The sequence below is a fragment of the Chenopodium album genome, chromosome 24 (genome assembly GCF_948465745.1).
Source record: "Chenopodium album chromosome 24, dcCheAlbu1.1, whole genome shotgun sequence".
NCBI classification, from domain to species: Eukaryota; Viridiplantae; Streptophyta; class Magnoliopsida; order Caryophyllales; family Amaranthaceae; genus Chenopodium; species Chenopodium album.
The window spans coordinates 26,738,356-26,810,444 of NC_137857.1; the positions used below are offsets into that span (position 1 = coordinate 26,738,356).

The 72,089-nt window shown below is 33.7% G+C and overlaps 3 protein-coding genes, 1 non-coding gene and 1 pseudogene across 7 annotated transcripts; 2 read left to right on the forward strand and 3 right to left on the reverse strand.

Moving 5' to 3' along the window:
- Positions 1-7,098: 7,098 nt before the first annotated feature.
- Positions 7,099-7,205, reverse strand: LOC145612862 (small nucleolar RNA R71). The gene has a single exon (XR_014106773.1). It is a non-coding gene; the product is annotated as a small nucleolar RNA R71 (small nucleolar RNA).
- A 12,534-nt stretch (positions 7,206-19,739) lies between these two features.
- LOC145610233 (exocyst complex component SEC6) lies at positions 19,740-46,658 on the reverse strand. Its single transcript, XM_081665528.1, has 25 exons — positions 46,233-46,658; positions 44,018-44,056; positions 43,810-43,898; positions 42,972-43,062; positions 42,752-42,841; positions 42,591-42,670; positions 41,748-41,840; positions 40,866-40,892; positions 38,238-38,345; positions 36,582-36,708; positions 34,855-34,899; positions 33,466-33,521; positions 32,672-32,780; positions 30,650-30,790; positions 30,352-30,531; positions 27,210-27,293; positions 27,030-27,116; positions 25,608-25,652; positions 24,475-24,553; positions 22,413-22,482; positions 21,660-21,747; positions 21,445-21,534; positions 21,221-21,337; positions 21,004-21,066; positions 19,740-20,173 (listed from the first exon to the last, which is right to left on the reverse strand). The coding sequence occupies exons 1-25, from the start codon at positions 46,359-46,361 to the stop codon at positions 20,042-20,044; spliced, it is 2,259 nt and encodes a 752-aa protein (XP_081521654.1). The 5' UTR covers positions 46,362-46,658; the 3' UTR covers positions 19,740-20,041.
- A 3,674-nt stretch (positions 46,659-50,332) lies between these two features.
- LOC145610383 (malate dehydrogenase, chloroplastic pseudogene) lies at positions 50,333-53,378 on the forward strand (annotated as a pseudogene). The gene is made up of 2 exons (XR_014106276.1): positions 50,333-50,426; positions 51,752-53,378. The product of XR_014106276.1 is annotated as a malate dehydrogenase, chloroplastic pseudogene (transcript).
- Positions 53,379-55,864: 2,486 nt separating this feature from the next.
- LOC145610258 (urease accessory protein G-like) lies at positions 55,865-62,435 on the reverse strand. Its single transcript, XM_081665569.1, has 7 exons — positions 62,288-62,435; positions 61,943-62,131; positions 60,201-60,261; positions 58,833-59,034; positions 57,068-57,189; positions 56,886-56,990; positions 55,865-56,227 (listed from the first exon to the last, which is right to left on the reverse strand). The coding sequence occupies exons 1-7, from the start codon at positions 62,371-62,373 to the stop codon at positions 56,144-56,146; spliced, it is 849 nt and encodes a 282-aa protein (XP_081521695.1). The 5' UTR covers positions 62,374-62,435; the 3' UTR covers positions 55,865-56,143.
- Positions 62,436-62,624: 189 nt separating this feature from the next.
- LOC145611545 (uncharacterized) lies at positions 62,625-69,542 on the forward strand. 3 transcript variants are annotated; one of them, XM_081666887.1, is made up of 5 exons: positions 62,625-62,995; positions 64,400-64,519; positions 65,112-65,406; positions 66,215-66,388; positions 69,361-69,542. In XM_081666887.1, the coding sequence occupies exons 2-3, from the start codon at positions 64,454-64,456 to the stop codon at positions 65,373-65,375; spliced, it is 330 nt and encodes a 109-aa protein (XP_081523013.1). In that variant the 5' UTR covers positions 62,625-62,995; positions 64,400-64,453; the 3' UTR covers positions 65,376-65,406; positions 66,215-66,388; positions 69,361-69,542. The 3 variants fall into 3 exon arrangements, with proteins under 3 accessions (XP_081523013.1, XP_081523011.1, XP_081523012.1); XM_081666885.1 differs by lacking the exon at positions 64,400-64,519; XM_081666886.1 differs by lacking the exon at positions 64,400-64,519 and having other exon boundaries at positions 66,215-69,542.
- Positions 69,543-72,089: the final 2,547 nt, after the last annotated feature.

A 72,089-nucleotide genomic window follows, 5' to 3' on the forward strand; every position in this document is an offset into this window, starting at 1 on the left:
GTAGGATTTTGTTATTTTTGATGTAATTACATTAGTTGTAATTTTGATTATTTTGAGGATTGACTATTATATAGTCAGGAATTATATTATTTATATCAGAAATAAGCATTTTATTATATTATCTTTAATTGTATTATTTTATTTTGCTAATAGTATATGTTTTTCAGTATTTAGATGTTTATCATCAGAAATTAAGTTGTTGTTGTCTGTATTCAAATTTATCTTACTCAGGAATTAGCATATCAGGAATTAGATTTTATAGATCAGGTATTATGATATATTATTCAGAAATAAAATTTACACAGCCAGGTTTAAGATAAAATTAGTCAGGAAATAGATTATAATAGTCAGGAGTTGTTATACCAATAAAATTTGCAGTAATTAAATATTTGACAATTTATTATACCCAGGAATTACATTATGTTAGTCAGGAATTAGATAGTTTTTGTCAGAAAATAGATATGGATAGTCAGTTTAAAAATAATAATATTTAAATACATTATAACTCGTCAGGTTTTAGATAATATTTGTCAGAATATAGATAATAATATTCAGGAATAATAATTTCAATATTTAAATAGAGTAATTAAATTTTTACGATTTATAACATTATTCAGTAATTATCGTATATTAGTCAGGAATTAGATAATTATTAACAGAAAATAGATATGGATTGTCAGTTTTAAGATAAAAATATTCATATGTATTATAACTTAGTCAGTTTTAAGATAATACTAGTCAGAATATAGATAATAATAGTCAGGAATAATAATATCAATATTTAAATAGAGTAATTAAATGTTTTAATATTTATAACATTAGTCAGGAATTAGATAGTTCTTGTCAGCAAATAGATATGGATAGTCAGTTTACAAATAATAATATTCACATCTATTATAACTCAGTCAAGTTTAAGATAATATTAGTCAGAAAATAGATAATTATTCTCAGGAATTGTAATATCAGTATTTATATAGAGTAATTAAATGTTTTAAAATTTATAACACTCAGGAATTAGATAGTTCTTGTCAGCAAATAGATATGGATAGTCAGTTTACAAATAATAATATTCACATCTATTATAACTCAGTCAGGTTTAAGATAATATTAGTCAGAAAATAGATAATTATTCTCATGAATTGTAATATCAGTATTTATATAGAGTAATTAAATGTTTTAAAATTTATAACACTCAGGAATTAACATATATTAGTCAGGAATATAAATGTTTTACTCAGATAATATGATCTTTTAATATGTTATTTGGTTCTTTTATTCAGTTAATAAATGTATTACTTATTGTGAAAATTATGTTTTATTTAATTTGCAGCTATTCTTTCCCATTGCGTTCGATAATCATCATACTCTGCTGGTTTGCAATTTCATTGATGGTATTGGTCCAAGAATAGATTGGATAAATAACAGGACTGATATTGATCGAGATAGATTAAATGGAATAGACAGAGTGCTGGTAAGCTAATTTTAAATTAAATTTGTGAAAATTATATTTTTAGATGCTTTTAAATTTTATAATTTATATATTTATAATTACAGATAAGAGTTGTTGGTATCTTTCTGGAAAAGCATGAACATCGACATGGTGACACAAACTTGGAAGAATTGGAATGGCATGAACCTAAGTTTACATGGCAAACAAGCCATGAAAATGAGGATTGTGGCCTTTTTACATTAATGTGTATGAAAAAGTACAATGGTATATCTGGAGGTCTTGTCGACTTGAAATATGTAAGTATTTTTTCTCCTTTGTTTTTGGATTTATAACTATTGTTTTTTAGTGTTCTTTTATTGTTTTTTATATAAATTTATAGAAGCAAAATCGGAAGATATATAGATGCCAACTTGCTTATCAGATGGTTACTAGAGAAGAAAATATTTTGCGGAAGAAATTGTGGAATGATTGCATTGAGTTTTCAATTAACAAGCTTAAAATTTGGAAAGCTCAACCTGCAAGAAAGAAGCTAGAGGCCAAATATCAGAAAGAAAAGGAAGCCATTGAAAGGGAAAAAGAGAGGCAGTGGAAGTTGATGCAAAAACAAAAAGAAAAAGATGAAAAAGAGAAGCAGCAATTTGAAATTGATCAACAACTTCAGAAAAATGAAGAGGAAGAGGAAGAGGAAGATTAGATTTTTTTTTTTAAACAATTAATCATACATGTACATATATTTTTTTTTTTTTGTAGTTAGGCATTATTTTTCTTTTGTATAGATACTTATAAATTTGTTTTATATATGTATATATTTTCTATTAAATCCGTTTTCTGTTAATCATACATCTATATATTAGTCATATATTAAAATACTTGTGTCAGAAAATAATATCAAATTTTAATTTTAAAAATTTTAAATATCAAACTTTAAATGAATAAAATGTTTGTCATAAATTAAATTACTCTTCTCAGAAATTACTTTATTTATTTTAGCAATAAATTTCTTTTGGTTAAGAATAAAATTTTGTTGGTCAGGAATAAATTTGAGTCAGTCAGCAATAAACTTCATTTAGACAGGAATTAAGTTGAGTTACTCAGGAATAAACTTGAGTTAGTCAGAATTTAGTTTTTTTAAATTAGGAATAGAGTTGAGTCTGTCAAGAATAATTTTGAGTTAATCAGGAAATAGATTTTTTAAATCAGGAATAGAGTTGAGTCTGTCAGAAATAAACTTGGGTTAGTCAGGCAAAAGATTTTTAAAGTCAGGAATGATATTGTGTTAGCCAGTAATACAATTAGTTTACTTAAAAATAATATTCTAGAAGTCAAGAATTAAGTCAGGAATTAAAATTCGATTATCAGAAATTAAAATGTAATAGTCAGTAATAAAATTGAGTTATCACAAATTAAATCAGGCATAAAATTGTGTAAATCAGGATTAAAATTAGTTTAGTCAGGAATAAAATTAGATTTTTAAAGTCAGGGATAAACTTCAGTTACTCAGCAATAAGATTTTTAAAGTCAGTAATAAAGTAAGGTTAGTCAGGCATAGCATTTATCTAATCAGAAAATAAAATAATTTTTTTCAGAAGTAATCAAACCTCAAAATGGCAAAATATAGTATTGTTTAGACAAGAATAAACTTGAATTAGCCAGGAATAAACTTGAGTTAATCAGGATTAAGATTTTTTTAATCAGGAATAGAGTTGAGTCAGTCAGGAATAGCGTTCAGTCAGTCAGGAATAAACTTGAGTTAGTTAGGAATAAGATTTTTATAATCAGGAATTAAAATGTGTTAGTCAGTGATACAATTAGTTTATTTAAGAATAAGATTCTAGAAGTCAAGAATTAACTCAGGAATTAAAACTCGGTTATCAGAAATTAAAATGTAATAGTCAGTAATAAAATTGAGTTATCAAAAATTAAATCAGGCATGAAATTGTGTAAATCAGGATTAAAATTAGTTTAATCAGGAGTAATCAAACCCCAAAATGGCAAAATATAGTATTGTTTACAATTATCTTGAATAATAAAATAAAAAATTTGAAGATTGACTTTATGATAGGAGAAGGCAGCAATAGGGATGAATTAAATGAGTTGTGGATTAGGAGTTATTGTTCCAAACTCATTTGGATCTCTTGTTGCTGTTCTTCTTCTTTCAAAATGTCCTCTAATTCTTTTGTTCTTCTTTGGTCTTCCCTTTGTTTTTGGTCGTTTTGGATCTTTAACTGTATTTCTTCTTTCTTCTTCTTCATCAAGTTCACGAATTTTTTCTTCATTTGTTTGGAACACTTTCCTTACAGATTTGTACATTTGTTCCAAAGCATCATCACATATTTTTGATGCTTCTTCATTCCCTTGGCATACTGTCACAAGGTTGTAAAAATTCTTTGTTATTGATTGCCTCCAAGGAGTGTTTATTAATGAATAATCTGTGGTTGAATTTCCTAATCAAAAAAAAAAAAAAAAAGATTACTACATTTTTGTTAGTAATAAGAATAATAATATTATAATATCAGAAATATAATTATTTATATTATGAAAATAAAAGTCAGCAACGAGCTATGTGATAATATTTTTATTTTCTGTTTCAGCCATAAATTTTCTGACAAAATTGATATTATTCCTGATAAATTTTAATTGTCAGTAGAAATGTCAAATTATTGCAAAAAGTCTTACAAAACAGAATAAAGTAATTTATTGCCTCATTGAAAATTCATTATAATGTAGAAAAAGTCATTTATTGCATCATTAAAAAGTCATTCTAATTTGACTAAGTTAATAAATTTTTCTGTTAAATTACAGATTAATTATTACTGTTTATACATAACTCTTTTCTATTTAAAGGCTGTTCTAAATTAAGTTTTTTCTATTAAAAGAGTTATATTATAACAACCTCTATTGTGTTCTATAAAAGGTGCATTCTTGTAAAAATAACTTATATTTTTCTTCATCTAATCTATCATCAAAATAATGGCTGATTTCTACGCAAATAAGGAGAAGTGTACAATTATTGTTAAACCAATTGATCGCATTAGTATGGTAAATATATTACATTAACTTTTAAATTTATAAATTTGTTTTGTGTTTTTAGTAAAGATTAAATGATATCAAAATTGATTTTTTTTTTTCTTTCAGGGTCTTCCTGATGATTGGAAATTTTTTCTTCTGAAATTCAAGAACTTTGTTAGAGTCTTTGCTGGGAAGAATGGCAGAGAAGATAGACATTGGGAAGTAAGAGTCTTAAGCATACCAGAAAATACAGGTTGTGGTGGTATGTTGATTGATCGTGAATGGGAAAACTTTGTAGCTGCAAACAACATAGTTGTTGGAGACAGACTTGATGTTTATCATGATCATTATAACATTTATATTAGAATTTTTAATGCTGATGGTACTGAAAGGCTTCCTAATGAAGGAGGAAGTGGTACCAATGTATAAGTTTTTAAATATTTATATCATTTTATGTGTAAAATAAATCTGATTATTGATGAGTCTATTTTATATATATATTTACCCCCGTCCCTTGGTCATAATTAGTAGTGTTTTTGGCTCTTTTGAGCCACTTTTATTACTAATTAGTGTTTTCTAGTGTTTTCGTAGTTTTGGCTGAGTTTTGCAGGGAATTGCACCTTTGGAGCATTTTCCCGGGATTTTATGGAGCAATTATGAGCATTGGAGAAGCACGACTGTCTTTCGTAGCCCAAGATCGGTTAGAGTAATCAAGCCGGTGATTAAGGGCTCGGTTTATGTGATACCATGGGCATTTGGACCAAGTATTTAAGACCCGAAGAGGAAATCCAAATTAGCCCGAAGAATCGGGGCCTAATTGAAGTCCAAGGCCCGGTCCAAGTGGCTTCGCCCGAAGGCGCGCCCGACCGGGCGGCCCTTCGCCCGACCGGGCGCGAGAAGGCATTTGAAGTGGAAAAAGTCGCGCCCGACCGGGCGCGAGATTTGAAGACCTGGCGAAAAGGCGGGCCCGATCGGGCGGCCCTTCGCCCGACCGGGCGCGTGTTTCTGGAGGGAACCTTTACGACGTTTTTAGTTTGTTTCAACTTAGGATTCGTAGATTAGTTTAAATACTCTTTTGTTTGTTTAGTTTTAGTCATCAAGGTTTATTGCGTGAGACAATTGTCCTTAGATCAATTTCTTTTCTCCTTACTCTCTCTCTAACTTTTCTCTCTTTACCTTTAATGATCTTGGATTAGTTGAGTGACACAATTGTCTTTGATTATCTCTTTTCTCCCTTACTTTGGTAACTATTTCTCTCTCCCTTTAATCTCTTTATTTTACTATGTTTTATTTTAATGCCTTTATTAGTTTAGATTTAATTATGTGTGAGTAGTTTCCTTTCTAGGGTTTGTGGGGATCCATGAATAATATGAAGGGGTAATTTATTGTTGTTAATTATTAATGCTAAATTAATTTCCTATTGATTGATTTAATGCTCTGTGACTAGATTTGCGCAGATCTTTTATGCATGAGTTTAGCAATATTAATTCGAGATTCGAGAGATGAGAATTGATGTTTAGGTCTAGTTTCAATAGGCAGGTTAATCTATAAATGGTTAAGTCGAGATTCGAGAGATGAGATTTAATACCGGTAGATTAATTATGTGATTGTAATACGTAGCGAAAGCCCTTTATAATCTGGTTAATTGATGATGCATTGATGATTGATTATTATGTTTTACCCTGGAATATTGTTTATTGGTGAACATATGCCCTAGGCCTTTTAATATTTGATTCTTCCTCTTATTTTATTCTCCCTACTTATATTCTTCGTAGTATAGTTTATAATCATCACAAATATTGGTTACTTTAATAATTTAGATTATAATTATTTAATTAGGAGTAAAAAGACTTGTTTCCCTGTGGAGATCGACCCTACTTCCCTATCTACTTTAGTTAGAGGACTTAGGTAATTACTTTTGATTAGGTGATACGACTTAACCCTGTCAAAATTTGGCGCCGTTGCCGGGGAAACGGTTTTATTTTTATTTCTGATTGTTTTTGTAGTCTAGATTATTTCCTTTCGTCTCAGAGAACGTAAGTTCTTTGGGACAGTTCTCATAATTGTCGTCTAGTTCTTTGTTTATGCCTAGGTGTTCCAGATCAGGTTACATTCCATTCGATCCTGAGATAGAGCGTTCTTTCCATAGACAAAAGAATTATTACAGGCACATGTTTGCAGGTTCTGGGGGTGATATTCCTAGAGACCCTCCGTCTGATTCTAGTGATTCAGAATTTTCTTCAGAACTAGAATCAGACATGACAGCACCTAAAAAGCTCAGCGATTATTCGCAGCCGTCTCTGACGGATTTTCCTCACCTTATTCCTACCCCAGCTCTTGAAGGAGTTCAATTTGAAATCAAACCCCAGTTTATTACGATGATAGAAAGGAAGCAATTTAGTGGAGCTAAGGGTGAAGACCCAAATCTTCATGTTGCAGACTACTGTCAGTATTGCAATACTATAAGGCAAGCTGGGGTCACACAAGACCAAATCAGGGAGATTCTCTTTCCTTTCTCTCTATGTGGAAAAGCTAAATTATGGTTTAATGGTTTAAATAGAACTGCACTTGGTATTACTAACTGGGAGACTCTTATGTTAAATTTTTATAATAAATACTACCCTGCAGAAAGGACAGCCTTATTAAGGGGCGCTATTCAGAACTTTGCCCAAAAGCCAGATGAGCCACTATATGAGGCTTGGGAGAGATTCAAGGATCTGCAGAGAGAGTGTCCCCATCATAACTTAGCGCAGTGGCAATTGATACAAGCTTTTTACAATGGGATTGGAAATTCATCTCGAGCAATTTTAGATTCTGCAGCTAATGGGAGATTTATGAATTTAAATGTTGATAATGCAGGTCAAGTTATCGAAGAGATGGCAATTCACAATTCCCAATATGGGAATCCTAGAGGTTTTGCTAACAAAGGGAAACAAAGTGCTGACTCCGTATCCTTTTTGCAAGCTCAATTAACCTCTATTTGTCAGAGATTAGATAATTTGAGTACTGCTAATTTTTCTAATGTAGCTAATATTTCTGCAATTAATAATAATGTTAATGATGCTTTCTGTGAACATTGTGGAATTGTAGGTCATTGGGAGCAGGAGTGTAGGAGTTCCATGGAGCAGGTTAACGCCTTTCAAACCTATAAGCAAAATAACCCATACTCCAACACCTATAATCCTGGGTATCGGGATCATCCATACCTTTCCTACCGGAGCACCAATGTACAAAATCCTTCACCTCCGCAACAACCGCAACAGGCACCACCACCACAACAGAAATATTACCATCCCAATTCTAGCCAGAATTCTCAACCACAAATTCCTCCACCCTCCGACCCAGCCTTAACAGAAATTAAAGCGATGATAGGAAATATGCAGAAGCATATGGAGAGAGGGGATGCTCAAATTGATTCAATTTTAGCTCATAATAAAATCCTAGATAATCAAATTGCGCAGATTTCCTCTACTCTGAAAGCTCGCCAACAGGGAGCCCTACCATCACGACCAGTACAACCCACAGATCAGGCATTTGCAATTACCCTCAGGAGTGGTTCGCATGATGATGAACCTGTTATAACAGAAATTGCTAATCCTGATCCCCTTATACCAAAGGATATTAATCCTAGCCCTGCAGGGCTAAAGGGTAGTGCCAATATTTCTGATGATTCATTGCAGGGTACAACCTCAGGGAAGGATGCACCCCAGGGGAAGAGTAGGGAAGCACCACCAGTTATCAAACTACCATTCCCAAATCGACATTTGAAGACTAAATCGGATGCACAGTTTGGTAAGTTTCTGGAGGTGGTGAAAGATTTGCAGGTAACGATCCCTTTCACAGAGTTAATTACACAAATACCTGCATATGCAAAGTTTTTGAAAGAAATATTGACTAGGAAAAGGTCTATTAGTGAGGTAGAGACTGTTGCTTTTACTGCTGAATGTAGTGACGTACTACAGAATAATTCTCCACCTAAACTAAAAGATCCGGGTAGTTTTTCTATCCCTTGTCATATTGGTAATCTTAAGATTGATAATGCATTATGTGATCTGGGTGCTAGTGTTAGTGTCATGCCATTATCTGTGTGTTCCAAGCTTAATATGGGTAAATTAAAATCTACTAATATTACTCTGCAAATGGCCGATCATTCTTTTAAGTATCCTTTAGGTGTCTTAGAGGATGTTCCTGTTAGAGTTGGTAAATTTTTTATACCTGTTGATTTTGTTGTTCTTGACATAGATGAGGATTCGCAAACTCATATTATTTTGGGTAGACCTTTCCTTAATACTGCGGGAGCAATTATAGATGTGCAAGGTGGTAAATTGACATTTTCAGTAGGGGATGAAAATATTGTTTTTAACTTGAATAATGCCCCTACAAGCCCCATGATTGAGGAAAAATGTTTTAACATTGATGTGGTTAGAAATAATTGTTCTAATGAGCCCCAAGCTCTTGTTAAAGATCCCTTGGTGGCGGTATCTTGTGTTGCATCTTCTACAGGTAGAAAAAAGACTTGGAAGGAAGAAGTAGATGCAATAGAGCGAGCTCTATATTGTGAAGGACTTGGTTTTGATGATGAGGATGAGGAGCAAGGTGAACAGGTTACGATAATTGATCCTTCAATGAGAGTCTCACCTGATCGAGTAGTAACTCAATCGAGTGAGGAATCGAGGAAATTTGATCCTGGGGAGGTGTCCCTTGCTATTCATGATGAAGAGCCCCTAGAACGAGTTACGGAAGATCCGCCCGACCGGGCGGAGTCGCGCCCGACCGGGCGCGAGAAGAATAGATATTGCGGCCTTAAGTTCGCCCGGCCGGGCGAAACCCCGCCCGATCGGGCGCGTGAAGAGCTCCGTATACGACGAATTTCGCCCGACCGGGCGCGAGAGGGAAATATTTCAAGGCCACAAAATCGCCCGACCGGGCAAAGATCCGCCCGATCGGGCGCGAGGTTAGCGTGTTAGTCCTTGATGATCGCCCGACCGGGAGATCGGCCGCCCGACCGGGCGCGCCATTCCCTTTTTAACGTTTTTTTTATTATTATTTTTATTTTTCTTTTTTCCTTTTTTCTTTCCTTTTCCTTTTTATTTCTTTTCCTTCTTTGTCTTGTCTCTTTCTTAAACCAGGTGACGTCTAGCCGCACGGGCTTCACTCTTGAGTCAATGAGGACATTGTCTGATTTTGGCTTGGGGGAGTTTTTGGTTTGGATTGAGGTATGATTTCTTTCTTTTTATTTTATTGTTTTTTAGATTAGTTTTATTGCTTTCCTATAAGAGAAAAAATACAAAAAAATTGAAAAATTAAAAAATCCAAAAATACGTTCCAATGAATTGTAAATCATGTTTCCCTGTGGAGATCGACCCTACTTCCCTATCTACTTTAGTTAGAGGACTTAGGTAATTACTTTTGATTAGGTGATACGACTTTAGCCTGTCAATTATATATCAGAAATAATAATAAATGTATCAGTTATTATAATATTTTGTTCATGAATAATAATATTATAATATGTTGTTCAGTGTTCATAATGTTCAGGAATTAGATTATTTTTTTCATTTATTAGAGTTGTTTTGTCAGGAATTAAAATTTTTTGATTACATGGGAATTAGATTGTTTCAGGAATAAAAAAATTTCAATCAGAAATTAGTTATTATAAATTAGAAAGGATCAGGAATAAGGTATAGTTTTTCAGTTTTAAGATTTCTTTGGTCAGGAATTAAAATATGTATGTCAGGTATTTTAAATTTTATTCAGGAATTAATCTGAATATATCAGGAATTAAATTGTATGTTTCAGGAATAAACTTGTTTCAATCAGTAATATTATTATCTTTTTCATGTATTATACATTAAGAAAATCTATGTCAGCAAGTTATTTATGACAGTAGTTAAAATGTTTATCTCAGGAATAAAGATATTTTTTTATACTAAATAAATATGAAATAAATTTTAAAACAACAAAGTATGTACGTACCTAATTCACTGTCATCCCAAATGTTTGATTTAGCAAGCTTGGTCCAACGTTTCAGAATGTATCTCTCTGGTATAGCATGTATGTTGTACATTTGCATTATCTTGATAATGTGAAAGCACAGCAATCCAGTCTCTGTGAAGCACATACAAGAACACATAAACTCATTGTTTTGAGTGTAATATATGACTTGATAGGTGTGCATATAATCTTCATCAAGAGAAACAACAAAGAATTTGACATATTGCATTGAAGAGGCTTTTTCTCTTGCATATGCTCCAAGACTTGTTTCAAATTCCAGCCTAAAATCCTTGTATAAGTTTAGAGTATAAACTTCAGCTGCATGTTTTAATATCTTTGTTGTTGTTCTTGGTCTCTCAGTAGTACATCTGAAGTTGTCACTCTTTTCAGTGCTTCTCCATCTTTTCACAGTAGCCTCAAAAATATGAAAGAACTCCATAAGCTTTGTGGTTTTGTTGGCCTTAAATGAAATTGCTCTGTTTGTTACTTCTACCCTTTGAGATGAAAGAATTCCAGCTGAGAAAATATCCTTGCTCAATGTTGTGCACCATTTATCTCATAGACCATATAACCTATCAAACCATTCTTTTTTCTCTAGCCCATGTTTTTGAACCATCTTGTGCCAACAATATTCAAAGTCAGATTCAGAATCACATCCACTTAAGCATTTGTGAAACATATTTTCGAATTCAGGATTTGTTTTTAGAGTACCAAAGTGTGAGACAAAATTCTTTTGCAAATGCCATAGACATAGCCTATGTCTTGAGTTTGGATAAACCTGCAACAAAATTAAAATTACTGTAGTCAGTAATATGACTATTATAATCAGAAATTAGAAACATTTAGTCAGAAATTACATAAATTATGTAATATATTAGTATATTTTTCTCAGGCATAACAATATAAGAGTTAGAAATTAGCAATTTGATTATTTGTATAATCAGGAATTAAAACTATTTTGTCAGGAATTACATACTTTTCCTCAGGAATTAGATAACATAGGTAAAACAATGTAATAATAATAAAAAGGAATATATTTAAAAATTATCTTCTTTTTTTTAATATTTTTTATTTGTCTATAAAAGTATTATTTACTCATACATTTTGCATGTTTTTGTACTTTGGTATATTCTCTCTCCTACAACAAACTTTTTTTGCAATATTCCTCAAAAATGGAAAACAATTCTCAGTCTTCTACTTCATCAAACGATCCTCAATATTTGTCAAATATGCAAAACAATTCTCAGTCTTCTACCTCAACAAACGATCCAGAAGAAAATGCAATTGATAACTTTGAAAAAAAGTTAAATGAACTGTTGGATAGAAGAGATAGAATTAAGAATGGATTGATGAAGCTCTATGAAAAGGTTGAAAAGAATGAAATCGAAGAACTAAGCAAGAGAAAGAGAGCACAAGAGATATGGCAGGAAACCCAGAACAAAAAGCAGAAAGAAGAAGATCAACACAAGAAGGAAGAGAAAGAACAAATAGAAGATCAAAAGAAAAAACAAGGTTAATATATGAGGAAGAACATAAAGAAGATTATGATTTTAGGGTTTTTTCTTTATTTTTTTTTCTGTTAATTTCTAGTCACAATCAATATCATTAAAATATATGGAAAATATGATATGCTATTTTGTTTATGTTTCTGTATTTCCTGTTTTTATTATCAAAAGATTTATTTAGTAATGGTTTAAAATGATGTGGTTTTGTTGGTTTTTATTCATATATTGATTATTTTTTTTTAGTATTAATAATTTTTCGTCAGGAATTATATTATTTTAGTCAAGAATTAATATATTTTTGATCAGGAATTATATTACATTAAATTATGAACATGAAATATATATTATTAGTCAAGAATTAAACAGATATTTATCAGGAATTATATAATTTCTGTCAGGTATTGATTTGTTTTTATCAGTTATTAAGTTATTCTAATCCATGAACAATATATTATGAAGAATAAAATTCTTACCTCTGGTATGGCGTTACTCATTGCAAGATCCTGATCAGTGAAGATTGATTTTGGTTCGATTCCACACATCGACTTTTTGAAAATTTTAAGAAGCCAAACAAATGTGTCAGTCTTTTCGTCACTTATGAATGCACATCCAAACATTGTTGTTCTCCAGTGACAGTTTATACCAACAAATGGTGCACATATCAACCCATATTTGTTTGTCTGTATGTTGTATCGAAGATTAAAACATCACCATAGGCTTTGAAATCTTCAAGCATTTGAGAATCACGCCAAAAATAGCTCACCACATTGTTTTCTTCTCCAAATTTCAGTCTATAAAAGAATGAAGGATCATTATCTGCTCTCTCTTGAAGTGTATCCAATACATTCTGCATGTCTCCACCTTCAATCATACTCATTTTCACCCTTGATACATAGTTAAGGTGGTCTCTCTTAGTATGACCTACACATTCTTCTCCTCCAGCTTCATTGGTGATATAATTGTAAGCATCCATTGGTTTGATACCACTTTCAACCATGTTTTCAAGTAGTTCACCCATTGGTGCTGATATTTGCCTTTCTGATCTTAGATGATGACGTTGAACTGTTATAACCAATTCATGATTATGCTCCAACTCATGTGTAACAGCTTCGAAACTTCCTTCTTTGGTTTTCTTGAAACGAATATGAGCTTTGCATCCAGTTCTTGTCTCATTTACCTCCCTATCTTTTCTCTTTTTTTCATCAGTTTTACCCAACATGGGTATTTCTACTAAATTTTGTTCACCTGCCATCTTCATTTTACCCTTTGTATGCCCTTCTTTAGAACATCTAAAATAAAACTCATACAATTTATCATTATTATCTCTTCTCTTTGTTGATTTTCTGACACTGAAACCAACAGACCTTGAATGAGCTTTGTATAAAACAAATCCCTCATTGTAGTCTGATACAGTATAACCTGGTAGACATTTACTTATGTTTTCATCTTTGTCATGTTTGTAATAATCTGCAAGAAAAGTATATATGAAACATATCATAATTTATTTTTGTCAGGAAATAAAGTATTATACACAGTAAATAAATATTCTCAGTCAGGTTTAGGTTTATCTTTAATCAGGAAATAGATTATATCAGTCAGAAATAATAACATTTGTATCTGATTATAATATGTTGTTGATTATTTTTTCAGGAATTAGATTATTTATGTCACTTATTAGTTTTGTTTTGTCAGGAATTAAATTTTGTATGTCAGGTATTAAAATATTTTGATTAGTAATTAATTTGAATATATCAGGAATTAGATTGTATATTTCAGGAATAGAATTGTTTCAATCAGAAATTAAATTGAAACAATTTTATTAATTTAATTTCAGTAACAAAAAATAGTCAAAATATCAAAAAATTGTTCGAATCAGAAATTAGATTATTATAGTCAGGAATAAAGTTATATTAGTCAAGAAAATACATAATAAATTACTCAGGACTTAAATGATAAATATACGAAAATTAGAATATATCAGGAATTAAAATGTAAATTTCAGGAATAAAATTGTTTCAATCAGAAATTAAATTGAAACAATTTTAATAATCTAATTTCAGTAACAAAAAATAGTCAAAATATTGTTCGAATCAGAAATTAGATTATAATAGTCAGGAATGAAGTTATATTAGTCAGGAAAATAGATAATAAATTACTCAGGACATAAATGATATGGTCAGGTTTAAGATAAATATAGTCAGGAAATTAGAATTTAATAACTCATGACCTTCCCTCTTCCCTTTTCAAAAAACACGTAAAATCATTTACCAAACATAAAATTAATTGAATAAAATGAAATGAATTTACTAGAAAAGAGGTTAATTATAAATGAAAAGACATATTTGAAAAGGCATGACTCTCCCTCTTCCAAAACAATGCATCTATTCACATTCTTAACATTATATATAAGTAATCATATTGTCAACAAACTGTATTCAGAAAAAGAAAAAAAAATCCATATAAACTGTTTCAGTTAGAAATTTTAATTAATCTTATAAGAATTTAACTACTGCTATTACAAAAGGTATATTTTTTTACTTATTATGATTATACCTTTGTTAGTGTTGTTTTATTGAGTTTTGTTATGATTTATGTTTTCATTTTGTTTTGTTTAGATGGCTAATCAAATCCCACACCCAATTGACGCCTTAGAAGATGCACATCCAGCAATGGCTGTTGAAGAAATATTATGCATGCATATTTTCCCTAGGTGCACATTCAAAGCCCAGGCGATGATTAACTATACATGTAAATATTATAATGAATTATGGTATTATAAATATTGGATTCCAGAAACAGTAAGAAGAAATCATAATTCAAATGAATGTTGGGTTGCATATGACATTATGAGGCATAAGGGTTATGGGTTTCATAATGGCATGGTGCAAGACTTGTAACACCCCAATAATTCTCTCTTTAAACCTCTGAGGACCCTGAACAATATTTAAGAGAATTACTGGCGTGCTACCGCCACGTGTTCAAACGTTAAGGCTTTATCAGAAAATAGCAGCGGAAAAACTAAATCAGTTATAAATAAGTTTCAAAACCAACGAATGAAACCAAATTAAGTCATACAACTTGGAACCATTAAGGCCCTTATTCAAAACCCAATAAAAGTAGTAAGTGATTAAATTCAGTGTTCAAATAAATTCAAACCCAAAAGAAATAGTGTCGAATAAAATCGAATTAAAATAAATTCAAACTTGCAAAAGAAATAAAATGAAACAACCAACTCTCTACTCAAGATCCCACAACCCTGATGAATGATGCATGTGTAAAAACCTGTGGTAATTCTGCTCCCCAATATTACAAGTGTAAAAATTGGATCGTCACAGGGTCATTGAAAGGCGAAGGCCATGACCAAAGAAAGACACACAAAGCACGCAGTCAGCAAAGCTGAGTACATACAAGCTGCAAAATAAATTAAGAATTCCATAACATGCTACTAATAATCAATCATTAAATTATAGACTCAACACACGACTCAACTATTTATATTACTAAGATTCCATTAATTAATAATAGGTAAATCATTATTTTTATTCATTGGATTACGCAATAGACAAGGTTGTCCAACCCATGCTCCATTTGGAACATCAATAAAAGAAAAACCCCATGCCTCCTTTCGGAAACATCAATAAACATCCAACGACCACGGGCGCGACTCCGTGACCGTAGTTAGTATGAGATCTCACCTAACTCCTAGTTTTGAAAAATATTTGAAATAAGAGACTCGTAGATCAGACGGCCTCGAGAAAAGTACACGGCTAATACCCCATGTACCCCAACCCCTGATTGTCATTACTCCAGAAGTGCACCAATCCAGAGTTTTATTGCTCATCCATCTTGCACTTTACGTGATTTACAGGTTTAGACTTGGTGATGACTCATATGCATAACAATACAATCAATCCAATATCAATTCAATCAAGTAAAGCAACTTTTCAATTTCAATTCTTGATTTATTAGTGGCAAGCAACATTTATTATTTATTCCTTTACTACCTCGGTGTATAAACACCTTGAGTGCATAAGGCACCCCAAACTCTTAACCTTGTCTTATAAGACATGAACCATTCTTTACTCATCCTATTTCATTAAATCATGAATGAGTAATAATTAAGTCATTTCACCAATCACATACCTTTGCCTCTAAGCGCACCTTGCATAATTAGAACATAACCAATAATTACAATAAGGAATAGTGCACGTCAAAGGAAATTCACAATGTATAACCAAACAATTTAACCCAGTCATCCCTAGACATGATACTAAGTTCTCGATCCGTCCTTAAACATGCACCTAAAAGCAAGGTTTTGTAACTTGTACGTACCTTGAGCAAACGAATTAGTATGCCACTTTACTAACTAGAAATCACCTTCAATAAACTCCTCTCCTAAGCCAAATAATAACATCTCAATCAATACCCAATCAATCAAATTTACAGCAATACTAACTTACTTTAAAACCTTCCCTTTTGTTAAAATTAAAGGCTTATATATAGTTCTTTAAATTTTTCTTCATAAAAACCTTAAAATACACTCTTATACATGAAATTACAGCAAGTTCAAAGTCTAATAAAAATCTGAAAATTATATAAAAACCCCTAAAATCTCTCTTTTTAATGGGTGATTAAACCCTCTTTATAAAACATCAAAAGTAGTACTTAGAAACTATTTCCAACACTTGAAACTTCAATAAAAACATATATTTATGCTTAATTAACTTTAAACATAATTAATTTTATTAATCAAACTCAAGGATAATATTTTAAGTATGTAAACACTTCGTTAAAATCAAAAACTGCCCGAAAATCATATTTAGAGGCTGAATTTGGCCTCGAGAGGGTGGTGCTCACTACCAAAGGTAGTGAGTCTTTCTTAAAACGTGGTTTCCACATGGAAAACACTACTTTTTTGTCAAAATCGGATGAGTTTAGAACCTGGTCGGGATTAAAACGGGATTAATATTAACGAACGGAAATCAAAAAAATTAAAACACGAATCTATGTGTTCAAAATAATCTGGAATTAAGTTAAACTAATCAGTAGTTATAATCACCAAAATTTCAAAACATCATTACTATAAAAGCCCTAAATCAATTGTTCATAAAAACCCTAAAATCATGATTTTCAATAAATTGAAACCCTAGGTTTATAATTCATAAAATATGAAATTTATAACATAAATATAATCTGAAATTTATAATTTTTATACCATTAAAATATAATTTGATACTAAAAATATAATCTTTATACTAAAATCAAAACCCAAAACAATTAAATTAACATTAAACAAAATAATGAAACAAAGGAGGATGAAAATAAGACTAACCTTTTTGTGTGGGAAATTTTTGGAGATTCATGGGATATTTATAGGAGAGAATTATTGTAGGGTAAAAAGAAAGATTGGGCCTCATAAAAATAATGGGTCGATTAAGTAAACAAATGGGTTAGGCTTGTATGATTGGACATAAATTGTAGAATAAAGGTGTATAAAATAATTTGTTCAAATAATTTTCGACCCAGATTAATAATTTGAAACTTTTGAAATTAAATTATGAAAAATAACAAATAAATATTATAAATAAAATAAATTTTCATTTATAAAATATTTAAAAATACGGGGGATTACAAGACTGGGCTAAATTTCTGGATGGATTACGTTTTGTTTTTGCTGAAGAAGAAGCCAGCAAATTAAAGAGAAAAAGAGAAGAGGCAAATCATCCATGCAGAGAGGCAAAAAGAATTAAAATTGAGGAAGATTATTTTTGTAGCTTATTTTCAATGTATTGTACTTTATCATAATTAAATAACATTTCAGTAATATGTAATTTGGAAATTTAAATTATGTATTTTATTTTTGAAAATTTAGTTGATGTTATTTTAATTTTGGAAATTTGGTTGATGTTATTTTATTTTTGTCAGGAAATAAAATATTATACACAGTAAATAAATGTTCTTTAAATTTATGATACTTAAGTATTATCATGTCGTCAGGAATTACATTATTTAAATCAGGAATTACTAAATACTAGTCAGGAAATAAAAGATCTCAGTCAGGATTATGTTTACATTTAATCAGGAAATAGATAATATAAGTCAGAAATAATAATATTTGTATCTGATTATAATATGTTGTTGATTATTTTTTCAGGAATTAGACTATTTATGTCACTTATTAGTTTTGTTTTGTCAGGAATTAAATTTTGTATGTCAGGTATTAAAATATTATGATATCAGGAATTAGATTATATATTTCAGGAATAAAATTGTTTCAATCAGAAATAAGATTACGTTTGTCAGCTTTAAGATTTCTTTGGTCAGGAAATAAAATTTGAATATATCAGAAATTAAATTGTACACTTCAGGAATAAACTTGTTTCAATCAGGAATAATATTAATTTAATTTCAGTAACAAAAAATAGTCAAAATATCAAAATAATGTTCGAATTAGAAATTAGATTATAATATTCAGGAATAAAGTTATATTATTCAGGAAAATAGATAATTATATTAGACTTTAACCCATCTAATGTTAAAGCCTTGTTTAGAAGAACAATGGCAGAAATTGAACTTCATAGAAGAGATTTGGCATTTTGGGATTTGAAGCTAGCCTCAAGTTTAGATCCCTCAAACAAGGAGATTGCTAAATTACAGAGTATACTTTTACTGAACATTTAATTATCTGTATACCTATTATACTTGCAGTATCTTCATCTCTTTCTGCATCATCTCTTTCTTCATTTATATTTTCTTCTAGAATAACATTATCTGCTGCATTCATCATTAGTGTTAGTATATTTGAATTTCAATCTGAAATTATCAAAAATAGTTTTGCATGCAAATCATAAGTTGAAATTGAATTCGATCGAATACTATAGTAAACTGAGTATCTGAAAATAAATTAGGCCTGATTTCAAATTATAAGTTGAAATTAACTACGATCTGAAATTCGATTGGCATTAATTGCTAATAATAAGTAGAAATTAACTCCAATTTAAATACGATCTGATATTAAATTGAAATTTAATACGATCTGAAATTCAATTTGGCTTGCATGCGAATCATAAGTCGAAATTCATATTTCAAAATCGGTATAATACAATCTGAAATCATGCGAATTATAAATCGAAATCAATATTATATGAAATTTGAAATTACATGCAAAGAAAATTATGAATTAGATTGTACCTTTTTCAGCAGTAATTGAGCTGCAAATTGATTCTATAGGTGAATCAGAATCTCCTTCAATCATCATCCTATTGTTTGATTTCTCCATGTTTTTCTGAACTTTGCAGATTTGAATTATATGAATTTTGCAGATTTGAATTTTACGAAATTTTGGGAAAATGAAGTGGTTGAATTTCAGTGAATGACGGCGCTCGAAATTCTATGAAAATGATTAAAATGATGAAAACGACAAAATTAAGACAATTTATAAAATGGCGCGCGGGCTTTGGTCGGGTTGGTCAGGCCCGCGCCTTTTTAATTAATGAGCCCGGACTCACGTGAGTCCGGTCTCACGCAAAACGTTCTGATTAATGTTTAATTAAGCTAAATATTCATTAATTGCAAAAATATTGTTATGTTAGGGAAATTTATCAAAAATAATGCTATTTGAGAGAATTTGTAAAAAAATTTGTTACCATTGAAAATGTGCAATTTTACATTGCTACCAAAGAGAATTTCCCTAATATATTTGTCTAATTTTTTTAAATAGATTAGATATAGTCATATAGTACAACAAAATTTAGATTAACAATAGAATTGCATTGTTTAAATTGCAAAGCCAAATAACTTTTTTTTTTAAATAAAAAAACTCAATCCAATAAGTTCTTTACAAATAGAAGCTAATTCAATTTTGTCTCTTATTGTTGACTTGTAACTTACAACGAATTACATGAACACTTAACCTATAATACAACCTCAAAAAAAATGAGAAATTACTTATAAAAATAAGGTGAAAGATACGAAAGAGGGGAATTTCATAAGAAAGAATAATGACAAATTGACAACCTATTGAAAACAGCTACGTAATCTGGATGCAAATATCCACATTCTAAACCAGCTATGCAGGTAAGTCCTATGTTAGTTTGCGCCATATGGAGCCCTTTGATGCTTGTAGGCACTTAACTCTGGAGAAAACAAACCCAGCCTTAGGAGGGTTTCCACCAACGAATGAATTCTCGTAAATTTCTTTGCATTCTTGTACAACCTGAACAATAAAAGTGAATTTTAGACATTTGAACTGCAAATAAATAGGGTTTTTGTGATTATTTCAAATTCCTATGCAGACTGGTAAACACTATTTCTGTCTATCAAACTTTCTGAAACATCAGAGATACTAGAGAGACAGAAGTCCCTCTCTGAAAACTTTACAACAGGTTGACTTTTGCAACAAATTCTTTTCTCCATTAGTGTCTTGAACTAAGAGAAAATCGCCTGCATTAGTTTGGGCATGTAAGACGGAGACCCGAGGGTGCACTGGTTTGAAGAGTGGAAGAGTGGGACCATGGAGGGCTTAACGAGGGAGAGGGAGAGCGAAAATGACTTGGTTGGAAGGAGTTAGGAAGGAAATGAGATTATGAGGTATATGGATTTGCATGAGGATGAAATATTGGATCGTAATAGATTGAGGAAGATTTGTCAATGACTGCACGGAATAATTAAATTTGGTTCATGCTAGCCGACCCCACTTATGGGATTAAGGCTTTGATTGATTGATTGATATTTTTGGTACTATAGATGCAATAGCACATGTAATCATACTTGACCTGATGTAACATTTTGATCTATAAGGGAACCTCAATATTGGAAGGCATTTTTTTTTAAGGTTTTGACGAACCACTGATAACTTGATGAGTCTTAAGAATTATATAAGATAAAATTAATGCTTGTAAAGTTGTAAGAGCTATTTAAATCAATGATATACAGTCTAGCTGCAACAACAGAAAACATATTTGGTTTCATTGTTCCCGAAAAAACCAGGTTCATATTTCTGCTAATATTTGATGTGTACACTAGGAAATGACAAGGTAGACTTACCTCTTTAGCATCTTTCCTTGGTATGCCTTCTCGCAAGCTTACAAGCTTCTCAACCACATCAGCCTGCACAGAGAAACGATACAGTTTCATAAACAACGTAGAAATGATGGATAAAAATAGAAGAATCAGTGAGATTTCAGTAATACTAGAATAGCTCTTCCCCCATTTTAGAAAGATAAAGGTTTTGGGAAACAATCAAACAAATAAGTAGTCTTACCGGGCAGTCTGGTTGATGTTCTAAGATATTTGTGTATACAAGTGTGAATGTATCAAGACTTTCAGCTGAAGCAAGCTCTCGCAGATCACTTAGTATTCTTACTCTGGATTCTACTTTCTGTAGCATAGATTATAAAATCACAGGTAAGTACAAAACCTTGTTTTCTGAAAATTGTAGAGATCACCAAAAATATAGACATTTGGACATTTTGATTGGAAACTTACAGACACGCTGATGTATTCCCTGAAGAAATCCATCAACACTTCTTCATCCAATCTCATTCTCTCAATAGTCTCTTCCTTAATATAATTTTTCTGCAGAAACATGGCAATGGCAAAGCCGTGAGGAAAATATAAATATATATAGTGGAAAGTCATGACTCTGATAGGTTAACCAAGTCTACTGGTCATGATTGAGAAATCCACAACTCTAGGATAACCTGTGTCAAAAGATGATCCACATAGACCACTACAGTTTCTTCTAGACAGGCCTCCACAAATCTTCTGAATGATCTTTCTTCAACGTACCTATATTACAGATCCAGGCGTTATAGAGATTATATACCTTAAATAAAGTTACAATATACATATACCATTATACCAATGCTGAAGCAAGTTAAGGACTAAACAGAGACAACTCATAAATGATAGATCAACCACCACAGCACAGCAACAGATGAAGTTATCTTCCATTGGAATGTGCAAGTCTAAATTGATATCAATAATAATTACACCATGTTCTTAAGACCCTCTAGCTCTTTATTATCCCATTCTGTTTTCAGCTGGATTCATGCTTGATTCAGCTTAAAAGTATCTAGCACTGTTCAAATTGTTCAAGGTCTGAGTGTGCCCGACAGCCTAAAGTGAATCAAGATAGATAAACACAAAGCTTCATTAGAAGAAAATGCAACCAAGGACAAGTGAATTTACTAGCATTTAGAAAACAGGATTGGTTTTTACTGCAATGCTACAGAAGTACAGAGTGTAACTACAAGCAGTCCAGTTATTTAGAATCCTGTTCATTTGCTCATACAAGGAGGTAACCTGATTGCTTTTCTTGAAACTATTAATGCCATGTATCGTAGTATCAAGAATGACTGTCAACATAGATACCAATGTAAAGCAGCTTCATGCAAGCTAATCTTTGTTAAGCACAACATATTGGATTTTCTATAAGCAAGAAAAGTACTAACATTTTTATGTCGGCAAAATAATCTCCAAATGTTGCTACCAGGTACTCTGTTACCTGTCCTTCACACCATTCTGAAGCAAAGCACATGGTACAAGTTCAGCCATGTATAGAATACTAAACCAAAACATATAAATATTTGCAGATTGGGAAGGAAAAAAAAAAAAACAGAACATCGCATCTGACTATCTGAGAATCCTTTTAGTTTGAACATTCAGTGATATTGCAACAGGACATATTACATGGTCAAATATAGCAGGAAGATCATATTGATACTTATCATCTAGAAGAATTATGTTACTATAGTAAGGTGTGGGTACTGACCAGTGTCACATGGTACAAAAACCATACAAGTAAAGATACAGGATTTTCCACGCATGGGCAATCAGATATGATATAGGTAAAAAGAAAGTACTTTGAAAATTGGTAGCAGGGAAGTAAATGAAAAATAAATAAGCTTAACACTGCTACTTGATTTACAACCAGAGGGGGGGTTGGGGGGGGGGGGGGGGGGGGGGGGGGGGGGTGGGGAAGTGATGTGTGACCAGAAATCAATTCTGCAAAACGGTAGGGAAAAGGGTAGGCAAGAGTAGTTAACAATAGTCATAGGAAGAGCTTGATACTGTTCACCATAAGGCTAAGCAAAACTAATAAAAAGGTGGGTTAGTATTGAAAGTTAAGAGAATCCTTTGATGTTAATATTAACAATTCCCAATGAAGTTGCAGCTAACACATTACCAGCAAGTTAAAATGAGGAAGAACTTTATAATCTACATGATTTTTTTAAAAAAAAATTAACAATAATAAAATTAAAGTATAAAAAGTATTTAGTCAACACAAACAAATACTTCTTTTTTTATTAGATTAAACCTTTCAGTTTTCCCACTTTCCAATGCATATCTTCAACCGTTCAAATCTTTAAATTTTTACTCCCTTAGTTTCTTAATAATCGCAACAGTTCCTTATTTAATCAGGATCTACTATAATTTTTATTAATTCTATTTCTTACTAACCCCACTTTCGCAGATAATTTATTATTTCTCTCCTACCAACCCCACTTAAACTACTGTTTTTATCATTTCTCTCGCATACTAGCTATACTTTTATAGTACAAAAAATTTGCCCATTTGCATTATTTCATTGAAACCTACAAGCCTGCTCTATATTTTTCTTAAACTATGTGCACTCCCTATCGTTGTGATTATTACAAAATGGAGGGAGTATTAAGCAAAACTTATAGAAAATTGATATTTGGATTGTAGAAATTAAGACGAGCCTATGTTTTTCTACATGAAAAAAATCTCTAAAAATATTGCATAGTGTGAATAGTGTATATTTTAAAGTGTTTCATCTAAATAAAATCGGAGGAAGTATGTGACATGAGGTGCAGTCCTGCAGATGATTTTAATGCATTATGCAGTTTATAAGTACAATTAAAAGGGAAATTCTACATGACTGCCATAAGACCAGTGGATAGGGAGACCGAAAATGACTTGGTTGGAAGGAGTTAGGAGGGATATGAAGTATATGGATTTGCAAGAGCATGAGGCATTAGATCGTAAGGGATGGAGGAGGAAGATCTTTGTGGATGACTTTACGAAATAATCATCTTTGGTTTATGTAGCCGACCCCACTTATGGGATTAAGGCTTTGATTGATTGATTGATGTAGTTTATAAGTACAAAAAAGAAGAGGATGAAATGAGCAAGATTGCATGCAGCGGAGAAAAGTACCCAACTTAAAGATTAAGAAAAAGAGATAATAAAACAGTAGCCAGAATATATGAGTCACTTCAAACTTCTTTTTTCTTTTTTTTTTTCAATTATAAAAAAAAATGAATAAAAAAAAAAAAAGAAAAGACACCTTGGGATATTTGAGAAAGCTATATGAAAACGAAATATTTATAACAGCTATAGACACATATCAGCTACCAACTGGATGTAAAAGGATCCTGTTGTAAGGAAAGTGGGCATTACCTTTACTATAAGAAGTTAAAATTTCATAGAAGTACTATGTACAGCACCAGAGTCATATAAGAAAGTTAAGATTAGGCAAAGGTACATTACCTTTTTGATAGAGCTTGACCAGCAACTCTTGCACTCCTGGATCTTCAAATATAACAGTAACAGTTTGATGCACACCTTCCTATTAATCATGAGCAGAGTTTAGTATCCATAGTGCTCAAGTGGTAGAATGCATAATTTTACTGAGAAAAGTTGGACAACTTTTAAATGCATGCTTCCACTGTCAAAAGTATAGATGTTAGAAGACTCAAAAGGTCAGGGAGACCAGGAAGTTGCTAAACCTTTATCCAAAAATTAATACCCCTCACACACACAAAAGAAAAGGACGTAAAATAAAAAGGGTAATGTGCAAAACAATGATCAGTAGCTATATAATACACCAGCAGCTGCCCTTGTTCCAATGAACATCACGCTTAAGCTGGGATCTCAACCCCCTATATGAATGTACACATAAAATTTGTTTCTGGATAGTCGTATGTAAGGGAAAGATTGACGCAGCATAGGTGTCATTTACATGTTCAACCATGTATATGTCTACATGTTGAACATGCAAATGACAAGTTATTGAATAGCTTTAGTAACATAGCCAATAAAAAATAACCTGAATGATTATACTGCTTCACTCAACACCTTGTGAATGAGCTAACCACTGTCAAGATTCAGCTTCAACACTAAAGTCTGTCCCTAAATATTAGAATCTAGATTCCATGTTACTCCCTCGGTTCTTATTTGATCTTACTATTTATTGTAGCAACATTAAACAAGGAAACAAGATAATTAGTGGAAAGTGGGTCCCGTTTTGACTCTTTGCATAGGAAAGAATGTTATCAAGACAGAATGGTATTATAACTTTTATTAAATAGTATAAGTGGACCTATGTATTGGGGTGAAGAAGGGTAAAAGAGAGAATTTTTTTTTCCACAAAGAATAAAACAAAAATACAAATTTCTTTTTTCTACATGTGCACTGAACATCACCATTTGCCATTCCATTAAGTTCAGTCAGTTCCAAAAAGGTTTTAAGCTATATCTAACAAGGTTTGAAAGCACAATGTGATATTAATTATAAATAACTATGTAACCACATTGGATGCTACACTCAACAAGCCGTAATGAGTAACAGCTCAAAAATAAACTTCTCTATGTACCATAAAACCACAAAATGTTCAAGCATACCTTTGCAACTTCCAAAAAACCTTTGCAAGTATCTTCAAAATTAACCTGTCCACCACAAAGAAAGCCATGTTAACTTGACAAAAAAAATATGAAGCCAAATCAATAGGTTCTTTCATAGCACAATTTCTACACAAAAATGTTTGATAATATCCTACAATTAGTCAAGAAGGTCCTTAATTTTTCATCTGAAAAATTTAAGACCCAATTTTAATAACAAATTGTAGAAATATCAGCTAGAAATGCAGTGAGTGCTGCATTACCAAGGCCCTTGCAAAACATTCCTGATCTATTGAATGCCTATTCGGAGGGATACAGGACAGAGCAACTTGAATTGAACTAAACTAGTGCAGCTTGAACACCAAATGGAAAAAATTGAGCCCACAAATCATACCTAGACCAAACCCTATTTTATACAGAGATATAATAAAGATTTGAAGTATGGAACCTCAGGATGTGTTTATCAGCTTAGGACAGCCTTATTTGTTTCGAACAACCAGGTTTAGAAGCCACCAATTGATCGGTCATTATAAATGATAAAGTGAGACAAAAATCTAAGGGGAAGTTTGTATAGGGGGTTTTAAGAAAGGGAGAGGGAATCCTGACTCATTTTCTGTTGTTTGGACAGTCATTATTCTCACACCCTCTACCTTGTTTTCATTTTGGGTTACCCCCAATTAACTCTAAAATGATTCCCCCATCATCAGCTCCCAGAGGTTTCAATATAATCGACAAGGCTCCAAAGTCCTCTACAGTCTACACAGTGACCTCCTTGATCAACTTTGACAGCCATCTGTCCCACAAGCATGGTCACACCCAGCCTTAGCCTTCATCCCCTGCAATACTTCTACTGCCACCACCACTAGCAACCATACATCTTCCTCCACTTACAAACATCTGGGTTTTAATACTCCACCAAGCTACCACCTAACATCACCACGCCCCACCTATCATTGTCACATGAAACAGAACAATCAGACAACCAATAGTCCACCATTATCGCAGTAAACTGAACCGGGACACTTCCGTATTTACCAACACCGAAAACTGAAAACCCTAGCCATCAACATTGCAAACTACCACCACCACAAATCCAAGGAACAATCATCACAAAATCAACCTCCACAAATAAGATGCTGACAATAACTTAAATGGTCGAACTTGGCCAGGAATGTTGCAGGTGACAATTAAATGGAGACAGAATTTGAAAGAAAATGATCTACACTTCTACAGTGTATGGTGGCGGAGCTCACGACAAATTGTTATCCTTTCTCTTTTTTTGGTTTCCTATCCTTCCCTAATCCCTAATCCCAACCAAACACCCTCTAAAATTCTATGACATGTTAAAGGAGGAAAACTCACATACAGCTAAGTGACAGATACAGGACATACAGTATGAATAATATCGACTACAAAGGGAATCACCTGTTCTGCATAATTTTGAGGCAAAGCCTCTAGAGTGCTGTTGCTGAGCTCCATTGCAAGATCATAACAGCGAAGATTGTTATTGATCTGTTTTGCAGTGTTTGTACAAAATTATCAATAACATATGAACCTCAAGTAAGTAATATAGGACAGAAAGAGAAAACAGAATGATTCACAAACCATAGCACATAAAGGTTCAAGGCCAATTTCTGATGCAGGTTCTTCAAGCCTCTTCCTTTCAGCTGCTTGAAAATCATTCATTACCTGAAGGAAGCAAATTGATATGCCAAATGACTTAAAGGTTACTGATCGATGGTAATTAGTTAAAAAATACTAACTAGTTGATTCCTAATTAAACAAGCACCATGCATGCAGAAGACAACAATACAGAGCCACAGTCCCATAAACATGAAACAAAAGAAATCAAAGATTGATATGAAGAACCTACTGATGTTATTACCTCATGCTTCAATAATGCTTAAATATAAATTTCTCTTCCCATAAACTAGAAAAAGAAGTTTAATTTTTATACCTATATACTTCCTCCATTTCTATTTAGTTGACGCGTTTGATTTAGGCACAAATATTAAGGAGAGGAGAGAGAGTGATAGAGAATGAAAAAGCAAGTGGGGTAGCTTGCAAATGCAAGGAAAGAAATTTACCCAAAAAGGAAACGTGTCAACTAAAAAGAAACTTCCTAAAAAGGAATACGTGTCAACTAAAAAGAAACGGAGGTAGTAATTATTAGCAACACTGAGCTGCAAGTGGTAAGATATTCGTGGCAAGAATTGTTGTCGATGGAATCATGGGACAAAAATATAGTCAGACTTAAACGTAATAACATCAGTTATGCCACCTTGGGAAAATTGCATCTGTAATTTAGAAGTGAATTAATAAATTGGACATTTCACTTTATTATTATGCTACCTCCATTCCTAAATGACAGCTACACTTACTGCACTAATAGAGACGGAGGAGGGTAGGAGAGAATTTAAAAGTGGTAGCGAGAGTTGTAGGCAGGGTTTTTGTAAGAAAAAGTAAGAGACTGTTGTAAGTGGGCTTTGTGTGAGACAAAATTTGCCAAAGCAAAATTGTATCCAACAAAACAGATGAAATAAGGTGTAATACAAAAAAGGAACGGAGGTAGTACTATGCGTTGAAAAGCCTTAGTAGAGTAGTAGGAGCTGGCAGGAAGTGGCCACCCTTAAAGGAATATTTCATTGCCATTTTCTTACACTCTATCTCTCTCCTCTTTAAAGCAAAAGTAGTCACATGCATGGTCTACATTTGCAAACATTGGGATTACTTGATTTGAAAAGTTCAAATGGTATTTAAAAAGGAACACTGAACATTCAAAAGATATTTCAAGGGGGGGGGGGGGGGGGGGGGGAGTATTAACGGATAGTTATTAGTAATAAACCACCTAATGTTCTAGTAGAACAGGTATAGACTTTACTTAACGAAAAAGAAAGTGCTACCCTCCGTTTTTGTTAGTTCTTCGCATTTTCTGTTTAAGCCCATTCCCATTATTTCAAATTTCAATCTTTACTTTATTCCATTTACTACGATGTTTTTTAAAGTGTCCCATGTTGACTTGGCATACATGTCGATGAACTTCGACCAATAATATCTTAAATCCAATCAATAAATATAAATTTTAACAGTTAAATATTAGTATTTCATTCATCGAGGCGATTCCAACAACTACCCACAAGACTAAATTTTTATCTCATGAACTATGTCCGTATTTTATTACTTGCTCCACTTTCCTTTTGCGGCCGTATTTTATTAATTGCTCCATTTCCTTTTTTGGAAACTTATAACAATAGTTTATTATTTTCCTCTCCATTAGTGGTCCCCTCAGATCATATTTTAATATTTTTCATATTCTCTCTCCTTCCTACTTAGACCACTCTCACTCATGGTCAAAAAAATAAAATGACATTCTCTCTCTACCCACTTTCTCACTCCTCTTTTCCACTTTTTTTCATGGGCGTTTTTTTATACAAGTCCTCACACACTCATGGGCTAAAATAAACCCACGACAAAAGTAAAAATTTTAATGATAACGAATTAAGTAGAAAATTGTGATTTTTCGAAGTGCACAAAAATATAACAAAATGGGTATCTACTTATAGATAAAAATAAATTATGAACATTGATAATTTTATTTTTGTTTTTAAATATGTTAAATTGGTCAAAATAGCTATTTTTAGATTTAATTAGTGAGTACACAAGTTACTGTAGCATTACAAAAATGCCATGGCCTTGGGCATTTCTGATTTTCCTCATGGGCATTTATTTTTTTGCCCATGAGTGGGATACATGTTTTTGGGTTTTTACCTTGAAATTCTCCTCATGGGCATATTTTTGACCATGAGTGAGAGTGCTCTTATACTCACTTTTGCTTTTTTAGATTTTCTTATTCTTCAACCAACCCCACTTCCATCATATTTTATTACTTTTCACTATTCCTCCTAAAACTCTGCACATGGAGAAATGAAGAAAGTAATAAAATACAGAGGGAGCATAAATCACAAATATTGATCAAAGGTCAAGTGAAAAGTGCAAAAAGTCTCAATGGGGCACAAATTAAAAAAGGAGGGAGTACAATATTACATTATGGGAGTGCAATGTATAAAAAAGCTCAAGGCGTTTTGAAGCCCATCACAAGTTCCCTGCACCTAAAGCCTTCATTGAAGTGAGACGCATATAATAAACAATAAAAAAAATTCCTATTAAGATATTGTGCCTCAAGTGGTGCCCCTTAGCTGCACCTCGTCAATTTCACTTCGCCTAGACCACAAAAGTGCATTAAGCCTAACGCCTTGCGCCACTGCGCGCTTTTTCAAATGCTTGGGAGCCCACCACCCCACCACAGCTTACGCACTTGCATTGTTGGGTGATGATTGACCACTACTTTCCCCATTTGTTTTCCCTCCCTGTACCCAAATGCTTGTGCAAATAGTAATTGTAAAGTACTTTAAAAAGTGGAGGTAGTATAAGGTATCTAGGTTTAGCCTTTTAGTCATTTTTTGTACTTCGTACGTGATAAAAAGACTGGAGTGCTAGTTGTACTCTAGCAAGAGTAGCATGGAATGTCAGCCAAGATGGACATGATAATTACCCCTCCCCCTCTTCTCAGTTCACCTTAAAAAATAAGAATGTATATCAGATGATCACGGCTAGAAGAGAAGTACAACGAATCTCTGCTTAGGTAGAAGATCATAAAAGGAAAATTGAAAAAACAAAAAATTCAATGGCACATAGCAATTTGACACCTTTATCTTAAATTCAGCAAAGATTGTGCCAATGAACTTGCCTGGATAATGGCCAATGCAATCCTGTACAGCATGACATCAGTACTATTATCACGGACAATTTGCACTTGCTCTCCTAGGATTCTGAACAAATCCACAGCAGCTGGTGTGTACAGTTTCCCCTCTTCTGTTCTCTTTGGAGGTTGAGTCTTGTCAGCCTCCAAAATATTTAAGTACCATTTCTAAAATAAAGAAGCAGAATCAGTGTCCAGCTAGCTGCCAAGGAATAGCAACATAAGAGTACACATACAGAAACATATAATAAAAGTGATAACTAACATCAGACCAAAAAGATCTTACTCTTGTTGTAGCTTGCATTCTTTCAACATAAGCATTCATCAAAGGATCCATTGCACCACTCTCAGAGCAAACTTGAGCTAAAGATTCATCCACACCAAGGTCAATCAAATTCTGTTGGTAATCTACCACCCAACTAGTTACCTGGACATAAGCAAAGTATAAGCAGATACACGTCAGTCAACCACAAAAGATTTGTGGAAAGCTGATGCAAATACAAAAGCGAACAAATAAGCAAGTTCACAAGTCAAGCCAAGCTATACAAAAAAAGTAAGTGAGAAAAAAATATGCATTTAGTTACCCCTTCATAACAGTCATAATCATTTTATTTAGTTTACAAAGTGGTAATTTGTTCTTAATATATTACTCCCTCCATTCCTCAAAAGATTGTCCACTCCTTTTTTGGCCGGTCCACATTACTTGCAACTTTCCCATTTCTTTCCTTTTTTAGTAACTTTTTAGTGGTAAAATTACCATTTTACCCTTAATTTTTTTTAAACACCCCAATTAAAAAACTGATTTTATCTAACTAGCTTAAACCCTAACATTAATTAAGTTAACTATTTTCACCAAAATCAACCCCTTTCCATCTAAACAGCCACCTTTAGGGCATTTCCAGCCACCTTCTCCCTCCTTCATCTTCCTCCTCATCACCATTGTTCATCAAATTTCCACTTCTTCCTCGCGTCGCCATTTTTTTTCTCTTTCCTCCTTCAATTTTTCGCCTGATTGTGTCAACAGTTGACATGATTTCCTTCATTTCAGCGGCGATTTCCGGCGATTTGCAGAGTTTGACGGCGAAGAATTGAGCTTGAATCGGCAGTTTCTCTCTCCTCTCCTTCCTCGTGGTTTAAGATCGGGGGGGATCGCGGCGTCGTGGTTTAAGATCGGTGGCCTCGTGGGTTTTAAATTGGTGGGTTGGGGTTGGTGGTTTCGGTGTTGGTTGATTCGGTGTGGGTGGTTTCGGTATGGGTGGTTTCGGTTTGTTGGGTTGGTTGTGTGGGTGTGGTGGGTTGGTGGTTGTGGCTGGGTTGGTGGTTTCGGTGTGCTGGGTTGATGGTCGTGGCTGGGTTAGGTGGTTTCTAGGCTCGTCGGGTTTGGTGGTTGGTGGGTTAGGGGGTCGTTGGTGCTGGGTTTGGGGGTAGGTGGTGGTGGTGGTGGCCGGTGGGTGGGTAAAGTGCCGGTGGTGGTGGGTAAATTAATATAAATTTAGTTGAATTTGTTTTTTTTTTTTAGATTGGATTAAAACTTAAGCATATACCCTTATCTTTTAATAATCATGCTTATGATCTTTTGCCTCGGCCTCCGCAATCACCCCCAAAGTTGCAACTAAAATGGACCAGAGGTAGTATTAAACTTTTATTTTTTCGTATCTGTTCATTATGATTTTTATCTCTCTTCCCAAGTGTCCCATTCTATCTATCCATCAATAAAAATGAAAAAAATAAAATTAAAAAGTAAATTAGAATTATAAGAATCACCACTTCAATATTTAATTCTATCTTCACTCAACAATGCCCTGGCAAAAGACAATTCTTTTATTTGTGTACCCAGCTAAAATGGGCAATCTAGTTAGTACGGGACTACGGGAGTCAATATTATCAGTAAATTTGAAAAAGAAACAAAGATTAAAGAAAATGGCAGCTGATGTCTGTTGAGAACTAAGAGGAATTCTATTTCTCCGCACTAAGATATCCTGTAACCGGTCTATCATTGATTCATTGTTTCCCTTCACTACTCTTTTATTCACTTTCCTCGATAGGTAAGAATTGGACATGGAAGTGCAAACAGACCAACATAGACCCATCTATTCCAAGCTCACAAGGCTGAGGTTGATAAAGTGTCACACTCACTCACAGAATGAGCTTTTGAACTCAAACTGTGCACTGACCTATGGTAACAAATGCTTCAGAATTGACTTAACAATACTGACAGAAACATAACTTTGTCCCATTCTACACCATCAAAGTAATTTGCCATGGGAAGATCTGAAACATGTGCTCTTTTCAGATATAATTAAGTTACCTTCAATATTTCAATGTTGGTAAGTTCATTTGCCTTGTCGCTAAGCAATCTAAGCATCTGAACAAATCTCTCTGTGTACAGGTTGACCATCAGTTGGAAAATTTCATATCTGTCGTCAGCAAAATAGGATTAACATAACTAGAAAATGATGATAAAAGTATGCATACATATCACTTTTCGTCAATTAGAATATTTCTAGTAAAAGAAAAGCACCAGAAACTTTAGAATTAGGAAATCTAACAAATTGCATGATTTGCTTAGTACTTGGTAGAATGCTCAACCATGTTTTTCACAGACATCTTTTTCTAAGCACCAGCATCTTATTACAAGAAAATTGATTCATAGTATTCTAATTATTTTTATTCGTCAGCATTTAAGTATCACCCATAGTTGTTAAAATAGTGCAAACACAAAATTGGAGTCCATGTCATCAACAAATGCTTAGCTTCTGTATTCAATTATTAGAAATAACAAATTGAAAGCCAATTGAAGGATTGCATAACACAGCAATTTGCAGCTCTAGAATGATCTATTAGTCTTTAAATTTATTTCAATAACAAAATAGGTGAAATCAAATACCTAGAAAATATTAAATTAATCAATAAATAAACTTGTAACAGGCAAAGTTCTATATGAAACTACACCGAAAGCAATTCCTGACCTTAACCCTGTAAGATGGCTATGGAGCAATATTTGATCAATACTAGGCTCTTTTAATACTATTTCCTCATACAAAACAATGAAAGAACAACAGAGATAAAAACAATTTTAAAATAAATCTAAAGAACACAAACCTTGGTGGAAAACAAGGAGCCACATAGTCATAAATATCTCCAAGCTCTTCTCCAATCTAAAAGTTAAGAAAGAAAACACAAGTATAACATAAGCAAATGAGTAAGAATGCTATTATTCTAGTCCTCATTAAATCCAGCTTTATGTTCTTTTCTCAGGTCCCTAGATGAAATACAATAAGAATAGATGCCAAAAATTAATAATTTGGAAATAGCTACCCATACAGAGTGCCAGATCGCCCAGATGAACAGATGGCTTCCGTATCAGGAAAAATGCTTTGTAGGGTCACATAAAACAATATTAATTACTAAACTTGAATACATACTACAGTACCTGTGCACTAGGAGTGCAAATTTCTCTTTGTTTCATACTTTCTTTCATTATTTGATTTCTTTGTCTTTCTTACAAGGATGATTAGTTTCTTATTGGGAATAAATTGTACACTCTTCCTTGTGTTTTAGAAAGCCATGTAGAAAATATGAGAAATCAGCTGGAAAGGTAACTTAACACATCACCTAATGAAAATGACACGATATGAATAATAGCAATAGAGATTTTTCAGTCTATTTAGTTAAATAGGTTCAAAATGATTTACTCTTTCAACCAAATGAATTACATCATCCTTATATATGAACCAATGTAACAGCAAAGCCCATTAACTAAAAGAACGCCTTAATACCATAAGTGGGGCCGGCTACATAAACCAACATGAGGACTTCGCATGAGGTCACCCATCCTAGTACTACTCTCAATCATTGTGGCTCATGTAAAGCGATGTGACAAAGTAAATCTTGCAGAATGTTTCATAATTTTGGGTTTCTGACGCAATATATAAACTAAGAGTGAGGGATTTCTGAGTCAACATCATAGCACTTAGAAAGATTCAACACATTAAAAAGACAAAGAGCCACAATTTTGATGTACAATATGAGGACACAAGAAATAGGTCAGAAAAAAGTTGGTTAATTTTCTTTAAAAGGTTAACTATTTTTAAATGTGATTTAATAATTAACTTTGCTAAATGTTTGTGCCATTCATTAGACGCAGTAAATATGGGCAAATGGATCACTCTAATCAATCAATTTTATGAACCTGAGATGTATATAGAACAGCATACAGAGTATCGGGAAAGAACAAACGAGAACCTACAATTTATCAATGTTTGAACTAGCTTATCTTTCGAGTTTTGAACTTAATATGTAAGAGTGATAAATCTAAAATCAGTAAGGAACATGGCAGTTATATTATGATTAGTGGCTGATAATTAAACAGCAATGATTTGCCAATTACAAGTATGACATTTGCTAGTGATGAACATGTATAATCTGAGTAATAAAATGTAGAAGTTACAAGTTTAAACTAAAATAAGAGCAGAAGGGATCTAAACATACCGCACGAGCTTCCTCCAGTGCTGCTTTATGGTCTTCAATAACAAGCTAGCCCACAGACAATAGTTAGAAAGTTTTGTTAGTGAATAACTCTATTTGCTTCAATTAGTTACCAAGAAAAACATGTTTCACATTGCAAATTAAAAATGAACAAAGGCCCTTATTCTATAGAAAGGAGTAATGAACAGTGATATATTAAAAGATTATTTTAAAACAAGATTGCTAGCAATTATTAAATAGATGTAAATCAAATATATAAAGCATCTTTCAAAAGAATACAACAGTATGAGTCAAGAAATCATTTTAACCCTACTTGTCCCCTCCCTCAAAAGAAAAATGCAAGATTGTCAGTGCTTCGACAGCTTGACTGCCTTAACTCCATTATTCCTTTAATCCTTTCACCTATATGATACACTGCCAAAAGAAATCGACACATTTTCCCAATCTTTATCAAGTATGAGCATCTGTAACCAAATTGCTTTCATGATATATAAATAAAAACCAACTGTCATAAGAATTCAACAATCCGTAATACATGTTCACGCACACGCACACATGTTTACAATAATTTCCCACCTCACTCAGCATGAAAAACTTCTGAGTAGCCAATTTAGAATAGAAGAAACCTGTCTCTCGGCTAGCAACACACAAAATATGCGCAGATGAGAACATAAGCCTCTGAATTTTTAAAATAAAACATAGCATTTTTCTAATATACTCAATGTGAAATTGATCATAAACCCCAAAGAATACATGATAACCAAGCCACACATGCATCTAGGCAAAAGAGTCATGGGGCTAAAATCCATTTAACAAGTTAACCCCAACCACTGGAGCATTCAAATTCATAAAACCACTCAGTATTGCAGCAAAGAAGACCAGCACAGCATATAAAAAGATTTGTCATTTTGGATACGTTAAGCAGGAAAGACAGACCTAGATAAATCCAGTGTATCAAATTCATACACTTGTTAAAGAGATTCATTCCTAATCCAATACTTAATGCAAGAAAATTATCTTTGTAGGATAATCAATGTTTCAAATTGAATAACTGTTATGTTCATCCACCCATAATATTAATAGACAGATATATACAGCCAATACAGGAATTAAGATCTGCAGATGAGAGATATACTGACCCCATCCCTCTACCTCTGCAGTCTGTAAAATATAGCGCTAGGAATTAGCATGGTTTCTGACATGATTACAGCTCTAATTATGGCAGAAATTAGGGAAGAACAATGCTGATGATATTGATAATATGTGAATAATACTAATAGAATGACAATTCCACTTTCGAGAGGTGGATGCTCTCCTAACATGAACTTCGAGAGGCTCACTCTCTCCCAATAAGAATCCTCACAATTTTCAACATATTCTTATTCCTCCTAATGAGGCCTATATATAGAAAAACTCTCTTAACAAACTCTAGCTTATTCCCCAAGTCACTAATAATAGACTATGACTAATATGCCCTTCCCCTAAATATTGATTCCTTGCATAAAGATACATATATCGTGCACACAGGGGTTATTATTAGTCCATCGGTTTATCCACTACAGGTTTCATATTAGTTGCATTTTGAACAACTTGCAGTATCACCTATTCGTCGAGACGCCAAGGTAGGAGACGGTGGATAGGCGACTTGGATATGGTCATGCACTTATCAAGACTATATCACAGAGCACCATCACACTGCTTTATTGATGAAATTGATGTGAAAGACTAACCTCTGTAAGAAGCCTGCTAAACCGGTCTTCTACTGTCTTTCTTATTTGTTCATAGCATTTGTCCTTGTAGCCTTTTCCCTGAATTTTCAGCTGAGGAGATGCTGTTGCATTAATTCTTTTTCCATCCCTAACAACAACAGCAGTAATAATTAGGAAAGAGATTTTCAGATTAAATTACTCCTGGAGAAAAGGCAGCTGAATCAGAAATTAAAAAAAATGTAGTTCAGTAATTGTGAAATTGTAATGTGCTAGAAACAATAGCACTTATCATAATTCTAGATATCAAGGGATTATTTTAATAAGCACATATGGCCACTGGTTATGTATACTGTCTAAAATCAGCTATAAGCACAAGAAGCAAATAACAGTGGGTAGCTTTCCCACCATGAATTTAACGGACCAAAGCAATGCCTTATCAGCTTATCACTAGTATATCTTGAAAAATAGCCAGGTCATTTGATAAATTATAAATAGGGGATCACATAAGGAAACTGGATACGGAAACTATGCATGTCCAGAGGCGGTGGTGGTCAACTGATGACTGCTTCGCTTCAAGTTCATTTATTTCCCAACAAAATACACACCATTACAGCAAATTTTTAAAAAACAAAAAGATTTCTTGTCATTTCCAATTCCTGGAAACAGACTTCTTTCCATTCTCGTGTTCAGCATCGGTAACAAACCCTGAACGGGGCTCAAGAATCTACAGTGCATACAGTGGCATCATCAAATGATACTAAATGCTTTTGGATCTATCCTAGTATAGACCTCTAATTGAAAGGGAAGCAGTTGCAAATTTGCAATTTACAGCATGATGTTACTGCTAAATAAGAAAATTTCCAAACCTGATGAGGATGATTATATGGTATGGTAGTATGTGTAGGTGTTTAGTCTATTAGTAAATATGCATCACGCTTTAAGGGACTGGTAACACTTTCTTCACTTCTGAGACCAATTGGAAGTTGAAGGCCCCTTTTTAAAGAAGTTTCTTCGCTTGGGAAACTATCAGGAGGAAGACAACAAATGAGAGAGATGATCCGTTTATTATAGAGTTGAAGCAAAAGAGATCTAATTTAATAAGAAAGCATGCTCCGCTGGCTACTAGGGAAGTTCATTGCAGGAGAGGGATTGATAAATTTTCTGAGGAAAGTCCTGCATACCAAATATTGAAGTTCCATATTTGGAGGTTCTTCAACAGTTGGAACCATAAGTGGAATGAACAACAGTTCTGTTTCCTTAAATTTGTTGATGAGACAATGCATGATAGAGGGCTTCAATTTATCTTCAGGTTTTCAGTTCAGGAAAATTGTAAGTGATCCGGAGGGAGCATATATTTTTTTACCATATCCTCCCTATTGTACAGGATTGACACCCCCTAGGTGACCTCTTAAGGTGATTTTGCACCACTGATCTTCCATCAGAATAAAGGAATGAAAAACTCTTGATTTTATACATAATTGCCTGATTTGATATACTTTGTAGGTTGCAGAATTCCTAAAAAAAAAATGAGCGCAAGTAATAAAGACAACAAATGTATTTACAGATAAAATTTTTCATCGAAAAAGAACTAATTTCATGCATCCATAAGTGAAGAAAGATTTGTTAAGAGAAATTTGTACTGAATCAATGCAAATAATTCAGACAAAAGGTGTTTACTTTGTGGTTCGACGAGCATTTCCAATCGATGCCATTGCTCCATCTCCCTCAGCCTCAGCAGCTTCCTCAGCAAGTTGATGATCAAGAATCTCTTGCATTTCAACCACCCTGTAAAGTTCACAAATAATTGAAGACAGCAAAGGGAAACAATAAAATGTCAATTTGACATACTTGGACATCAATAATAATATTAAAAATCTCTTTCTTCAGAGGAAGAGCATGCAATGCAAAGCTCTTCCAATATTGAAATACGAACAAGCACTCAACCAAACAGGAAAAACATGTGGATTTAATGAATATCCTATCATGACACTACTATATATATATATATATATATATATATATATATATATATTTCTTTTTTTATTTTTTTTTGTTTCTCCTTCAAATAGGAAAAAGAGGGACATTACCATGCCATGTAAATAACTGGGCCTGGAAACAGAGAGAATCCAGCATTTAGGGGGATATAACGGGCATGGAAACAAGCTTTAGAAGAGGCTTCAACTTAGTGGCCTTCAGAACACTCAAGGAATAGGAATTTGGGTCCAGGAAGCTGCATGGAACTCTCTAAGGATTCACTCCCAAATTCTGCCTAACATTTTCTTTCCCCTCCCTCTCTACTTAAATTAATGACTATTAACCTAGTAAAGTAATATTACTAGAATACCTATACTGCCCCTCCTTAGGTTAGTCTGTTACAATTATCAGCGGATGCAATTACAGCATTAGTCGGAGAGTTTATGAGGTGATTTGAATATGATATGGATGAATCGAAAATATTTTGATAGACATTTCAGTCATTGTCATTGAGTAGATAAGAATGTTCATGTGATAGGTCGAATTTAAGAATCATTTGTTTAAGTTTTCGGTACTCGGAAGCTTTTTTTTGTGGCACTATCATTAAGCAACAAAGCGCCAAGACGCCAACGACTAATTGTTCTTCGTCATTGCAATTGTAAATTTGTAATCTTCCTTGTGCTTGTTGTCAAGCAATTAATACAATCAACAGCCACGCTCCTGCTGAATTAGTGCCACGCTTGCTAAAACATAGGCAGGGACTACATTAGAGGATGATTACGAATGAAAAATCTGATAATGTTAGCTATACTACATATATAGAAATGTAACGGGTCGTTTGGTTCGTTAAAATGGAATGGATTGGTATGGAGATCTCATACTAGGGAGGTATGGATTCTAAACCCAATATACTTGTCTAAACTTTTTTGGTTTACAATTTGAAATGGTTTTTAATAATCTTATAGGGTGAGCCGGTGAGGGCTAGGTGGAGTTAGAACCCTCTTAGTATGAGATTACATATGTCTAACCAAACAATAAAATGGATGGAATGGATTCTAACTCTATTGCAATCTATTCCAAAAGCTCCAACAGCAATATCCGAATGTAGTATTAACATATACTTAAATTACTTGACCTATTTTATATATTTTTGAATTGATTTGTGTTCTTGGATTGGTATATGCATGATGGAACGTAAAGTACTAGAATCTAATTAAATAAGTTTGCTCACATTTTCAATATTTACAGTAGTTTGAAATTGTTCAAATTAGCCATATTTGCTTAATACTTCCTCCGTTTCATTTACTTGACTAACATTCCTAAAATGAAAATGTCATATTACTTGACCATACTATATTTGGTAAGCTTTTGGTAGATAAATTCTCTATATTACCCTCATAAAGTGCAAATGGGGACAACTTTTGGGGGTTAAAAGGGTGATCCATGTGCAACAAGGGCCACAAACTACTATTTCTCTCTCCTTTCCTTAAATGTTGTGCCAAATGCTATGGGTCAAGTAAATAGAAACAGAGGAAGTATAGTTTAAGTCAATTGTACAAAAAAATAGTCGAATTTCTTATCCATGTTGGATCAACCCGTATTTGCTAAGTCTCAACACACATTGTCCACTTGCAATAAAACTTTTTAACTTATCAGGCTCCACTTTATATGGCTTCTTATGATTTTTCTTTGGTCTTTGTACCCTCATGACTATTATGAGTAGAACAAAGGAGAATCAAAGCTGTGAAATAGGAATATTTGATACCTCTTCTTCTTGTCTTTTACAAGGTAAAACCTACTACCGTCATGAGAGGAGTTTTGTTCAAAGTGATTTCGTGCGTACATTTTTCCCTCCAAATTGTGTTCACTATTCTAGAATTAAGATAATTATCCCCAAAGAACAAGTATAGGAAATGAAATTCATCATTTGACATTATACAATTTCAGTATTTGAAAGTAAATTTGAGTTCACAAACGTGACCTTAAATGCCATGGTCCCTATTTTATGTCTAGACAAGTAGCACAAGTGAAATCAGAGCCTAATTTTCTTTTCAGGTCTTTAATGACACATTAATTTAAGGATGGCCTCCTTTGATTATTCATGCTTATTCAAAAGCTTACGGTCCTCAAGGAATATGATTCATATTTCCACATATAGAAGATTAGAAAAACAAGAAGGGAAAAATCTATGATCTCAATCATGAAAAAGGTTTCACAATATACCATCCATGTCAAACTCACAGCACAAAACAGACAGAGGACTAAAAAAATCTGTAGACAATTCCATCACTGGTGATATATAGAATAGATGATTCAGACATATATGTGTACCTTAATGCACGAACAAGAGTTTGAGGACTGCAAAGAAGATAGCAGGTATCAGTTAGCACATTCGAATAGAAAATAGCTGAGGCAAAACATGAATATTAAGGGTTGATATCACAATCCAAAAAGCATGTTATTTATATAAGACAACTTTAAACAAAAACATTAATCAGAGACAAGGGTATTTTAATTTTAAAACCCATACAAAATCTTCCACCCTCACTTATCAATCTAATTAGTTAACCTACCTTAAACATTTCTAATTGAAACCGTATAAAGAATTAGACAACTGTTCCCATTAACGATTCTAGATACTTATAAAGTTCCATCAAGGTCAACCTGGCGCGCCTAGTTAACTTCTAAACTCTTGAATCTTTGAATGACCATTAAGTAATACAAGTCATACGTAATAGTATTACAGAGAGTGTACAGTAACATATTCATCAGAACTAAAAGCATATTACAGACTACAACAAAGCATTCAATTTACAATTCTCAATAGCTGATCATACATTCACATTTCAAAAATAAAAACATATTCACTGAAGTGGTCTGCTTTTTTTTCCTGGTTTTCTTTCAAGAAAGTAGTACTCTCATGTACCAGTTGCTCATTAATCACATCCATGTTTGTTACAAATATCAAGCAAATAACAACAAAGAGCTAAACTAAGATGGCAACTTTTTTCCCTTAGTGTCTGCCCCTTTGTCCCCTCTTTTCACCCTAAGTGTTTGTGTCAGCAACCAAGAAAGAAAGAGCATGCATTTTCTTATTCAGTTACACCGTTGAAATAACCAGTCTGCATTTGAATCATTAAAATCTAGGAATAACTGTAATTTCTGGAGAAAGTAACGGCATTTTTACTTCTTAAAAACAATAAATGCACATACCTTTCTTTAGAAAGTTTATAGAAGTTCCCAATGTGACCCCATAAGGTCTTGTCAAATGTTTCCCAAGTTCGATCTACATCTTCAAAATATTCTCTGGGTAAAAATCAATACTGTAAGTCTTGAAAGCATCACATGATAAAGGAAACTGAAAGCAAATACATCATCAACATATTAATGCCAAAGAAAAAAAATAAGTAAAACCCCCCACAGTTTTCAGTATAATCTTGGTCAATTATTGAGTTGAGATGACCTAGTATATGAGGCTGCTTTCTTGTTTGAGCAGAGTTCAATCATCTTAGATCCGAAATCATACAAGAGAAATTTGTTTTACAGGGTACTCACCCTATTTGTAAAAATAAACCTTACTCTTTTTACTATAAAACCAAATTCATAAAAAAACAACACTCCAGAATCAAGATCTACAGCATGTATATTATAAAAATACAAATGTCCTCGTACAGATAAGCCAATTGAGAATAGGCTTCTCGAGTCTCTAAATAGTTTGAACTATTACTGGCACTAGATCTAAGCACCTAAGGTTCCTCACTACCAATGCTTGTCTTTGCTTCATCCTAAAGAGGGTGGTGGTTGACACCATGTCTAAAGGAACTATTTGATTAGATGTGCCAAACCTGAACTTCTTGATAGCTTTTTAGGTGTAACCATTGTGATGGGATGTGTCATATGAGTATAAATGGTAAGAAATTAGATGATAATTACACAAACATAAGCACAAGACAAAACATATCATCACCAAGTAACTGCTTAGGATGATTGATAATCCATCCCGCTTTTCTTTAACCACCAATAAACATTACCAAGGATCCAAGTAACAAAGCTTACCTTATTCTTCCAACCTCTTCTTTATGTGATGCAACAGCTGCTAACGCAAATCTCCTTTTTCCATCTAGAGCAGTCAATCTCTGCCATAATTAACAGGGCTAAGAATAGGGGAGAAAAGCATAACACCTAAAAAGAGAAAAGTATGCAAAATTTTGATTTGCCTCGTATGTGTTGATAAGCTCTTTATCATCACTTAGTGATTCTCGTGCCTCAGCAGCTTCATCAGATATGGACATCATTCCCTCAATATCCTGCATTAGGTTCATTTAATTAAATTTTTTTAGATAATAAATTACTCATTACAAATCAATAATATTAAAATTTGTCGGAGAGCAACATCTTTTCAGAGTAACCAAGCTTGGGAATGATTGAGAATCCAACCTTCAGAGTCTTGTTCAAGTTATTCCTCACATTGCTCAGGAGTTTTATCTGATCATGATTATCTATCAATGTTTGGCATTCTTGGCATAGTCTGATATCAACGAGAAAATTTAATTTAGAGTGAGCCATGAATATTAGCAATGAGAGAAATTAAAGGGAGGAGCAGAACAGGGGGGGGAATTTTTGGAATATTACTACAACCTACCATCCTTATCTCTCCCCTTCCCTACCTCTTACAATTGCTAAGCAAAACACTTAGTTACTGTAAAAGTTGGACCTTCTCAGAAACTATAATATGGTGTGGCAACCTAAATCTTAATCACCACTAGCGGCCAATCCATTTTATGAACATACTCTTCCAGCAAGCCAAAACAGGACAACTACTTCTGCTGTTCTCAGCCCCACACTACAAATTTGTTGAGCATTCATGCCACTAAGTACTCTTATCTTTTATTTCAGCAATGACATACCTCCTAAGCCATATCAAATGACCTACAAACATAACTTCAGATGTATAAAAGAATATTAAGTTGACACAGAAATAGAGTCAAGAGTCCATCAAAGACTAGATAGTAACCTATGGTGTACTTCAGCAGCTAATCATTGAAGCCAGGGAACGACACATCTATCTCTACGCCTACTTCAAACTCTTACCATCATACTAGCCCACCACCCCTTTCTTCTCTCGAATAGAAATGATAGATGATGTCTAAGAAAAACACGAATTAATATCATATGGGATTGGATTAGGTGGATAAAAGGCCAAATCTCCAAAACTCAAGATGTATAAGAAAATAAGGCTGTAAGGTTAGTGTAAGTTTATGCTTAAACAACTTACTTCTCAATGGAAACAAAGTTATCTCGAAGATTATTAACTGTTCTTTCTGACAAGGAAAGTGATTTAAGTCCAGACTGTGCCTGCTCAACCTGCAAAAAGGTATATTATTGGTCAAATGTCGGCAGATTTGCAATGAAAGACACCAAACAACAATAGCGCTACACATATATTAGGAAAATATTGAAGCTATTTACAAGTTTGAAAATACCTGTTCGGCAACCATGGTGCTAAGCTGAGCATCATTTGCCTGATCATAACAATGGAAATTTGCAGTCAGATCAAGGGACTAACATAATATACTATAGAATAGGACATTATTCATGAAGAAGAGGATGCTATGACATTGATGAGATAGACTACTAGTGTCTTAGTATGCCAAGTAGCAAGCTTGAAGAACTACTATATTTGCTTTTCTCTCTGGTTATTTTACATATTTATTTTATGTTGAGTGTGTGAATTGTGTCTTAGACCTCTTAATTGAAGACTTTTATGCCATTTCCTTTCGCTATTTTATGCATTAATGATATGTTATTTTGAATATATAAAGCTTTTACATTGCTATAGAGTGATTTTAGAGGGTTTTGACACTTGCAGTGCGTCTCGTATCCAAAAGGATGAAAGAAGTACAAACTACCAAGTGGTCATGTTAGCTAATATAATCCACTACTTAAACAAAAAAAATTTCTTGAATCAGCTACTAGCCAGGCACAATACACTATCAATAATCACCTAAATACCAAAGAGACCAACTCCATCCACTTTTAGTTATGTCAACATTGTCAACCAAAAAAAAAAAAACCTTCGATAGTAGTTGGATAGGAAACCTTAGCATGTTTTACGTCCCTTCAATTATCACTGTTTGTTAAAGCCATGCAAAGCATATAAATCTTCTTTTAAATTCATTGGCAAATCCATACAAATTGTCATTTCGATTGTCCCTTCAATATCAAGTGAATTCACGCTCCAATGCAACGCCATGCCACATTCCAGTGTGAATTCATGTAGGCAATTTACCCATACACCCATGCTTTCACCCATTTATAAAATTAAATAAGAGGGCTAGCAAACCAGCTAAAGTATGCTGAAAACGGATAATGGTAGGTTCTAGTGAAGTTAGAAAGTGGAAGGGTAGCCATAGAGGCGACCATTGCTGTCTAATAAAGTTCAGGCTGCCAAAAATATATCCAAACAATCCCAAAATCATCAGCTCAATGCTATAGTAAATTTACCAGCTCAATCTCCAAACAATAAAGTTTGAAACCATTAAACTGCCATTCAACTGCAGATATACACGATCAATACATAGGCTTAACTAGCTAAGCAATAAAACGAAAAAAAAAAAAAAAAAAAAATCCTAGCATAATTGTGGAGATTCAAGGCCAATATTGTTTGAGTTAAATGAAATTACAGCATCTAGTCTAAATCCCATCAAGGGCAAAGACGAACTAAGAAAGTTTTAAAATTTTACCTAACCCTTAACAACAATACATTTTCTAATTCAGTTCTAGGTTGGTAAATTGAAAACAACACACAAATATTTGAGGCCATAAGGTACAGTGCAATTAACGGTATATATGCTTTGGTTCAATTCATGGATGATAAGCTCACTTGAGTTCACTGAAGAACAGAATAGTTCAAGAATTTTCAAGGCATCATTCTTAGTAAGAGTGCAAGGAAAAGAATATCTAGGTTATCTAGCCTCTCGAACTTCATAAATCAATTTATCTATACTTCAGTACAACCATGTTTCCTCATATTAGAAGTTTCTCAGGCTATGAGGTCCATAGGCATCCTGAAAAGTAGTTGTCTAGAATAACATATGCCAGTCAACATAACTCTTCACGTGTCAATCCATGTCCGGCCTGAACGATAATTAATCCATACAGCATTTTGTATTCCACCATCTCTTTCAATAGCCAAAAAGAGAGTAAAATCCCATAGATAGTATAGCATAATTGTGTTCAAATTCTAACAAACAGCAACTTTAAGTATCCAAGAACACAACCATTTTTCAGCAGCATGAAACACGGGTATGAAGATTAAATAAAGGCGAAACATTGTCTTCATTAGGAGACTGGCGAAAGTGATTACTAGCTGTAATCATAAAGGGTTGTAAACCCTCCAACCCAAACATGGTTTCAACCTATCAATCCACAATAGTATGAGTTCATCATTTATTCGCAACACCCCTATTATTAACAACTCCCTAACATCCACATTACCGAATTCCGATTCGAATTTCACTATCAACACGATTATTAATTCCGAACCAAAACAGTACAATTCAGCTAATACTTAATTACACATAACCCAGGAACAATTCCCAGTCCTATTTAAGAATTATATGCGCACAATTGCAGTATATAAAGCATTCAATGAAAATCATCAAATCTAAAAAAAAAAAAAAAAAAGGGTTAATTTACCTGCTGACGCGAAATATAATCAGCCTTAATCGAAGAAATGGATTGTAGAAGCTCAGGAACAGGCAAAAGCTTGGCAACCTCGCGCACTGCCGCTTCTCGGGCTTCGACACCGAGGTCTTCCACCATCATTTTGGCCTTGGAATCAAAATCAATGTAATCAAATCGATAAAGATGAGCTCAAACTTCAATTGGTGAATTTCAGGCGATTGCAATCGATCATAGAAAATTGTAGCTTGTGGATTGGATTTTTCTGGAAATAGGAAGAGATTTCAGCTGAATTTTCTCGAGGATTTGGAAGAGTTTTGAGATGGGGGTTGGCGATTTGGCAGAATTCGGGAATTTGAAGTCAGCAAATCTTGAATTCTCTTTCACCTTTGTTCGATTTACCTCCAAGAACATGTACAAATGTACAAGAGGGGGAATCTACGAGACAGGGTTAGACGGGGTTACTTTAACTAACAGACGTAACAAAACGAGGGAGCTTCAGTTTATCAATATGTAACAGATCTAATGAAAGTTGTGCATTGGCAAGTGATGATTCATTTATTCTAAACAAGGGCAGCTAGCTTTCAGAAGAAAAAAAAGGGCAACTAACGCGCACGAATGCACGATGCGTTTATTATAACTAGTCATGTTTGGAGAGCTCTTACGATTTGCTTTATACTACCTCCGGTCCAAGTTAGTTGCAACTTTGGAATATTTTATATCTCACAAATAATACCCCAAAGTTGCAACTAACTTGGACCGGAGGTAGTATAACAAACTATTTGTTGAAAACAATAAATGAAGAGGGAAACTATGAGGGTATAAATGTTTGTACAATAAGTAAATAAACATTTTATAGGGTATCATTGCTCGAACATTATACATAAGAGTTATCTTAAACTTTTTAAAAGGTGGAAAAAATGTACACTATTGTATTACTGTATAAAGTAGAGAGAGTATCCATAATTCCATATTAAAGGGAAAACTTGTAATACATTGGATAAAATTGCCAACACCATAACCGATTTTAATTGTTTGCCATTTGATTTGCATTTTAAGCCACCATTTGAGATAAAGTTGTATTTCCTCTAATGAGGACGGCATTTTGTACATATATGACGCCAATATTGCCTATTGAAAAGTCAATATTATCCCTTAATTTGTTCAACCTATTTATCTCGGATTTTTATAAACGACCTCAAAATCCCCTTCATCCACACCATACACCCCAACAATACCCTCACCCACCTTATCACACACCCCGAAACAACCCCACTACCGCAAAACATTAAACCCCTCACGAAAGAGGTGGGCTGGGCCAATGGCGGATCTTCAGTAGGGGCCAATTGGGGTCTGGCCCCCTGGTACAATCCAAATTTTTTTATCCAATAAAAGCCCAACCCATGAATCGAAACATAAAACACGGAGCCATAGAGTATTGGCGAGTGATTTTCACCCTTGCATTTTATGTCTCCTATACTATAATTACTAGATGAAGCCTGTGCAATGCACGGTTTGCTTGAATTTTTTTTTTAAATTTATGTGCTAAAATTGGTTATATATTTAGAGAAAATTCCTAATATCTAAAGATAATATTTTATATTTAATTAATTTAAATTTAAAAATCTCATTTGCCAATTTTGCTTACGTGGCATTTGAATTATTTAATTATAAAAGATTATAATATCTCTTATTTAATTGGCTAATACTAAGATTTATAATCCTACGTGGCGCACTAAGAAAATTAGATTCTACGTGGCTCTCTAAAAACTCGGGAAAAAACTCTCCTTCATATATATATATATTAGATTTGTGAGAGATCTAACACCTCTTAATTAATTAATTTTACACCTCCTCTTAATTATTTTGAAAAAGAAAAAAAAGTTATTCACTATATTATATAATATAGTGTAAATAGGCAACTCGACATGCTGTATTTTCTATAACATGTCATATTAATCGTATATAGTATGTTACTTGAATTACATTACATATCTATTACTACCTCCGTTTTATGTTTTTTGCAACTTTGGAATATTTTATATCTCACAAATAATGGCCAAAGTTGCAAAAAACATGAAACGGAGGTAGTATATAGTACTAGAACTCTTATATGAACGAGTTAAATATGTCTATCGGTTGTCAAAAAATTGTACATTTTAATTGTTACCTATTATATGTTAATTTTTAATGTTAATTTTTTTTTTGGGTGTTTAGAGAGCCACAAGGGCGGGGATGATGAGAATCGATCCCAAATCTCCTAAAATCGGGAGGGAAATTCTAACCACTTGAGCTATCCGTCACTCTCGAATTTTTTTTTTAATGTTATTTAGTTGCAACAAATATTTTTATATTTTTTTAATACAATTTTTTTTGAAAAAACTAGAAGATAACCATACGGAGTATTTCTATAACAATGATAAAAATGTTTGGCCTCTAAAAGAAAATTACTCAAGATCCGCCAGTGGACTGCGCGTAATTTCCAGTGAATTTCGAGGGTCTAAGGCGGTTTACTTGGTGGAGTTTTAATGGTAGGGTGGATTTCAATTGAAAAGGGTGACTTAAGAGGGGTGGCAAAGTGAAAGTGAGGGGTGGAATAGGGGTTCGTCGACAAGGGGCTAAGTTGGGTTTGTTGATGACAACATGGGTGGGATGCTAGGTGGGGGCTAGTGGGCAGCTAAGTGATGGTTTTTTTTTTTTTTTTTTTTAAATTTTTTAATTTTTTAAATAAAATTAAAATCATTTTTTTAAAAAAAATAGAGAAATGTATAAAAAAAAAATTAAAATTATTTTTTTTAAAAATAGAGAAATATATATATATAAAAAAAAACTACTAATTGCATTGTAACACGTGTTACAATTAACCTATTAAACATGTATCTATTTTATATTTAAAGGAGGGGGGTATATTGGACTTTTTAGGTGGACACCAAGTCCTCCCCTTCCCTAAAAAAGTAGAGATTTATTGTGTATAGATTAATTTTCACCAAAAAAAAAAAAAATTGTGTATAGATTAATTAATTTATGAATTAAAGGAAAATTTAAGTGATGTCACATCCTCCCCATTTCTGCATAAAATAGAGATTATATAAAAAAAAATAGTTAGCTCAACAATTTGATTTTCCCGTATTCTTATATGTGGTTGACCACATAGCGTTAGTGTTATAAGGTTACTCGGTCAGTGTTACATGAGTTACTTCGTCAGTGTAATAGGGGTTACTCTCGATCAATGTTTTAGGGTTACTCGATCAGTATTACAAGGGTTACTAATTCAATATTATAAAGGTCACTTTGTTTAAGAAAAACACGTTTTGTGTGCGACTACTGTAGGAATGGCAACGGATCGGATTCGGGTCGGATGTAGCTAAATCCGAATCCGATCCGTTTAGTAAACGGACCCTGGATTCGAATCCGAATCCGATCCGACTCGTATTTTTCGGATCCGAATCCGCTCCGTTTATACGGACCTCCGAAATGATCCGAATATTTTTTTTTATTTTTTTTTTGTAATGTCATATACCTATAATTGTTTGTATTGTCATACCAAGTAAAGTATAAACATGACATATTTAAATTATGAACTTAGTTACATAACAAAATTTTGATACAAACACAAGCAAACAATTGTCCCAAGTTATAAAGCATATGCTCATACTCTCGGATTCAGACTCGGATCGGACTCCATCGGACTTTGCGTAGGGTCCAAGTCCGATCCGCCTCATATTCAGATTCGGATCTATTTTATCGGATTTGGATTCGGACTAATTTTAAACGGATTTGGATCGGACCTTCGGATCGGATCGGATTCGAATCGAACTCGGATTAAATTGCCATCCCTAGCGACTAGTCACACCCTTGGACCGCTTATAAAATAACAAAGTAATTCTATAACATTGACCTAGTATCTCTTGTAATACTGATCGGGTAATCCTAATACACTAACCGAATAACACCTATTACACACTGATGAAATAACCCATATACTACTAACCGAGTAAGGAGTAACCCTCTTACACTAAGTAACCCAATGGCCCTATGTGGCTAGCCAAATATAAAAGCCGTTGTATTAAAATGAACGACGATTAGGAAATACTCGCATCTTTTTCCCTATATAAAGAAAACTTCGATTTTCTCACAGCTGCACTACTCCCTCCTCTCTCCTGTAAAAGGTTGCTCTTCTTTCTCTCCTCCATTGAAGCAGATTCTGAGGTAAGATATCTTCACTTCTACACCATTTAATCATCAAATATCAATTTTACAATCTAGTATTATTCGTTGATTTAATGGTAAGTATATTCAATTTAGGGTATAGATTATTGAATTACTAATTATAATTACTCAAGTTACTGCTATTAGGCTGTATTTATTCTTGTATTACGAATTCTGATACCCCTTTTTTCTTCTTGATCTCTATGTCTTGTCACAATTGTTGATCTTGTAAATTATTTAAATGGGTGCATTTGAATTTGATGCACATATATATTTCTGGTTATTTGAAATACTACCTGGTTTCATATGATTTGCAACGATTTGACGTAAAATGCGAGTAAAAAATGTCTAATCATTGCAAATAATATGATACGGAGGTGGTATGTTTTTGATTTGATGTATTTATTCTAACTCATTTCCAAAGGAGTCGTATGCTCGTTTTGATTCGCGTCATTATATTTTCTTACCTGATTACTCTGAGGTTCTGAGCTGATCTATAACTCTATCTTACCCAAGTAAAAATAATTTGGCTAATTAATTCAATCATAAGATCCAGTGTTGTAGTATTTTAAATGTTGCTGGAAGTAGTATTAATCTTGTCATGTCTAATTTACCTACCTTGCTGATTCATCCTGATTTATGATATACAAATATGTTCTACTCGTTTTCCGAGGTGTTGATGAAGTTGAAATGTTGTTTAAAGTTTACAGCATGTATCATGTATTGTGTTTCACTGTTAGTCTATGTTATTTCTAAAATTAGGTACAAATGACAAAATTTCCGAAAAATTTTGATTGATGTCTGGTCGATGTTATGTGAGTAAAACATACGGTGTAGTTCTGTGTGCTATTCTTGATCCATGCTATCGATAGAGTTATATATGGCTTGGTGATCTAGATGTCAAAGTCAGGCAGGCAAATTAACGTGGATAGTTTTTTGCAAAGATAATTTGGAAAAAGTTAATCAAAAGCCCTCGGTTATTGGAAGTTTTTCCAAATGACATTAATCAACTCTCTCTTACTGAAATGGTTGATGTTCTATGCTTTAGAAATTGTTGATTACATGGATGTTTCTATTGTTGTCCTATGGTTTAAAAGCGGGTTGATGGTTTATGCTATAGATGGCAAAGCAATGGGTGAGCTTTCGACCATTTTTTGTTAAGTTTTCCTACTTGGTGGGGCTAGATTTGGAGGATTTTCTGTCACGTCATTGCTTTGATTAGATGTGATTAACCGCGTTACTTGGCCATTGGCATTGATATATTTTTGGAAAAGGAAAGCTGCTTTTTCTTGAGTTGCTAACCCACTGCTGCTGCATGTTTGTAGGTTGCTTTTATATTCTATTTCATCTGTAGTACATGATGGCCACAACAACAGCTACAAACTTTTCCTCTTCATCAATTGCTTCCGGCAATGCAAAGGTGGGCTTGGTTCCAAAAATGAACTCATCAGGTCTTCAGATGAAATCTACCCATGATTTTAGGGATTTCAGTGGTCTTAAAGCAGCCGCATCTCTAACCTGTGATTCAGAGTCTTCGTTTCTTGGTAAAGATGGTGTTATTGCCCTGCGAAATTCTTTCCAAACAAAAGCTGTGAAAGAAAACATCCAGTCCCTTGCCTCTCTGCAACCAAAGATTCAAGCTTCCTTTAAAGTGGCCGTTCTTGGAGCTGCTGGAGGGATCGGTCAACCATTATCACTTCTGGTCAAAATGTCCCCACTAGTCTCGAATCTTCATCTTTATGATATTGCAAATGTCAAGGGAGTTGCTGCGGACCTAAGCCATTGCAATACACCCTCAGAAGCTTTAGCTTTCACTGGGCCTGAGCAGTTAGGAGATGCCCTAAAAGGGGTGGATGTAGTTGTTATCCCTGCTGGTGTTCCAAGAAAACCAGGAATGACTCGAGATGATCTCTTTAATATCAATGCTGGCATAGTGAAAACTTTGGTTGAAGCAGTTGCTGACAACTGCCCAGATGCCTTTATTCACATAATCAGCAACCCCGTGAATTCAACTGTGCCAATTGCTGCAGAGGTGCTGAAACAAAAGGGTGTTTATAATCCTAAGAAGCTTTTTGGTGTTACTACTCTAGATGTTGTTAGGGCAAACACATTTGTTGCACAAAAAAAGAATCTGAAACTCATTGATGTAGATGTGCCAGTGATTGGTGGACATGCTGGTATAACCATTTTGCCTCTATTGTCTAAGACAAAACCCTCTGCAAGCTTTACTGATGAAGAGATAGAAGAACTAACTGTAAGAATTCAGAATGCTGGGACAGAGGTTGTGGAAGCCAAAGCTGGGGCTGGTTCTGCAACACTGTCTATGGCTTATGCTGCTGCTAGATTTGTGGAGTCTTCTCTTCGTGCTCTTGATGGAGACTCAGATGTGTATGAGTGCTCGTTTGTGCAGTCAGAGTTAACTGATCTTCCTTTCTTCGCATCAAGAATTAAGCTGGGAAAGAATGGAGTGGAAGCTTTTGTGAATTCTGACTTGCAAGGACTAACTGACTATGAATCCAAGGCTCTTGAAGCTCTTAAGCCTGAACTTAGAGCTAGCATCGAGAAGGGTATTGCTTTTGCTAACAAATAATTAGTTAATGCTTGATCTTCTCTTTAAGGTATGTAGTTTGGCATGAAAATGCCCAGAATTTTATGATGTTAGACTTGGTCGTCGCTCTCATTTTTGTAGCTTGATAGAGTTTGATTTGCATTTAAAAATAATTGTGTGAGGCGCAAATGTTGTTTGAGAGGCTTTGGTGGAGCAACTTGGCGTGATCTCTGCTGTGAGAAAAGGCTTTTATTGTTTTTATTGTCGGTGCTCTGTATCGTGTTTAAGTTGTCTGATGTCTGTAATCTGCTAGAGCAGTGATTTCTCAAGCCAAGCCTGTTGTAGCTTGAAAAGAGCTGCTGAATATTTTGTTGAGATCAGTTTGAAAATAGTGTCAGTGAGAATTGTGGCTGCTTCTAACATTCTAAGCTTGTGTGCTCTCTAGATAGGTATTTCTTGTCATTTCGGATGCCATACATTCTGGTTACCGTAAAGGATTGCCAAATGCCAAGTACTTGATAATAATGTAGAATTGAACGCATCGCATAAGAATGCATTTCATAAAACTTTAAATTATGATTAATTAATTATATAATTAACTGAGACTCTTCGTATAAAAAAACAAAATATAACTAATCAGGTCTTGATTGTGTTGGTAGTTTATAACATTTGATAACATTGCAAGTTGTATAAGCCGTTTTTCCAGTTAGAAAAATTATTAAGGAAAAATTGCCCAAAATAATCTCACCTTTAGGCCGTCTGCTAAAAATAATTCCACCTTTATACCCACTCCGCTATAAATGGTTCTAACCGGTCATATAACTTGTTATAACAAGTTACCATACACGTTGCGGTGTGTAATCGGTCAAAAAAACATAAAAATAAAATAAAATAAAATTTTAAAAAAACATAAATTAAAAAAAATATTCAAATACCATCAACCACCCAAGCCAACTCCAACCCCAACCCCATCCACGCGGCTCCAGCCAGCCAGCCCTAAACCTAGCGGCGGCTCCGACGCGCGACTTACCCCCTCCCCTGAACCACCAACCCTCTCCCTCCCTCCTTCCCCCGCGAAAACCCAGGCGAGCACCACGATTTCTACGGTTCTACCTTGGTGACCTTCCCCATCCCCCGTCCCCACAATTTCGGCTTCGCCGACCTCCCCCATCCCCAAATTATGGCCGCATCGATCTCCCCTGTCCACCGTTTCTAGCCGCGTCGTCAAATTCCCCTACCCCGATTGGCTTGGGTTAATGGGGTTGGGCTAAAGGGCTAATTGGGTTAAAGGGTTGGGTTAATGGGTAAATGGGATTGGGTTGGCTTGGCTTGGCTTGGTGGGATTCCGATCAGTGTGGTGGTTTCAAGGTGTGGGTAGGAGGGTGGTTCTAGGGTTTAGGTTGGGTGGTGGTGGTGGCTGAATTGGTGTGGCTTAGGTGGTGGTGGTGGTTTTTTTAATACTTTTTTATTTTTATTTTTATTTTTTTTGACTAATCAAGTAGAGACAAGTGTAAATTCTACATTTTAAAAAAAAATTTACCTACTCAACCGGTTCCAAGTAAAATGGGACCATTTATAGTGGAGTGGGTATAAAGGTGGAATTATTTAAAAATAATCCAAAGGTGGGATTATTTTTAGCGGACGACTTAAAGGTGGGATTATTTCGGGCAATTTTTCCAATTATTAATTATCGTCCAATTTTGTCAAGGTCTACCAATTATTGATTTATTCACTAATTTTGTTAAACATGCGTGAGAACGTCATGAATATGTGTCAATATGTGCGACTGTGTTCATGCAATCGTGCATGTATTATTAGAATAGATATGCCTGTGCGCATGAATGATGACACATTGATTACAAAATATCCAGGTCTATGTATATCTACACTTGATTAGTATTTTATACGAAGTAGAAGGTTTCTAATGCATTTATATATTGATGCTTTAGGGCCTGTTCATATTTATTAAACTGAGCTGAACTGAACTGATTGGAGCTGAACTGAACTGAACTGATTGGAACTGAACTGAACTGAATTGAGCTGAAATGAATATTTTATGTGAGAGGGAAATTAAGAGCTGAACTGATTGGAACTGAACTGAACTGAACTGATTGGAGCTGAACTGAACTGAACTGAAATTAAGTAAATGTGAACAGGCCCTTAATTGAAAGTTCGAATCTTAATAAGTGAAGGTATTTGGGGTAGGAATTCCCTTACCCTTTCCTTTATTCTCAAGTATAACCTGTAAATATTATTCCGTATTAAAAAACCGTGAGGGTTGAGGTCTCGTTAGGGTCCTTCCATCAAAAAAAAAAATGATGCTTTAGTTTTCTACTCGACAATGGTGTTTAATCCTTCCCTCAAATCTTCAAAAGGCATAGGTTAATGACCATAGAAAAAACCTATACAAAATTCGGATGTGATATCTCACCAGTACAAATCCCAAACCACTGTTATGAATGACCTTTAATTAACGTAGTTAACTGACCATCTCAAGAATAAATTAATGCCATGACATTGTAATAAGGCCACCGCAAAATAGAATTGTGATAATAACACTAAAAAAAAATTAGGGATGTCAATCCAGATTCAATATCCCCTAGGTGTCCAATACATAAATTTTTGTTATGTTATAATGTGTCTTATCTATTGAGATAGGAAAAGTTTGAAGGCTCTAACAATATCGTAGGTTCAAATTCCACATAATGTGATTCCATCTTTAATTTGGCCTTAGGATTTTAGGAAATGAAGGATACTCCCCACCCCGCAATTTCTTTCTTTTTTTTTTTTTTCAATAACCCTATTGCCTCAAATTAACCGATATACGAAGTACGGAGTATAAACTGTATAGTGCAGGAAGTAAAGAACAAGTTCCGTAATTAACATGTCATTGGCAAATGGAAAGCCAAATTTGCTCTCTATTGCTAAATTTATGAAAGATCACCTTCTACATGTACAAACTGTATCTTGGCTTTATCATCCATGAAAATATAAATAATAGGACGGCAACGCTGAGTTTGCAGGTCCATTAACTGATATCAAACCATAATTACAAAAGCAGGAAGACAGTAGCAGTCACACCAAAAGACCTTCTACTTATGAACAGAGAAGCATTTCAAATTTATTGAAAGTAGAAAAAATCCATTGAGGAGATCTGTGAACTGAGTGACTAGTGCTGTTTCTTCCCGGTTGCCACTTCCCAGGCCTGCAGAATGTGGTTGACAATTTCTTCTACACCTAACCCATGTTTCACCTGTTCAAAAATGGTTCATCAATGTTAATACAAAACTAAATCAGTGGTACGAGATGTAAAAATGCTCAAAATCAACCAAGCCAAGAGGTGGATCTAATATATTTGAATGTATGTAGATGTACCTAACCTTTGATGAAGAGTTACTCTCATGAAGGTCAGATTTCCTAAAAATTTTGACACTCTAGAAACATGTTCTTTTAAAGAGCAATAAGTTTCCACCTCAAGATCTTTAGAGACACATAATGAACATATTTCTTCTCTCTTAAAAAATCTTCTTCAGTTACCATTATCTTTTTAAGCAAAGAATTTGAAAGAAAAATTATTTCTTTCTTGCTTTAGTTTTTGCGTTCACATCATCACATGTTTCTTAAATGAAAGAAAATTGATAATTGCATTGCAGCGATCCCCCATAGCTGCATTTCCTATTTCCATGTAATTTCTAACTTCAGAAGTTGGTTACACCTATGCTGCTCCTAGATGTATACTGTCAAAACAACACGCTTGGTATTTTGTGCTGTCTTTTACCATTAGAAATGTAGGCAGAAAATGAGGATACGTTGTAATGGAAAAAGCACTAGGAAAAATGCTCTGCAATAGCCAAAATAAGTAATTTGAGTCATAAAGCTCAGGGTTGGGACTTAGGAGGGAGGGAGAAAACCTGAGCAAAGACGAATGGTCCTCCATCTCGCATACGAAGAGCATCTCTCTCCATGACAGCCAAATCAGCTCCAACTGCAGGGGCAAGGTCAGTCTTGTTTATAACCTGCAGTAAAATAAACATGAGCAAGGCTATGCAAGGACCATCATTAAAACTACGGCAATAAAATAAAATATACATACAAGAAGGTCTGCTTGGGTGATGCCTGGTCCTCCCTTGCGAGGAATTTTATCTCCAGCAGATACGTCTATTATGTAAATGATATAGTCTGCCAGTTCCCTGCTAAAATTGGCTGCTAAATTGTCTGTGCGAAGTATGCACACAGTTGTGTTAGCAATTAGAGTGTGGCCAGGCAATGCCTTGACCTAGATATCATAATTTGCACACATGCATATATAAAGTTGCTATTACACCTACTGGAAATAATGAGTATACATATATATATGCTGAGTAAAGATCATACCTGAATACCTAATACATAGCTTAGATGACAAACATCGACTTTAACTCTTGTCGGTCTCATGTTTGAACCTTACAGCCGTTACAGGACCGAGGGAGGAAGGAGGGGGGGGGGGGGGGGAGTACGCTTGTGTTATCCCTTTGATATTGACAAACTTTTAAATAAAACGGATGTTCAATAAATTACTGAACATCCGTTATAAAGTGACAATAAAATGTGCAAAAGTTACACTAAAACACACAAAAGTTACCCTGACATATATAAGAGTTATTTATGCTTCATTGATAAATTTGACAAAAGTGACACTAAATTTGACAAAAGTGACACTAAATCTGACAAAAGTGTATCCGATGTACAGTAAATTACTGAAAACCGGGTGTATACAAAAGTTTTCCTTGGATATTTCCAACTTAGGATGGATTGGAAAAGGAACTTGGATCCGTCCACTTACCACCCCTTATTAGTTTTTACATCATACAAAATGGATCCATCTCTCTCCCTCCCCTTTGTTTCTTTTCAGGTTCTCTAATCCAAAGGCAAAAACATAGTAAGCTTTTCTTTCATCACCATACTTCAAGTTCCCATCCCTTATTTTTATTTAATTACACAAACCCATTACTCCATTAGTCCTTTCTGTATTAAGATAGAACTTGGTTTGCAATGTGGTAGAGAGAGTATACTATGTTGTACATCAGTGCCATAGTTATGTCCTACATAGGATTTGGACCGTATTTTAAAATAAGTAATACATGGAGGCTAAAAGTGGTTAGATATGAATAAAAAAGTTGAAGGTGGATAGAGAAGGAAGTAGTAAGAGGTCATGTAGAAATGTGAGATGAAAAGGGTTGATGCAATGGAGAAGGTAAAGGTAGTAAGCGAAAAGGTGGACTTACATCGGTGGTGATAATTTTATCAAAGCAGATAATAATAATAAATATAGTATTGGGGCATCCCAGTTTTTTTAACTTGAAATAAATGAGTTAAAGGGAGTATTTAGAATCTTAATTGTGACTAGCTACAAACAATGATGAATTTTTTGAACAGTAGAAGAAGACATGGATACGTGAAGTACATCACACAGAATCATCAGCCAAGGCTAGCTAGCAAATTCCTGATAAATCACAACAGAAGCAGTCATGCAGAATGAGCATTTTAGAAAGTGAGAAGGCTGAAATTGTAAGGCTGGATACTAGTAATCACCTATCTCCATTTCCTTTATTTGTCACAAGGGACAACTCACACATCCCAAATTATTAATCAGATACCTTTTGCAGCCACACAGGCATGATTTATAGTTTTCACATTCTATTTCATGCCGAATAATGCTTTTCTTCCCCAATCCTGTAATCCTAATAGACTATGATCGCAACACTCACCAATTACCAATAAAAGGAACGATATACTTGTATAGATACTAGCAGATGATAATATGTTCAGTCATATAACTATATAAGACATCAATTACGTAGAAGACAACGTATTAATACCTCCGCCAGATTCACAAAGGAGTATGTCTGCTTTGTATAAATTTGAAAGCTCTTCAAGAGGACCAAGATTTATGCTAATATCTTCACGAATAGCGGCATGTGGACAGCCGCCTGTTTCAACAGCACGTATCCTTTCCTCTGGAAGTGCACCATTCTTTATTAAGAATTCTCCATCTTCCTTTGTAAAGATGTCATTAGTCACCTATATCACCACAAATTTTTTCCATTAAAAGGTGACATAGACAATATAATCAATATGCAATTTTTCAAATATGAATGCACCCGCCATCTTAGCCAAAGACCTGAACCTAAAGTCGTTCAATATGTCAATCCCTTCTCAAATAACATATCTCCAAAACCATTTGGCGTATTGGTTGCAAGACTCAAACCACAGACTTACTCGTGTGGAGATATTCCTAAAGCTGATTAGTGCTATTACGCTTAGATCTTAGACAGGAGATTAGTTCCAATGAGAAGCTGCTTACTCTAAGAAGCATCTTGTGTAAATCAGGAGGCTATTTAAATTGTGAAATACAAGTAATTTATATATGTAGCATTCAGTTAAGTTTTTGATTGTTTCTAATGTTTAATTCTAAGTATTAAAAACAATTTTGTTTAAGTTAATCTTTGAAACCATTATATAGTGGAAAGAAAGTAATGTTCGTTTGTTCTCATTATAATAGTTTTTGGTTAGAGAAACAAATAGTAGAAACAAATAGTTGAAATCAACAAGTAAAAATTTTCACTCAAAGTTTCCATTTTTTTTAAAAAAAAAAATATTCCTGACTAAACTTTTAATATACCATCATTTGAAGCCAATGGGCAATATTTTTTCACATATAAATGAGCTAATAATTCATGAAAACATATAGGCACTTCATATTTCTATGAATATATTCCCCAACTGTATGTCGAACTTTGCCATAGGCTTCTAGAACTTAAAAGGCCAAAATTTGTATCCCTAAAATTTGCCAGTTCATAAGAGGGTAAATATAAACGGCAGATAACCAGGCTCAAAGTTTAGAATGAAGCATCTTTACAGCAACATTTTCCACAAAATAAAAGGAATTTAAAAAATATCTAAAACTAAATCAGACACATCCATATATGTTCTTGATATAACAATAGCATTGGACTTTATTCCACCAAGTAATGATCCACTTGATTAACATCCTGTTACTAAATATTCCCAATGTAATACACGTTTAATGCCATTGACATAGAGCTATGTAGAATCAGTCTAACACCAAAATAATAATAATCAGGAATCTCATCATGCAGTAAATATTAAAAAATGCAATCCTAACCAGTATCCAGACAGTTAATGCTTCTTAACATTGGGACATTAAGAGGTGCAATTGAACTTACAGCAGCAAGACTATATTTGTCCCTCAAACACTTGCACAAAGCCAGCATCAGAGCTGTTTTCCTGCATACAATACACCAGATATTATCAGAATTACAATGCTCCACTTCTCTAGTTCTCAGTAAAGTTAAGAGTAGAACAAATTATTCTTCCTCTGACAGCCGCAGACTCTTAGCAATTCAGTAAGGCGGAGTATTATAAACGCTTATATAGCTAGAAACTAGCACTTAAACCCATCTTTGACAAGAAACAAGTGATCTTCCTTACAGATTATCTAACTGTTTATCCCCCCTTCTGTCTCAGTTTTTCAAGGTTCGACATACAGCCATGGTGGTAGGCCTGATAGCATTTCATGTTGACATACAGTGAGGTCAGTGACAGTCAACCAAATCCTATCAGGAAAGACCATTTCTCTAAGGAAGGTAATCTTCTTTACCCTTTTCGGGAAGCCATTATCTCTATTATCATGGATTTTCTGTTCTTTCCAAAGCTAGTTGTCGCTGGAACATGTCATTTAAGCCAGGAAAGAATGTAGGTCAGTCAATTATCTATCCCTTCAAGATTAATGAAAATGGCCATCTTTGTGATCATAAGATCATAAGAGTAAGGCTAGAATCTCTGTGCACTTGTAGCCTTGTAGGAGTAAAAATGTTAGTCTAAACCAAGATTGGCACTAGGCCGGAATGGTACAATAATGGGCCCCCATGGCCAGGACATAGAGATCCACAACTGAGCATGACCCTGGCCCTCAGATGATTGTGTTAGGCTGACTTTATAGTGTTTGTCCTATATTAATTTTCACATTTATTAAGAAAGATGGACAAAGCCTAATAAAAAAGAAGTGAAGTTGATTTAGTACATATTCTTGAAGTAATTACATAAGTGGACATCAATAGCGAAAATAATAATTAAATTTGTAAGGAAAGCTCATGTTCATTACCATGCTATGCAACTTCCCCTAAACATGTTTTATTCTTCATAAATCTTCATTACTTTTTAACATGTGTTATGCCATGCAACTTCCCCTAAACGGAAGCAATACCGTCTTTCAAGTGGAAATGAATTTTTATGAAAAAAATAGGATAATGACTCACATTACTATAGATAATGACATGATTTTCATCTAAAATTAACACACAAATTCATGGCCAATCTTACCAAACAGGCAGTTACAGTATATTCAGTATAAATTAAAACTTAAAATTGGGGCACTAGGCTAACAACAAACCAAGTTAACAAACTCAGCCCCTCAACTAAAACCAAGACAATCATTATGAATCATAGGGAGAACTAAAAAAAAACACCCCCAATCCGAAACTAATAGTCACATTGATAAATTTAGAATGAACTAATGATTTCAAAGATGAATTTGAACTAGTAACGTGACAATTTAATCCGGATAGACGGAGTACTAATTAATAAGCACCTCATAAGTCATAATACCAACCGGGCAACCGGCCCACAATCGACCAACAACACAGCCCACTAAAGCACAACCCACATTGTACCTTACCCACAATTTAGGTGGAGGAACAACCCCACCAGCCACCACCACCACGTACTACCGTGCCGTGCCGTACAGGTGGTGGAGCCTTGTCAGATCCACTACATCAATAAAATACCATAATACTCCATATTTGACAAACAATGTACAATAATAATTGGTAAACAAACTATATAGTATAGCATTAAACAAGAACAAAATCAATAGAAAACATAAAAGAAAATGAAAAATAAAAGTTACCCAGTACCAACAGGACCCCCAATACCAACAGTAAAAGCTCTTTCATGAAAATCTCTGGTAATCAAAGGAGGAGCTCTTCTGCTGAAATACCCAGGTGAGTAAATGGGTTCATGACTATGTGGTGCTAATCCATCATGGCTGTGATATACTTTTCCATCACGAATTGTGTATTCAATTCCTTGTTTTTCCCTGAATTATAAAGTACAAAGAAATCTAATTGAAAATTCAGTATTTTGTTTGAATTAAGAGTGAAAAATGATGCAGAAAATAAAAGTCAATGCCAAAAAAATTGAAGAATTGAAGGAATTGGTTATGTTGTTTGAGGGGTTAAGAGGGAGAAATTACTCGTGGGTGTGATGATGATGGTGGTGATCGCCATGGTTATGGTGGTCATGAGAGTGAGAATGAGGATGAAGATTTTGGGAATCCATTGTTAGTCAGTGAGAGTGAGACTGTGAAATGACGAGATATAATGCTTGTTTATGGTCACTAATGCTTGTTTCATTAGACAGTTCAATATCCTTACCCTTTTAAGAACCAGAAGTTGTGTTACTATTTGAAATCTATAGTGTTCTTCCGTTTATACCCTCAAGCTATTTTTTATTTTCGAAATTGCCCTCCATGCTTGATTTCAGCACTGGGTCTTCATTTAGTCCTGCTTTTTCCCCTTTTCATGCTCCACCATTAAATTCTTCCATTTACTTTCTCTCTCCTTTGAACCAGTCTTTCTCAATATCACTCCATCTATCCTTTCTCACTTTATTTTCTCTCTCTTCACTCGCCATTCTGCACCCATCTCTCCTCCCTCCATTTTTTTCAGAATCTGTAGAGATTACAAATTCATAATATTATGAGTAGTTTCTTCCTAATTTCCTGCTTGCATTACTTCCTAAATTCCTAAATTAAGTTTAAAACTGTAAGAATTGAAAGAGTGTGATGAATAGGCTATTGGAATTTTGGAAGAAAGCAATGTATTATGTTAGGGTTCTTTCTGGTTACGAAGAGCGTCGCATTCGATCTTACATATTCCAGCTTGAGCAGCGTCTTCGATTTGTACTTTCTCTCCTCCCCTTTTTATTTTTCTTTGTCAATTTCAATTGTTGATTCTAATTTAGGATTTTTGTTGACATTTGGTTGGATTTCTATATTAGCGTATTTTGGTTTCGCAATTTCTATGAAAGAGTTTAATTGGGTGTTTTAATGTGAAATTCAGGAGCTAAATATCTAAATTAGACAATTAATGATGATGTTTGTTACTCTATTTTGGGTTCTTTGTTAATCATTTGGAAAACTCTTTGTTGTGCCCGAATGGATGTATTGTGTTAGAAGGTTTTGTTGGGGGGATTAGGATTGTGGGATACTAATTTGCCAAATTCAAAGGCGTTCCTTTAGGATTGACAACAATTATGCTGTAATAATTTGTCAATCGACCGAATGTTGAGAGCAACTAGATATACTCTACCTCAGGTCCTCACCTGTAATGTGTTGGAATTAGTTGAATTGTCTTTAAGATAACTTCTTTTGGAGTTGTTAATTTAAACATTATGTGACCTGTGTATAGCTTTTGCTGTTATGATCATTTATGGAATCACTTTGCTTCGAAATGTATACATTTGGTGTAGTTTGGTGAATGTTTTCCATTTGCCTAATGCTTACACGCTTTTGGCGTTCATTACTGTTTTTGCATGCTTGATGTGAGGTTGAGTGAAAGGGTACCTTGATCATGAATTCGTTTATCAAGGGAGCATAAGCTAAGATTTTGATGTTATCATGTTTTTTGATTTATCCTAAGGAAAAGTTTTATATCATAGAATAATCAAGTGATGAGGGTGGAGAAAACAAGTGTTGAGATGTGAGGATGTGTCACATTGGCTATGTGTGAGAGTAAAAGAAGCCATCCATGGCATATGATATAGATCACTGTTTAACACCCTAGATACACATAGAAGAACAACATGTGGGGAATGGAGCCATGGGGTTGGGCCGTTGGGGTGTAAGGAAGGAGTGTTTACATTCTTTCACAATGAGAGCTTTTCAGTTTAGCTTTACGTAGAATAGATGACGGGGCAGATACTTAGAGAATATTGTAATGTCACAATTCCCATGTTTGAATGAAGAACACCAACTGTTAGCCCATTTCCCTACCCAGCCTTTCTGTTGTACTACTGCATTTGCGAATAAATATTGCTTTAAGTTAGAATCCAAGGCTGTATTTTTCATCGATCAATTGTTATAATATTTGTTTCTTTTCATTTGGAGACGACTGATTACATCATTACACCATTACATCAGTAAGGATGATATAAATGTTATACCAAATCGATTGATTTTAAGGAATATGTCAGGAGAAATGAGTTGGGGCCTACATCTACCCTTTTTTATTTTTTTAATTATCTTTCTGATCTTTATATTGATTAGTTAAATTGATATTTTCTTCCACGTGTGTTCTCTATTCAGGCACAAGAAAAAAATAAATAAATAAAGGCCTCAAGAAAGATCCCTGAACAAATTATGCTGTCTAAAATTCGAAAAATGGTGGAAGAAATGCAAAATGTAAATAAGTGGTTGGAAGAGATGGTGAGTTTGTTTACTGGTTAATTATGCAAGTAACTCTTATGATTGGACTGCAAGAAATCTTTTACTTGTTGCACGTAATTATGTTGATGTCTTGTTGACAGTGGAAAGTTACGTTTTGACTCTCTCTTTAAGTACTGAATTTGCATCTTGCAAGTTGTGCAGTGTTGAGATGAAAAATACTTGTCTGACTTCCAAAATTCTTTGAAATTGACGCTCACATTTATCTTCTAGAGATTTCCTAAAAAAAATGTCTCATTTATACAAAGTACTTCATATGTGCTTATGCTTAAGCATTTACCCAATTTGGAGAAAGGCTATCTTATTAAAATCATTTTGAATCCCTAACTATAGTAGGGTTTGCACGATGTAACTATTAATCTTGGTTCTTCAGGCAAGCAATTATTTATAAATTTATATAATATATATGTTGCTGGCATGACATCATAAATTTGCAAGTTATGCTTAATTTGACTACAAGGGAATCATATATATGTGTACCTTGTACTATAGTTTTTAATTTTGCACTTTGCATTCGAGTTTGACCTTTAGTGAATTCAAGGCTTTTGACAACTTCATTAATTTTTATGTGCAGGAAGGTGATATTAACGAGTATTTCAAGCCAGTTGACAAGGAAGTGGGAGTTCTTATGTGTATGCAGATGGAGAAAGAGAAAGCAAATATGGAAATGATGGGTTCCATGTATAAACAAGCTCTGATTGAGAAAGCTGAAACACAGGCAGCTGGAGATGTAAACAGTGCTAACCAAGAGAATATGGAAACAATGCGTGCCATGTTCAAACAGGCTCTGCTTGAGAAAGCTGAAGCAGAGGTGGCCGCTGAAATGAAGAAGTCATAAAAAGAACAAAATCTTCCTCTCTCTAAACAAGGTTAGACTAGATAATTATAAGAATTTTAGAAAAAAACATGCTATGCGATGAATAATTATGAAATGCTATGCTTGTCATCTGTATTACTAGGGACAGGTATAAACGTACTTTCGTATCTTTCAAATTAACTTGATCACGAAGAATAATAAAGTATTCATCAAAACTTTAGTTGCTTTTCTTGATGAGCTTGATGAACTTGACAGAGTATGATACTTTACATCTTTACTTTTTATATACTACATCTATTTCATATTATTTGCAACGATTACATAGTTTTTCACTTACACTTTGATATCGGGTCTTTAAGATCAATGAAAGTCAGCTCTAGGATATTTGCAGTAGAAATTCATAAACAAAATCGAGTGATATTTGCGTGAAAACCGTATTGGTGAAATGTACATTAATTATTCTTTCACATAATACAAGTTTTATTTATGCAATCATGTTGATGGATGGGAAGAAGTTTAGGTGTCTAACATGATATGTTTAAGTGATCATAGCAATTTATTAGGAGAATGTAATATTTCATCTGCTTATGTAGAGTGAATTATATTATTTGTTTTGCGTGAAGTAAAAATAGTACTCCAATATGGTAGTTTCATGAGAGAGTGGTGAAATTAGAATTACCATGAGGAATATTATGAAAATAGGGCGAGGGAAGAGACATGATATTTTGTGGGATAACACAGCCTGAGATTTCTTCTTTGGTACGTTAATTAATTATATAAAATGAAAAGAAGTTGGCTGTTTTTTCAAATCAAATTTTGGGAAAATGAAATTGATTGAATTTTGTTGTTGATTTTTGTAGGAATGTCTCTTATATCAACATATGCAGGTCAAGGGACAATTCTCGCTCCTAATGAATTTGTGTTACAAAGAGGCAAATGACGAAGCTGAATATGCTATCTCGAAGAGAAGCCAATTCCAGTGGGGATTTGAATTTGAAGGACCCGAAATCCCAGGACTATAAAATAGTATACTGGTATATAATTTCAGAATTTTTTTTTGTCATAGTAATACCTTTATATTGTATTTACAGTATAAATATGTTTATTAGGCTTTTAGATTTTGTTTTTTGGGTGTTTGAATTCTGTGCTTGGTAAGGGAATAATATAGTGATAGGACAACACATATTTAATTAATCATATTTTTATTATTTTAGCTCTACAAGAGCATTACCCCCTTAGTCTCTAGCTGAAAAAGTATTATTATAATTATCTTAGATTAATTTGTCCCAATTAAAGTAAGCTTTATTAATTGACATCTTGTTGGGTTTAGCTTAATGGTTGTGCATAAGCTCTCAGAATAAAGAAGGGGGTTATGGACAAATTAATTAATTAGTTGAGTGTAATATGCATTAGTAGTTGTTTTAGGCATTGTCATGATAGCTATGGCCAATTAAAAGGGTCTTGCCACACTAATTGGCTACAACTTAGTGAATTTTTTGAAAAAAATGGAAATCTGAACATTTAACAGACGATTCCTATGGTGGTCTCTCTTCTATGCATATCTAATTCAACTAGAGCTAATATCATGGAAACCTTGACCTGTCCTCTTATTTTTCTTACTTGGATTAACATTTTCTTTGGGGGGCTTGTCAAGATTTGACTTTAATTATATTGATGGTAGCTGTTGTGGAATCTTCGGCACTCGGTATTACATCAGAGGTGAGCCTGAGACCTTTACATTTTGTCAGTTTATTGTTAATCAAATAGAGTTTAGGAAAAGGAGTATTAATCTATATGGTTCTGTTATTATATTTTTCCACACCTTGACTACAAATGCTTTAAGGTAATATTGGGGTTATGAACCCCAAAATCTATATTTTTAAATTAGCGTGCCTATTTTTTAAAATTATTTTCCATTAAGGCTTCCTGTAGTGTTTCTTTTAAGTGATCAGGCTAAAGAGAAATACTCTTTGGTTTTTAAAATTTAATTGACAATTTTTTTTAATCGATATTGGTGAAGCTCACTTTGTATTGGTATTGATTAGAAATTTGACATAATATAACTCAAATTAGACATGAAAAGTACGTATATTGTAGCTGTACACCATCGACAGTGGTTGAGATAGAGTCATAGAGTGGAATAGTAAATTGAACAAATATTGTACCAAATATACAGTATTAAGGGACGCTGAGTAGTATACCTTTCTACCAAGCTAATTTATGGGGAAAAACCTTTGATTTTCCATAGACTTTGTTCTTTGGGTGTATCTTCAATTATTCAATGCCTTATTAACTTGATGATCCAATTGCTTGATCTTATCCGAGTTGGTTTATTTAAGTTGATTTATTAAGTGGGGTTTGTTTGATGTTTTAGGTATCCATTTGGATTGAATTTTAGATTAAATTGATTAGATTTATTTGGGTTTGAGAATGTTGGATCCGGTTGTGATGATTTGTTGATAATATTTCATGGTTTATAAGTTTTTGTAAGTTTTATAAGCTAATCTATTGGCTGAATTGAGGAGTAAGAGGCTGTGTTTTAAGGTGAGCATTTTCTCTACTTTGTAAAAAAATATTTTGTTTGTTTGTAATATGGATTTTACTAGAAAATATATTTAGAACAAAAGATTCAATTGTAAGGTAAAAGGGGGGCGGAGGAGTGGAAGATAGAAAGGAGAGAGAAATAGGTATAGAGGGGTAAGAGAGAGAGGTGGAAAAAGGGAGAGAGACAGAGGACAAAATGGGAATAAAGGGCAGGCTAGGAAAGAAGAGGAGAAGACGAGAGGGCACACCGAGAGAAGAGAGGGGTGAGAAAAAGGGCCTGAGAGTGAGGAGCCAGAAGAAGAGAGAGAGATATAGCAAGAAAGAGGAGTTGGGAGAAAGAGAGAATAAGAAAGAGGGCAACGAGAGAGCAATAAGGGTCAAAAGAGAGAAATAGAACAATAAGGGAAAGTAGGGCTAGGAGAGAGAGAGATAGGTTGGGAAGAGAAAGAGAAAAGGCCCATGTGAGAAATAGATAGAGAGGTCGAAGAAAAAGGCATATCCGCATATAGAAAAAAGCCGAGAAAAATTAAGGGGGGTTGGGAGATAGAATGGGGACGGTTCGGGAAAAAGGGAGCAAGTGTAAAATATTATTCTCAATGTCTTTAATATAGAATAGAATAGGGATAAAATGGAAAAGAAAGATAGAGACTAAGAGAAAGAGTATTGGGCCATGGACTTATAAAGGAATGAATGAGTGATATGAGAGCAAGTTTGACCTATAATTTTCAAAGGCATTAAAAAAAAGTGAGAGAGAGAGATAGAAAGAGAGGTGAGAAACAATTTAAGAGACCATTCTAAGTGTTAAATTGTTGAAGATACTTAGATACTATGAAGGAAATAGGAAGAAAATGGTATGTGAAATAAAGAAGGCAAAATTGCAATAAGTTTGAAGGAAGGAACAAAGATGAAAAACTTTTTAGTATAATTTTACTCTAATTAATACACTATTCTTTTACTTCAACTCTTTTTTGCTACTCAATACAATTAATACCATACCCCTAAAATTTGATATAATTATTATCTAAGACAAATTATTTTTCCCTTTTTTAGATTACTTCAACATTATTGAATGTTTTCCCCCTTTTCGTTTTTGTTGAATTGCTTGTTTATTAATCGTATTATATTTGAATGTTTTCACACATTGTGGAGTGATTATCATGTATGATGAAATTCTGTTGTAAAATCAATTGTGGGTATTGTATATATCACATGTGCCTTGTAGGATTTGCTTGTAAAGGATATGGTTGTTGTATTTTGTGTATCTCTTTCTTGTTCTCCTGTTTGAGTTTTCCTATATTTTGCTTTTCTTTTTTTTTTTTTTTTTTTTTTTTTTGAAAGATCTGCTTTTCTTACTAACTTATACATACCTGGTAATGAGTTTATTTTCATTGAATACAAAATTTTCAATATGTTTGGTAGGAAAGTGGTGGTGTTTATTTTCTTATTTTATTTGATGCTGCAGGTTGATAATCACGTTAGTCGAGGATTTGAAGCAAGTGAAGGATATCGACCATACGAAACGAATGTTGCTCGATCTTAGATCTGAAATCTGAACTAATTAATTAAGCAAAATGAATTGTGATGTATAACAGTGGACAGTGCTTTCTATAATTAATCAAAGGTAGCTTTTATTTCCACAAAGAATATGTTGTACAAGATGCAACCTTCGTCTAGGGTAATTAGTATAATTTGAATATGATTTTTAGGAGTGAGGTGGACAAACTATTATGACATGTAGGGGAGGAGAAAACTACTTAAAAGGTTGTATGATATGATTTCTAGGGTGAGTAATTTTTAAAAAGGTAAGGTAATATTATACAATATTAATATACTTATAGACAATAGTCACAATAAGAATAATATTTCTATACTTGATTACAAAATGCTTAATTATTCTTACATTTTTCACAAACATTAAATTATAATATAATTATTTTACAAAACAATGACAATTGTTTCTACTCCTTAACGATATAATAAGTATTATTACACATTTCACTTAAACTACTATATTACCGACACTTAATATTAGTTTATTGGGCTATCGCGCGCATCGCGCGCGATGGCTCAACTAGTAACATTAAACGCACATGCATCTCATTATTCAAAAGAATTTGGGGATCACAAAACTCACCGTTACACCAAGTGGTCAGTCATCATACATACATTGACTAATTGTCATTGTTATACGGGTTACTCGGTCAACGTTGTATTGATTACTCGGTGAATGTTACATGGGTTACTACGTTATTGTTATGAGGGTTACTCGTTTAGTATTATAAGGGTTACTCGATCAGTGTTATAGGAGTTACTTTGTTCTTTTACAAGCGACCACATGGTGTAATCAGTTGCACGCGCTACAAAGAGAAAATGTCGTAATGTAAGTAATGTAAATAAAGGTGTTTTCAAGGCTACTAGAGATAAAATAAATATTCCCTAAAAAGATTGATCAAAATAAAATCAGCATGTCGTGATAAATATTCCTGACTTAAGAGCAATCGTGGTGCTCAATTATATTCGCCTAACATGCTCCCTAAAGGTTAACACACCACTCTCACAAAAACATTTTAGGGTGAGAGGTTGGAGTTGCTTAAGCTTGTGTCCAAAGGAGATGAAATGTATTTAGCTATTTTTGTATAGTAAGCGAACACCAAATACATAATAATTAGGGTTGTACAGAGTGCGGTTTAGACCGCACCAAACCGCAAACAAGACCAAACCGCAATTTTGTGGTTTAAAAATTGCGGTGTGGTTTTTAAAATGACCAAACCGCGATTTGCGGTTTCCAAAAAAATATTTTTTTACTATATTTTATTAAAAAAATATAAAAGAACTAAAATATATGAAATAATCTTTGACTATTAGTTAATTAAATGTTACAAAAAAAAATTTAATATTTGAATTATAAATTAATAATTACAAAATAAAATAAAGTTTTGTTTTAAAAAAATAATCATAATTTCTATAAAATATGGTTAAACTGTACCGCGCCGCACCAAAACCCATTATGCGGTGTAGTTTGAAAAAAAATACAAATCGCACCGCGAACGCCTCTAATAATAATCTTTTTTATTAATCTAGGCTCTTTTTTGTTATAATTATTCAGGCACATTCGTTATAAATTCAGTTATGTATGCTCCATTATAAAAAATAAGGTAGAGGAGACTTATCACTACCTTTTAAAAAGTTTGAGATAACTTTTAGAAATAGTGTTTGGACAATTATACCCTCTAAAATATTTATTTACATAAGTTTTCTTTTTTTTGAGGGGAAAAAAAAGGAAACTTAAGGTTGGTTTGGTTTTTGTTTTTTTATATTTTTTATTTTTATTTTTAAGCTATGTACTTAAGGTTGTTGAGTTTCTAAGGTTTGCCCATGCCTTTTCAAAAATTACAAGACAACTTCAATTGTTTAATCAATCGTACCCTCTGACGTTAACTTGCCGCAGTAATTTTAATAAAATACTACTTCCGTTTTTTTAGTTGACACGTTTTGACTTTTGTACTCTTCATACACTCCCCTTTGACCGTGTTTTGTGCTTTATACGTAATGAAAAACATTATCATATGAGATTTTATTAGATTCGTCACGATATATATATATTTTTAAAATATCAACTTTTTATAATCTTTGTTTATTAGTAATTTAAGATATTAATGGTTAAATTTGTACATTGGCAAATGTGACTAAATTAAATAAACGTGTCAACTAAAAGAAACGGAGGAATTGAATAAAAAGAAGCGGATGAGAATAAAGAAGAAGAATTACACTGAGAGGTTGACATATCAATGGTTGTTTTTAGTAGAAAGAAGAAAATATAGATGAGAAAATGTGGAAAAAAAAGCTAAATGTTAATCCCCTTATATAACTCTAACCTAATTGTTTCATTAAAATAAAAGTAAAAATTAAAAAAAACTCTAACCCAATTTGGGCATGAAATTTTTCTCCAAAGTGGGGTGATTCACATTTTACGCACTACTAACGTTGAGTTAACGTGAAAGGGTACGTGTAGACACCTAAAAATGTCTCCCCAAAACCAAACCCGATGACGAACAACCTTTTACCGCCATTATTGGTCGGGTTGAGTATGTAATCTTTAGAGTGCTTAATCCATGTTCCATTCAATATATTTCATAAACCAATCCAATTCATAGCCCATTTTTCCAAACCATAACTTATTTTCCTGTTTTC

Excerpts from the sequence above, each read along its gene's own strand:
- LOC145610258 (XM_081665569.1), bottom strand. The coding sequence starts at position 62,373 with ATGGATTCCCAAAATCTTCATCCTCATTCTCACTCTCATGACCACCAT. Across the intron at positions 59,035-60,200 it reads ACAAATATAGTCTTGCTGCT|GTGACTAATGACATCTTTAC; the intron begins GTAAGTTCAATT and ends GTGGTGATATAG. Across the intron at positions 57,190-58,832 it reads CCTTTGTGAATCTGGCGGAG|ACAATTTAGCAGCCAATTTT; the intron begins GTATTAATACGT and ends TACTTCGCACAG.
- LOC145610233 (XM_081665528.1), bottom strand. The coding sequence starts at position 46,361 with ATGATGGTGGAAGACCTCGGTGTCGAAGCCCGAGAAGCGGCAGTGCGC. Across the intron at positions 44,057-46,232 it reads ATTATATTTCGCGTCAGCAG|GCAAATGATGCTCAGCTTAG; the intron begins GTAAATTAACCC and ends TGTTATGATCAG. Across the intron at positions 32,781-33,465 it reads GCTCCTTGTTTTCCACCAAG|ATATGAAATTTTCCAACTGA; the intron begins GTTTGTGTTCTT and ends TGCTGACGACAG.
- LOC145611545 (XM_081666886.1), top strand. The coding sequence starts at position 62,879 with ATGAATAGGCTATTGGAATTTTGGAAGAAAGCAATGTATTATGTTAGG. Across the intron at positions 62,996-65,111 it reads TTGAGCAGCGTCTTCGATTT|GAAGGTGATATTAACGAGTA; the intron begins GTACTTTCTCTC and ends TTTTATGTGCAG.